General features: G+C 32.0%; 2 protein-coding genes across 2 annotated transcripts in view; both read right to left on the reverse strand.

Annotated features, from left to right (window-relative positions):
• The window catches only part of LOC123654667 (glutamine synthetase 2 cytoplasmic-like), a 24,028-nt gene extending 17,312 nt beyond the window's left edge, over positions 1-6,716 (reverse strand). The window contains exons 1-2 of the mRNA XM_045590558.1: positions 6,551-6,716; positions 1,168-1,329 (exon numbers count right to left, since the gene is read on the reverse strand). Coding sequence (XP_045446514.1) covers positions 1,168-1,329; positions 6,551-6,716 — 328 coding nt within the window. The remainder of the gene's footprint in view (positions 1-1,167; positions 1,330-6,550) is intronic.
• A 15,939-nt stretch (positions 6,717-22,655) lies between these two features.
• On the reverse strand, positions 22,656-46,134 carry LOC123654561 (coagulation factor VII). The gene is made up of 13 exons (XM_045590461.1): positions 46,036-46,134; positions 44,935-45,023; positions 42,343-42,445; positions 41,935-42,007; positions 41,651-41,780; positions 40,694-40,793; positions 39,221-39,330; positions 38,776-38,897; positions 35,866-36,092; positions 35,110-35,312; positions 29,065-29,221; positions 23,760-23,918; positions 22,656-22,778 (listed from the first exon to the last, which is right to left on the reverse strand). The coding sequence occupies exons 1-13, from the start codon at positions 46,132-46,134 to the stop codon at positions 22,656-22,658; spliced, it is 1,695 nt and encodes a 564-aa protein (XP_045446417.1).
• Between the last annotated feature and the right edge of the window lie 25,955 nt (positions 46,135-72,089).

The raw sequence follows: 72,089 nt of genomic DNA on the forward strand, positions 1-72,089 counted from the left end.
CGCCTAACTTGATGAATATCAGTGTAACCCGATCAATAGCTAACAGAAAAATAGCTAACAGAGGGGAATATCCTCAGCTTGAAAAACAGACAAAATGTTATCTGTAAATTGATTTTTACAAAGGAATTTGAAAGAGCAGGTGCTTAGGAACTTCTCAACCTTGTTCCTAATTCGCTTTTCTACTGCAGTATGACGAGATACTATGAGAGATGGCGTCCTCGTGTGGTCGATATTCGTCCCACGCATGGAAGACCTTGAAAACATTCATATTCTGCACGGCTTCTAACGTAACTTTTCTCGAATAAAAGAATAAACGCTACTTTTCTAAACAAGCACTAATAAACACACTTAATGTGAATTACATTTTACTTACTCGGCGTTTTTTGTATTGATTGTGTTTAATTAATTTGTAAAATAATTATAAAATATTAATATACAAAACAAAGTCGGGTTTGTTCGAACACTTATAACAGGAGAACGGCTGGACCGCATAATATACAAAAACATAAAAATATAGGAAACGGAAGAAAAAAGGGAAAAGTGATCCTGGGGTTTTTTTGCAAAATCCAAACACGAATAATATATAACGTTAACGTCTGCGGGGCACATGTGCTTTGACGTTAGTGCCTATCCAACCCGTTAAAATTGTCTTTGCGTCGTCATTTACATAGTACCTAAATATATTAAGGTATATAAATTTAACTAGAAACCAATTGTTTATATATTATAAATCAGAATATAGCATAAATTAAACATTTTTTAAGCGAACAGAAAACAATATTTTCGTATCGTTATCTAAAAGTATGGATTTATTAAAATGTTTTATAATATGTAACAAAATCGTAACTAGCCGATGTCTCTATTTGGGTGAAATATTAAAGAATTAAAATTTTGTCGCCGAAAAATACTATTATATCTTATATTAAACTTAAAATCGGATAGGTATTTTATGTCGATTCGCCAATCTCCTATAGCTGCAATTACCTACTAAATAAATATATTTATATCTTATTCTAAATTACAAGTGTCTCAAAATGTGGACCAAAAACTTCAAATATACAGTTTAGACAAAAACCATGTTGAATTACCAGCTAAAAAGTATAAAAATTACATATTCAGTCATATTACATATTTATATTTAAGATTAAATAACTGAATAATACTTACCAGTTGGCTGATAATTGTGTTGATAAGTATCTGCCAAAACCAATATATGGCTTCCACGTCGAAACGGATCATTATAAATCACTTGAGGGAATATGTACGTATCAGAATTGTCAGGAGTGGCTTGCGAGGTATTGCTCCCATCAAAATACCAAATTGGTAGGTCTACAATATAAAAACATTAATTTACTTAAAATTGTAGGGGTTTTTTGTAATTTACATAGCAGGTGGCATATTTAAGCTAACATTAAAGTTATTTACTAAATTAAGCCGGAGTTTTTCCAAATAAGACTTTATTTTACTACTTCAATTGGAACTAGAACCAATACAGGATGAATTAAAAAAAGTTTTCATATTAATAAGTTAGAATTTTCAGCTAATTAACGTATTTTTTTTCACGAATGATGATATCGTTACTAAAAGTAGTTTTAAAAGTATTTGAATCTAAGTCGCCTCTTACGACACCCACGGGGAGAGAGGCAGTAGTTATATTCTTTACTGCCGTAACCACACAGCAAATTTTCTTTTATACAACCCTAATCATTATTCTGACAATAATGAACACAAAAAAATAAGAATTATCTAATTGGAAAGTTATTCAGAATTTATGCGCGTATATACATTTTGGATTTTATATATATATATGTAGTTGATTTTAGCTTAGAAAAGTTACCCATATAAAAGTATCTACTATTTGTCTACATGGGTCTCGTTAGAAGTTAATACATAGTTACTAAAGTTTGTCTATCGTCCTTTTCTCAGTTCCATTACTAGGACATTTTATTAGCTCACTTAATTTTAGATACTTCCTCCGTAGTTTTAATATGGATCTTCGCCTTAGATTGTAAAGGTTAATTTATGGAATAAATGCTCTCTCAAATGCTTTCAAAGTTTTAAATATAAATTGTTTCTATCAATTGTTACCTTAGAATTACCGAAATCGCTCATTTGCAATAAGGCCGCCTTTTGAACTTATTTCCTGTTTGTTTTTTGTAATGTTGCTCATTCTTGATACACACAATAAAGAGTTTTTATTATTATAATAATTACCTTCTAAGTAAGGTAATTTACAAAACACTAGTTTATTTTAAAAAATCAGGTTCAGCAGTAATGTTAAGAGTTTTAAGATTAATGATAGTTAAAATCTAATTAAGCATCACTTAGTGCTAATCTCTTAAGTTTATTTTAAGTACATCTCTTACTGGAAAGCTTCGCAATACAACGGAAGGAAATCTACATCAGTGATATTGTACAGAGAAGTTATTTATTTTTCTTATTATCAGGAAATAGAGACTTTATGCAATTGAAGAAGATTCAAACGTTTTTATTTATTATTTCTTTAAACTAGATATTAATTAAGTTGTTCCAACATTTTATTTCTTATTTTTATAAATATATTGAAACATTTTCCGTTTATAATAAATTTCTGAAATATCAAACCGTTACAGCTGCGTTCTTGCGTACGGTAACATACGAAAAAATATCATAAGTAAGTTTTGGTGAAATGAAATGAAATGAAAACATTTATTTCGTCATGAGGTGATAAACACACTTAACGAAAGTCAAAATAATGTCATTTACAAAAATAATAATACAAATTAATTAAAAAAAAAACTCGACAATAATAAAAGAAAATTAAGGTAGCAAAAAAATCAAACAATAACATAAAAATTTATATCTTAACATTGGGTACATTACAAACTTAGGTTACCCAGTGTTATGTGCAACCTTAACTTAGTCAAAATAATCAAAATATAAGTTACTTTAAATTTCTAATTTCTCGGTAGACATTACCTTTCTATTTTGTCCTCAGCTTTATTAAATATTACAATAAATAAGATAAAGTAATGTCCCTAGTGTAGGCCGAGAGAAAAAAAAGCCGGAGAAAAAAAAATTCTCGGTACTCTTTTAAAAATTTAAAGTCACAAGACAAAAAGTAACAGTATGACCATGAAATTATCAGGACAAACACGAAACAGCCAATTGTGTGTGTCGAAACCACCACATGTCGCCTGCTCACAATATTTTAACTATATCTATTTACAGATTGAGATCAAAGACATAGCCTGGTTGAGCTTTATTAAATCCCATGCCTTTTCATCATTAAGATATTAATTGATGTTATAATAGGCTTTACTACATAAATTTTAGTAATTTTTTTAAACTTCAGTAAAGGCGGAGATTGAAGCGCAGCCGGAATCTTATTTTATAATAAGATAGACATTCCTATAAAGGAACTACTTTTTTTCCTGAGCCTGCATTTAGGAAATATTAATTTGTGGTCGTTCTTGAGTGTTACATCATGTAAGGCATGTCAATAAATGCCTATTTTTCCGTATGTACATTATATTTTCATAAATACGAGTATACTGCGATGCAAAGGTCAGGATGTTGATTTCTTTAAATTTCTCTTTCAGAGATTCTTTACATCCCATTTTGTAAATGTCTAACGGATAGCCCTTTTCTGCAGAATAAAAATGATATATAATAATATCAGCCGCATTGCCCCGTAGCAAAATGCCATAGCACATTATACTATGGAAGTAGCTGAAGTAAACTAATCTAGCTGTATCGACATCTGTTCCTCCTTATTCTTTTAACCGCTTATGCTGCAGAACTCAGTCTATCCGTCAATTGACAGATATGGGGTCCCCACTGCAACTTAGAATCAATGGTGGTTCCTTGAAAAACGGTTGAGTTAACTAAGTTCAATTTATCACCATTGAGTTTTCGATGCATATCAATTTGTTTTAGATTTACAATTAGTTTTTTTTTACTATTGAGAAGTAAGTTATTCAAACTAAACCAGTGAACCAGTTCAGAGAGAGCATTGTTTACTTCGTCATAGTTGGTTTCTTGTCTACGTAATTTAAATATTAATGAAGTATCATCAGCAAACAATATAATCTCATGCTTCTTTCTCTACTAAATACGGCAGGTCGTTTATGTATATTAAAAACAAAAATGGACCAAGAATTGAGCCTGGTGGGACTCCCATCTGTATATGAGACTCAGACAACTTAGTACCATTTACTTCAACCCTCTGAGTTCAATCACAAAGATAAGAAACCAGAAGTTTTAGTGCGGTATTTTGAATGCCATAGTGACTGAGTTTCCTCATTAATATGTTATGATGAACACAGTCAAATTAGCCTTTAAAAAATCACAAAATACACCTAAATTATCACGCGACTCCTCCCAAGCATTGACTATCGAAGTAAAAAGCTTGACACCGGCATCAGTTGTTGAGTGTCATTTAGTGAAACCGAACTGTTTGTTATGTAAAAGATTATTTCTGAAATGGTTTAAAAGCTGACCGAGAATCACTTTTTCAAATATTTTACTACAAGCAGGTAGAATAGAAATGGGCCTGTAATTTATTGGATCTGTATGACAACAATCATGTGCTTCATAAGAATCAGGAAACTCATCACTTATAATACATTCATTAAATTTAATCGCTAAGTTGGGTGTTATGATATCAACAATTGTACCAATAATTTTAACAGATATACCCTAAAGGTCAGCGATATTTTTAATTTCTAAAGTTTTAAATGTCTTAACAATTTCATTAGCATCTATGGGTTTAAAAATAAAATCACCTTTGCACGCATTTACATTTTGTTTAAGCAACGATTCAGCGACTTCGGGCGATAATATAAGCGCCTTAGTTGTCGAAAGTGGAATGTCAGCAAAGTGTTTTTCCAAAGCAGTTGCCACTTGATTAACCGCTTTAATAGAGTGATTGTCAATGATTAGTTCACTGACACCATTACGTTCTTTTGATTTTCCAGTTTCGGCATTTATAATATTCCAAGTCATTTTAATTTTGTTTTTACTAGACTTAATTTTATTTCTAATGAATATTGAATTAGCCGCGGCACAAACAAGTTTAGAAAAATTTGAATATTTTCTGATATAATTACACAAAACAATGTTTGTATTATACGATTTCTCGTGTCGATCATATAATTTTTGCCTACTTTTATAGATTCCCAGAGTCGCCCAATCATTGACTGACTTACAATACTTAGAGAGATTATTTTTTTGGTATAAATACAGTCTTGAACACACTGTTTATATGACCGCATAAAACTCCATATTTATCATTAACACCACCTATTGATGGTATATCTATTTGATTTTTATAGTATTTCTAAATCTCTCCATACGTTTAACATTCACTGGAATAACAACTTGTGTTAAGGTCGCACAATATTTTGTCTAAAATCAAATCTGTTTTTGATTAGAAATATTTTCTACTAATAGCTTCCACTAAATTATAAATAATTTTTAATCAAAATAAATGATCTCAAGTAGAATCAAAATATAAGGAGAGTAATATTTAACTTATATATGATTTCAGATAGAAAAAGAAAACAATTAATATACGAATAAAATTGGTTTATTGTATTCAGATTTTATACAAACTAGTACAATATATACGAGTAAGTGTGAATTACATACCTCTTTAATTTTAGTTTCAAAAAAAAAACGCTACAACTTCGTAAGTATCAATAAACTCAAACTTTTTCAGGATTATATCATAAATTTCAGAAAGGATCTAAAGGGATATTATTTAACACATTATTTTATATCTAATATATAAAATTCTCGTGTCGCGGTGTTTGTAGTTAAACTTCTCCGAAACGGCTTGACCGATTCTCATGAAATTGAGGGGGGGGGTTGAGAAGGTTAATAGAATATATGGCACAACAACATTTGCGGGGTCAGCTAGTATATATATAGAATCTGACGGAAACGGCTCCAACGATTTTCATAAAATTTTGTATGCAAAAGATTTCAGGGGAGATAAATAAATCTAGCTAGGATTAATTTTTAGGAAATGTCGTTTTATCCCAGTTTGACAATGAAAATAAGACTACAATATTTTTAGAATACGAAGATAAATTTTGCACTTGTCAATAAAGTTGTAATAGCTCAGGTGGGAAATCGGCCGGTCGCGATTTTTTCTTTTTTTCTAATTGCACTCCTTATTTTTTATTTAAATAGCCAGTTCTTATTTTTTATTATTATGTTAGTGAAATCGAAAAATATTATTTTTATATTTTATCATTATTATTTTTTAATGATTTTTTTTTATTTTTGATTTTTTATATCTACTTATATTTTTTATTATTGTTGGTAAAAAAATACTATTCATATTTTAAAAATATGTAATTCGTATTTAAATATGATTTCCAAAAAACACGATTTACTAAAAATACCGAGCTAAGCTCGGTCACTCAGGTACTGTTAATATTAAAATAAGTATAATTTGTGTTTTTTCTCAAAATAAGATACTTACTTACCTTGCAGCTTTAAAGTGGTAATTTACCTAACAAGCTTTGTATTCCTTTAAGACGATATTACTGGAACACGTTACCTTTATTTGTTTTGGGCACAAAATCGAAAGTTCTATCTTTTGAGCGTAAATTGATTCCAGATCCGTCGACCCAAACATAAGCCGCGAGAATAGATTCACAGGGTATTTCTAGATCTTCATACTTGCGCATCGCCGCTTTGTTTAGTGCAATAGGGACAGAGTTCATGTTGACACCTTCAACATTATTAATTTACTGTTTACATTGAACTAATAATAATTTATAAGAAATCAAATCTATAACGCAATAATAATGTAACATATAATATATTTATTTAAAAAATATTTGTACAAATGTATAACAACTTAGTATAGGTAATGAAGATATAATATACAAATTTTCAACTAAATGTTCTGTTTTCAGTCTATTTATTTATTTATTTTATAGATATCCACAGAATACATATAACACATCATATCGAGCCATTATTAAATTGTTATCTAATATGTATTCCATTACGGAGTACACAACATTGTACAATATGTTATTATACAATACACACGTTACATTACATTGTACAATATATTTAAAATTATTTTGCATCGAAATTCAAGAGTAAATGTCTTTGAAATCTTTCAAAGCCAACGGATTTTCGAGTAATCATGCTTTCGAGAAATATGATCCTTTCAAAGTAAACATTATCGAATACAGAGTTTAATATATTTCAACCGGTTACCACAAAATGTATTCATTATTTATCAAAGCTATGTTAAATTCACAGTTACGTTTCATAATATTGTTTACTTACTTGATTTACTTGATTTTAATTTTGAATCAAAAATAAAACTGCGAATTTGTCACAAATTAAGTAGTAACTAGATTTTTTTTTGAATTTTATTTGTCATCCTGTAATGAGGTAAGTTTTTATATCAAGGCTAATAAAATGACTAAGCTGCTAACAGTTTCATGCTTATTTTATTTTATTTTTTTTTATATTAATTTAGTTCCTTAAAATAGGTGGTTTTATAGTAATTCTTATATATATAAATAAAAATGAATGTTGCTAAGCGCACAACTCGAGAATGGCTCGACGGATTCGGCAAATTTATTTTTTGTGGCCCACGGAAGGTTTAAATACTAAAAAAAAAAAAAAATTTACTGTTAACTTTTAATAGAACGAAGTCTGTCCGGGCAGCTAGTTAATAATAAACGGTACAATTTAGGTCGCAATAGGAACAATTTTAAATTAAATGAGGCCGTATCATTATTAAATATCGATATCGGTGCCTTTGTATTTCATTATTTAAAATACAATTTAAGAAAAAAAAATATGAAGTGATTTTCGACATATAGCTACACTGTTTCTGTCATATTAATTTGTGTACTTTTTTTAGCTATAGTCATATTTTTTTGACAATTTAACAACTAGTGTTTGTGTAGCAGTTCCTACAGTACTCAGAGTACTTATATTATGTAGAATCAAAATTCTCGTAGAAAATACAATTCAAACAAAAAAATTTATATTAACTCTATGGTACAAGCATTCGCAGTTCACATTCCTTGGACTTATTAAAGTACCTATATGAAAATATATTTGACACAAGTCCCGGTTGTAGGTGGTTCCAATAACATATTAAAAAAAAGGTGCACGATTCGTGATGTAAAATAGAAGTCATAAACATTATAATTTTTATGTTTTTATACAACAAGGAACAAAACATGCGGACAAAATTAGAGACGATGAACCATTTATTTTTCATAACTATAATTTAGGAATGCCAACATTTAATCGTGGGTGCGGACAAAAAATGCTAAATAAAGTGTATTTGTCAAATATTTAAGTGTTTGTTGAAGAAATTAATCGTAAAAAAAATATATTTGTAGAAATATCAGCATGTCTTATAAGAGATCTGGGATATCTGATAGTAAAACTATTACAAACCGACACAAAAGACAAGCCAGGTCCACTTACATTAATATTTAGCCTTAGTAATATTTCATAATCTTAATCCTAGTAATATTTTTTTGCTAGCTATGGTTAACGCTCTCAAGATATGTTCGCTACGTTATTTTGCTTCAAATACCCGTTTATTCTTCAAGAAGAAGAATGTATATACTAACTTGAATAATTGGAATTCTTTAATGATTGCGGATTGTCAATACCTAAATGAAAATATGGAGATTATAAATGTAAAAAAAAAATTGTTTACTAACTTCGGTGGATATAACACTAAAATCGTAAATTAAATAAAAAAATGACACTGACAAAGAGAATATAAATATGCTTAACTGTATTCTCTTTAGTCAAAGCACGTCAAAATATTAAGACGTAGCTCAGTTTTTACACATTTTGTACAACGTAGCTATATAGTTATTGTTTATGTTTGTTTTATTTAAAATCAAAAGTTTTTTTTTTAATTTATATATAGATACTTTTGTATTTTTATTGGAGAAAAGTAATGCTTAGTAAATATATAATAATCTTTCTTTTGTTAAATAGAGCGATGTGTGTTGATATGGATGAATATATATTTTTTAAAAACAATAAAAGCCAAAAATTGACTAGTATTTCGAGTACAACTCCTGGTGAAAGAAAAATGGAAAAAGTAAAGAAAAAGGAAGATTATATAGTCAACATTCTATCGGAAAATATACATTTTTATAATAACCTTACTTTTTTACACAAGGTAAAATTTACAAGAAAACCTGCGTTTAATAAAACGAGTCAAAGACTTACTACATTAGTTGATCAAAATAAATTTCAAAAGTCATTTCAGTTGCCACACCTTCGGGCAAGTCCTCAACCACTGACGCATAGTTATATGGAATTTTATTATTTAGATAATTCTCATGATGGTAATAATGACGGAAAAGAATTGATATTCACAAATATCAAGAAATCTGAAACTAATTATACTAAACGCAAGGCCGAAATCTTGCGTCCTTTGTTATTTTTTTCACGTACAAATTACACAAATTATTATGTTTCGCCTAAAATTTTGCAGTCAACGACAAAATTATTTGACAAAAATGCTACATTTACTAACGATACTAAAACATTGTCCCCCTTGAGCTATGAACATAGACATTATAATTTACGTCCCGGCAACGCAATACAAAATTCTAATATATATAAAACCTTATCTCACGTTAGCAAAAAAGAGAGCAATAAACTCTTATACCAAGAAATGAATAATATAGAGAAAAAAATTCGTTCAATCCCTACTGAAACTTCGCAAAAATTTGAATATACGACGGCTTATGATCGTATAAAATTCTTCGAAATGTACGACAGTGACACCTATCCACCACCTTCGATGCCAATGAATCATAAAGTTGGAGGTATTGAAAATAATTACGAATATAGTCGAAATGAAGTAAATCTAAGTGAATTTGGTAATAATTATAACAGTCATGGTCAATATTTGTCAAGACATTCGAAAACATATGTTACCCCCGTGGACGGAGATAGTAACATGATGAAAACATTTCATGATAATAAATTTGCATTCAATATTAAAATCAAGAACAAAGTCACTTCACTTATGACTTCTAGGACGTTTTCATATTTGAGCAGACCAGCCTCCTGGTCTGATTTTCCTTTTGTAGCCGTTTATACATACGAACCAGCACAGGTATGTTTATTTATTAATACTCCTGAAAAGTTGCAAATAACACAACGTTTGTGTGAAAAAAATACAAATTACAAAATTTGTTTGTAAAGATTAAGCACATTAAACAATATGTACAATGTAAAAATATATATTTTTGAAAGTACACAGTCATAAAACATCAGGGCCAAACTAACCAGACAATATAGGCTCATATTGGATTTTCAATCGGTAATTTTAATTGACGAGAATTTAGTTTAACGTTCATTAAAGTCGACAAATTACACAAATCGTCTATAAATTCCAAAACTTCCAATAAATTAAAACCTGGCTGGAATTTTTTTATGTAGGTATATTAAACTAGCTGTGCCCGCGACTTCTTCCGCGTTTTGGGTATTTACATGTTCAACGTGATTCTTTAAATTGGCACAACTTTTTTTATTTATAAACCGATTGACATGAAACAAACACTAAATGTTAATTGAAGCTTACTACAATATATTAGTGAAAACCACATACAAATCGAATAAGCTGTTTTTAAAATTAGTGTACACAAATGCACAGACAAAAATTCTAACAATCATTGTTTTGGGTGCTATTTGAGTTGATAAAAGTCCCAATAATATTTTTTCTCATATATCTTCCATGTAAAGACAGCGATCTGTTATATTTTTATAATATGTATTGATGATGATAATGATATGCCTTATGTATTAATTGATATACCTTATATTTAATATATTTATGTACTTAATTATACACAGTTATTTAAACAGTAATTCCTTGTTTTTTGGTAAACGTAATTTTAAACGTGGTTCACTAATAATTTTAGTAACAATTCATAGTATTTATGTAATATTAACAACGTAAGTTTTAAACAAAACATTGTTTTTAAGGTTTATTGTGACTGTGCTGCTATTAGTCCTCACTGGTTAGTGTCTTCAGCGATTTGTCTACATCTCCACCATAGGGTCATTAGTACGGAGGATAGATCAGCGTTTGTAAGTTACTGTGGCAATAGCTGGCGACACCCGGGGCGAGTCGCTTACGTAAAACGAAGCCTTTTGCACCCACGTTTCAAACCTTTGGATAAAAGCAGAAGACAATTTTATAACATAGGTGTAACATAATTTCGGAGAAATAACTAATTATTTTAATAAATATTATCTAAATTTAACTATAAGATATTATTTTCTAAGATATAATATTGAATACTAGTTACGTTTAATTACTAATTATATTTTAACAGGCCTTATTCAAGTAATCAATTCCATGGCAGACACCTGTAATGGCTGGCACCCTGTCTCATTAATGTCTCATCAATTTGTTGCCGGCCGTGAAGGTACTTTAGCAAGTGCCGTTGGTTGGGGATTAGATCGGTACTTACATTTTATTATTATTGTTATGTTTTCACTCGTAACCTAAGAATTAGTTGTAGTTACTTACGAACCTTAAAAGTCACCTGTAATTATTATTTTTATCATTACACTAACATTTTCAAGACGAGCTTACATTACTTAAAAAATACTAATTAATGAATTGACAAGTAGCAACACAAAACAATAACCATAACATAGTCTTTCTTATCCATTCCCAATGAAATGGAAAATCATTTTTACCATGTTCTATAAATAACTAAACAAAAGATGCAAAACATACGTGTAAGCTTGAGTTTTATTTCCATTCCCACCAGATTAAAAGTTTATTTTTAATCAATGTTATCAGATACCATATTCATTAAGGCTATTATACAGTGAAGCGTATTTTTCAAACCATGTTAGATATGTAGCTAATGGTAGGTTCCTAAGGTAAGCAACTTAATACTTAAGTTATAACAGCGACTTATGTGGCTAAAATTTTTTTTATACATATCTAATCATCTATACATATTCAGAACAAGGCTGAAGCAGGCTTACGGTTTTTATAAGGAAGGTCTAAGAACCGTATCCCAGTTTTTCAATTATTGGTTATTGCCAGGGCTATGTATAAACTCAAACCCACTCCAATCGCTATTTCTGTAAGAGTTTATAGCATAATAATGGCATCAGTGTGACCAATGTTTTTGAATACAGAAAAAAAAAACAACATGTATTCAACGCGAAGTAGATCGAACTAGCAATCCAATCAGCAGAAATGTATCTGCAGTCGAGTATAACAATGTTAGAAATTCATCGCTTCTAGTAATTAAAACTTCGTGTCCGTGTTAAATATAATTGTACTTTTGAAGGATTAATGTTTTTCTCTCTTGCTCGCATTGCTATTATACATTACTGATAACAAACCAAGACTGGCGAAGCTAATTTTCGACTCAAACTTTTTGTCTCTGTTACTCTCTTATTCTCATTTAGATAAAGATTTGATGCTCTTCATCATCATTATCATTTCAGGCGATCACAGTCTACTGCTGGACATAGGCCTCCATAGGTTCACGCCAAAAATGGTGTGAACTCGTGTGTTTTGCCCATAGTCACCACGCTGGGCAGGCGGGTTTGTGACCGCAGGACTGGCTTTGTCGCACCGAAAACGCTGCTGCCCGTCTTCGGCCTGTGTATTTCAAAGCGAGCAGTTGGATGGTTATCCCGCCATCGGTTGGCTTTGTAAGTTCCAAGGTGGTAGTGGAACTGTGTTATCACTAAGTCGCCTCTTAAGACACCCACGGGAAGAGAGGGGGTGGCTATATTCTTTACTACCGTAGCCACACAGTAGATGATACTCTTACTTATGCTTTTTGGATTTTGGGGATTTTAAATGTAAAGTTTCAGTACTTTTTTGTCTAATGAAATTAAACGTTAAAGTCAAATGTAAAGAAAGAAGCAAAGCTGTGACAATTAATATTTATAGGTAAGTTAAATTACATTATGAAATATAATTTATTTCTCAATATTAAAATAAAAATTATCGATTCTCGGTCAGTCTCTCAATAAGCTCTTTATTAAGTAAATTATATGACTTTTGCTTAATCCGTGCGATATTCAGTCAACTTGTTATTCGTTCGTATTATTTTCGATTGTGTAGGATAATTAAACTTTCAATGTTCAAATTAAGTAAACTTTTTTTTTTTTTTTGATATCGCAGGGTAACCCATTTACGGGTGCTATCCAGGATGCCCGGGTAGGCATTCCTAGACCGTATGTCGGCTTAGCACTTGGGGGTGCACTACCGAAAATTAAGTAAACTATAATAAAGTTATGATGCTAAAAATATGAAACATTATAATTTTAATGTGACATCACTTCTCACATTTTTTATTTATGAAAGTGTTGCAACTTAAACGCGTTGTTTATACGACATTCGATAAATACATCAGTTGGCAGTTGGCATTGAGAATAACGTAAAATATATCATCAGAGTTATTTGTAAGCTGCACGTTTTCCATATATTTCACATGTCGATCCTCTAGCTAAGGCTCTTGAATAATAAAATGTTATACACAAACACTTTCAAATAAAATTGACAAATACTTATAAAGAAGAACTTTTGAAGGTATTACGAATAACTTATATTTTAAGAAAATCATGAAGCCTTCGAGAAAATACTATTACATTTTACTTCCTATCCAAATCGATTAAACTATTAGCTTAAAAACTACGTAATTTGCAGATATGACACAAGATACACTAGTTCGGAACTACCTTTACATTCTCTGATGTTGTACAAAGGACTCGTGTACTCAGATTCGTGCCCTGGAAACTCCGGCTACAGGTGCTTGTAATATTCCCATGATAAATGGTCTCAGAGTAACTTTACAAGATAAACGTTATGTTTAATTTCAGCGAAGCAAAACTTCTAAGCAAAGATATGGTTAACAACGTATATTGTTTAAAATTACCAGCTTATGTTATGGAGGAAAACGATACCGTTCACGGTAGCCTACTTTTGGTTGGAGGAAAATTAATAGCGCTTTATTTACAGGTAAAAATAAATATTTTGTTTAATATTTACATATCTTTTATGCACTGTTAGTGTAATAAAAATGCTTTTCCGCGTACATATACGAGTACATAGAAATCTATGTACCCACATGTAGCTATTATGTATATCATAAATAATGTATACGATGACTGCAAGTACTGTTAGGTTAATTTTCATCACGATATATTATTCAGCTAGACCGCACGTCTATTGTAGACAGTTGACTGTAGCTTGTATACGGCTTGACTGGCATATGTTTTCTCTTACAGAAAATCAGCGTTCAGTGGGTGTTACGTTTCATAAATGCATTAATAAAATGAATATTCGACAATAAAATACCCATCTCTCCATCTATGACTCCTCGCTAATTCCCTTTTTTCTTTCAATTTCAGCAACGAATTATTTATTACTTATAGTAACAAATGTTCGTGGGCATTGAGTATCATTTAATATGTAGTAACTCACTTAGGTACCATATTTTTTTCTGAAATTATCTACTATTACACTAACAAAAACTTTTTGAGAGTTAAAGCTTCGTCCTTATAGAACTTGCCATTCTTCAAATTAACAAATTTGTACAAAAACAATATCCCTTGTAACTATTCTTGTATCTACGAGTATATACCTACATTATGTAAACTATAGGTTTTTGACATTAAAAAGTTTCATTTATTGTTTTTTTAAACGTAATTATCTTTTTGAACTGTACAGCTTCATTATAATGAAACAACTGTTTCGGATTTTATAGCGGTTTATTAGGAGGACTGTCCTTCCGTGACCGTGGTTACTGTAAAGTATCCGAAACGTCGGGCATGTAAAAACCCTAATAAACCGCGATAAAATTCAAAAAAAATTATCTCGTTATAATGAGTGAAATTCGCGTAAACATTAGAAAACAATATGTACAGTATCATATTTTAACTTGTGTCCTACTACGCCTATACAGTTACTAAATATGTACATGTATTTAACTACTACTTAGGTACTAATGTTTATCAGATCGGCGCTTCTTCGTTTACGACCGTAATCACTACAATTTACATGTTCCTAACGTGCTCTTTAAACTATCTGACAATAGATACTCATAGCAATCACAATTTCTAGATAAAGCAACTTCTTACCAGATAAAGCTGTTTCTATAAGTTATTGAATTAAAAAAATTCTCTACAACCTTGTTAGTAACTTACGACTTTGTATTTTGTATTCAGTTTTCTAAATATTCGAATCAATTTCACCCTTTGCTGATATGGTTTCAGATAATCATCTGACTAATAGTGATGTGATAGATAATCATCTGACTAATAGTGATAGTGAATGGATATTTGTGTTTGCACAAACATCCATTCCGATCCAGCAGCGGGAAATAACTCACTGAAGCTTGCACAAATACTACTTATCTCTTACATTGTCTTAAATATGTATTCTATTGATATATTGTTTTTTATGTGTATGTTTGTATAAATATATTTTATATGTATTTATATATGTATGTATATGCTTATGTATGTATGTACCATTTCATGTATAAATATTATATTATATATGTTTAGTATTTTTAATTGATTTAATTATGTGTAAAAAACTTGCGTTGTTGATTGCGCACTATTATCAACACATTTTCCCTCTACTATTATACTTTCATCAATGGTTGCCAGGAAGAGATTGCTACAAGCGATAAGGCCGCTTTTGCATACTTTTTTTTGTATCTAATGGTTCTAAATTATATCTTCTTTTTTGTATGCAATTATGTTTTAATAAATATATAAATATAAATAAAATATATAAAGTCACTTTCAAAAACAAAAATTGTCACTTTTAATTCTACAGGACTTACCACAATTGTCATTTTGAAACTCCCGACATTTTGATATGATGTAAAAAGTGATCATAGTGACCGTGAAAGCTTAAAAATATGTCTAAAATTGTCACTTACTTTGTTACACATCAGTTGTTAAAAATATGATGTTTATCTAATTATATTAAACGAACAATTCTTGTATATATATATACTAGCTGTGCCCGCGGCTTCGCCCGCGTTGAAATCAGTGTGTCACAAAAATTTCCCGGCAAACTTTCAGTGAAACTCTCATCAAAATCGGCTTAGCCGCTCCGTAAACCTTCCTCTTGAAGCCCTCTCTCTATTGGTGAAACCACATGAAAATCCGTTCAGTAGATTTTGAGGGAATCGATTACATACACTTTTGGGGACTTTGTTTTATTATACACTAACTGTTGCCCGCGACTACGTCCGCGTAGTTATAAAGATATGCGTTTCTATTGAGATGTTTAACGCAAATTACTTTTTTATTTCAGTCACTTGAAATGCTTATCAGACTGAGTAACTTTTTAAAAGGTACAATTTAGTATAATTTAATAGTTGTTTTTATAAAACCTCTCTATACACCACATTTTTAGTTTTATTTTCCGGCTGCAGTATAAATAACCTATCAGGCGAACATATAGCTGCTGCATATGTTTCATACAAACTATCAACCCCAATTACCACCTTAGTGTTGGAATATCGCAAAATCCGCTCTTAGCGGACGTCTACTAACAATAATCTACCTCCTTGCCAAATTTCATCTTTGTCCATCCTTGATGGATCGACCATCCAGCGGTTTTTGAATTCTCGTGATGAGTGAGTCTCTCTTTATATATATATATATATATATATATATATATATATATATATATATATATATATATATATATATATATATATATATATATATATATATATTACGATGCATTATTTGGACATCTCCTTACCAAGTTTGTAGCTGTTATAGTTTCGGAGATTTCGTGATGAGTGAGTCAACCTACCATCCCCCGTTCTAACCCCAAAAGGGAGTTGATTTCTAAATATACATTATTTGGACACCTTTTAACCATCTATAGAGCTTACATTTTAAATTTCAAGTCTCTTACTTCAAAAACATAGGACATTCATACAAACTTCCAACCCCCAAACCTACCTGCCAAATTCCAAGTTTGTGTTATAGTTTCGGAGATTTCGTGACGAGTGTCCTTTCGCTTTTATATATATATAGATGTATATATATGTTATCTGTATATAATATGTAATAATAAATTCTGTCATATTCATTTCTTATTCTGTTCTATTCTATTCTGTTCTATTCATTTCTTATTCTGTTCTGTTCTATTCTGTTCTGTTATATTCTGTTCTGTTTTGTTCTGTTCTTATTCTGTTCTATTCTATTCTGTTCTATTCTATTCTGTTCCATTCTGTTCTATTCTATTCTATTCTGTTCTATTCTGTTCTATTCTATTCTGTTCCATTCTGTTCTATTCTATTCTGTTCCATTCTATTCTGTTCCATTCTGTTCTGTTATATTCTGTTCTGTTCTGTTCTATTCTGTTCTTTTCTATTCTGTTCTATTCTATTCTGTTCTATTCTGTTCTTATTCTATTCTTTTCCATTCTATTCTGTTCTGTTCTATTCTGTTCTGTTCTTGTCCTGTTCTATTCTATTCTATTCTATTCTGTTCTATTCATTTCTTATTCTGTTTATTTATTATTCTGTTCTGTTCTATTCTGTTCTGTTCTTATTCTGTTCTGTTCTGTTCTTATTCTGTTCTGTTCTTATTCTGTTCTTATTCTGTTCTATTCTATTCTGTTCTATTCTATTCTGTAAACTCACGCGAGTGAAACTCTAAACAATATATTCTTTATTGCACTTAAAAAAAAGAAACAAGTAAAAATCATATTTACAAAGAAAGTTAGCAAGGGCAAAATTATCTCTAGAAGAGATCTCTACCAGTCTATCCATGGTGGTAAGAATTGCTGTTATCGCGGGGCACAGAAGTGCAAGAGTGATTAATAATAATGATTATAAATCTATAAACTTATAATTGTGTTTGCTCGCAAACGAAAAAAAAACCGACTTCAATTACATCGACAAGTAATACAACGTAGATCGACAAAAATAGTCAAGCAACTACGCGTTATCAAAGATTACTCAAAAAGTAGTTATCAGATCTCGATAAAATTTATATGTGACCACATGATAAACATCCGCTTTCGATTAAATTAAAAATTATCAAAATCGGTACACCCAGTAAAAAGTTATTACGAATTTTCGAGAGTTTCGCTCGTATCACGGTACCAAACTAGGGATATCCCCTTTCCAACAAAAAAAGAATTATCAAAATCGGTACATCCAGTAGAAAGTTATGCGGTATAATACAACGTAGGTCGACGAAAAAAGCGTCAAGTAAAAACGCATTATTAGATATAAGTTGAAAAGTAGTTGTTAGATCTCAAATAAATTTAAATGGGACCAATTGGCACACACCACCTTTCGATTAAAACAAAATTTGTCGAAATCGGTCTACCCGGTCAAAAGTTCTGATGTAACATACATAAAAAAAATACAGACGAATTGAGAACCTCCTCCTTTTTTGGAAGTCGTTAATTATTCAGAATTAATAATATAAAATACATGTATACTTGACTACACATACTTACATGAACATGTACATAGTACATAGTACATACATAAAATAGATACATACCTAAAATACATACATACATAAATAAATACATACATTGAGAGTATGTCCATTATGAGAGGTTCCTAAATTCGGAGAAAAGATGATTTCTTAGCTGCGTTAGTGTGGGTAACTTATAATAATAATGAATACTAACTAAATCGTTTGCGTGAAATTCCATAATATTATATTTGAATCATCATATGTATAACATTAATTATGTTAATAAAAATATCAATTATTACTAAATATCGTCTGGTTTTCTAATAAAACTTTATCCGCGATATTATGACAATATTATTCAATAAACATAATTTTACTTAAAATATTATCTATAAAATGTAATTAAATAATCAGAGACTTTTTAGTAAATTAATATTTAAAACAAAAAAAAAAAACTGAAAATGAAACACAGAAAACAGAATGAAGAAAATGCACTTTCATGCATTAAGAACAACTTTATTAATTACGCCATTTCTCTCAGGGTCAATTTCAATCATCAATCTATCCTTGCGGCCATTAATCAAAAATTGTTCAAAACGATCTTTCCCGGCCCTTTTCTGTCATATTTCATTTGAATTATTATAGTTTATTATTACTTTAAGCCTGATTTCCTTTAATTTATAGAGATAAATTTATCAAATAATATATCTTTCATCTATAGATAAAAAATATTATAGAAAGACGATTTTAAACATTTCTAAATTTCATTAATGTGTAATATCACTGTTTTTTTTTTTTTAATTTCTTTGTACTCGGTCAATTTATTTATGTAAAATAAAGTGCTCGAAGTTCGTATACTAAGACTCCTCCGGTGGTATTCAATTTTTGTGGCTCCTACCAACCTCTTGAATTCAAGACCTTATACAAAATAATGTTCACTTGGCTAACGTTCATTTATAACGTTAAATATGTTTTAACGTTAAATGTGTTTTTAAACAATATATTTATTAAATTTTCTATTAACAATCTGTCAACTATGACAATCAAATCATTAAAGTTATAAAAGCTTTATGTCAGTTTTAACTAACGAACTTAACAAACTGATTTATTCTATATGTATAATGTAACAAAGTCCCGCAAACAAGTGTAGGGCTCACCTGCTGGTAAGCGATTACCGTAGCCTAAGACGCCTGCAACACCAGAAACATCGCAAGCTCGTTGCCGACCCTACCCCCATTTCCTCCCAGAAGGATTATAATACAAAACATTCTATTATTATTTATTAGTCAACTTGCCTGCAAAACCAAGGTGTAAATATCAGTGTAGTAAATATTTCCAAACAACTTAAACCACTGCAAGGTATGCATAATACATTATGTGTTAGCCATTTGAATGAAAAAAGTCACTAATTACTACTACTGTGAAAGTAAAATTGCTACTGCACTTCTCACACTCTCACTCTTTCTTTTGTACTTTTACGCTGTCGATAGGTTGGGTTCAAAGTTAGTCTATCTTCATAGCTTGGTAATTTCCTCTTTGAAACTAAGTTTTCGAATCTAACGTATTATATTCATACCATTGTGTAATAATCACTGATATTATCTCTCCTGTCTTGACTAGATAATATATTAATTTATACTTAACAATCTTATATTTAGTAGTAAACAGTATCGCAAGGACGAAATTTGGTTTTCAATAACAGTTTATAAAAATGTTATTTTTAGGAAGAACGTCGGCCCTGGGGCGAGCAGTCGGCACAGTATACTGGCATTTGGCGACTTATCCCCTGGCTGCTAAAGGTAGCACGGGAAAGAGATGAACAAGACTCTTTTGATACAGAAATATAAATCTTTTTGTTCTGTAATTTTCTTTGATACCCATCCGACCAAATATCGCTATTGTTATGTTATAATTTTTTTTGGAGAAATAAACCTTTCAAATATTGGCTGTTATATAATACCTATCGAAATTAAATATATTATGTACCTGTCGTCTCAAAGAACTCCAACGCCAAAATCACGTTTTTTATTCAATAGAAAGTATTTGTAAATATAATATAATAAATTCTACTCAGGATATTGTAATATAGGTACCTACTTGAAAAAAATATTGTAGTGTGGTTATTTACTTATTCTATTATTAAATAAAACACGCTGAGATATTCGGAAACGAAAACGAAAACAAACAAAAAAAACGAACGAAACAAAACGAATGTTATGTTTAACAACTAAGTCATACCGAGACCGGTATCGGTCGATGGTACCCATCTCGAAGTTGTTTAGGATTATGTTAACCATGTTTACCTAGGCCATACTATCCAACTAGGCCGCAACAACGTCGAGAAGGCTCCTATAGGCCTATAGGAGGATTTGGTTGGGCTGGGCGGAGTTTGGCAGGCTACGTCGAGTCTTCACTTTGAGGACTCCGCAATGCTTGAAGACAAGTCTTCGAGCAATGCGTCCTGCCTGTGTTAGCATACGGAGCCGAGTGGACATTGACGAAGGGAACTGGTCCACAAGTTTAAAGTCGCTCAACGTGCAATGGAACGGGCTATGCTTGCGGTTTCTCTCAAAGATAGGATTAAAAATGAGACTATCCGCGAGAGAACGAAAGTAACGTTGAGTGGCAGTGGGCTGGTCAGCTGTGTCGCAGGACCGATGGCCGTTGGAGTAGACGGGTCCTGGAGTGGAGATCGCGTCTTGGAAAACGCAGTGTGGGACGTCCTCCGGCCCGTTGGACCGACGATCTATGTAAGATTGCCGGTGTAGGCTGGATGAGGATTGCGGAAAACCGGGATGTCTGGCGCGTACTTGGGGTGGCCTATGTCCAGCAGTGGACTGCAATAGGCTGAGCTGACTGACTGGCTGAAATATTTTACAAATAAAAGATTGATTCGTAGGAAAGAATTATTTATTATAGCAGCTCTTTATGATCATAACTACATATTAAAATAGTTATTGTTTTGTTATAATTATTCTTATAAAAATATAGTATTAAATATATATACATCAATAAATTACGATAGTACCAATATATTTTTTAATTAATTCGACTTATTTCACATTCCTTCGGTTCTATGAAAATCTATATAAGCCATACCTAATTCGTTTAATAGTAAAACACAAATACTGATGATAATAGACAGAATAGATACTTTTTAAAATATTATATAAATTTATTTTATGGAATAAAATTGAACTGGATAACTGGATTTTCTTTGAAGTATTTTTTTCTATCTTAACAAAGGTATAAAAATAATTATATTAGCAGATAAGAAATCTTTCCTAAAGGCCTTGTCCTATATGGAGAAAAAGATCAATGTCCAGCAGTGGGATGTTACAGGCTGAAGCATAAATAAATAAATAAATACACGCTTTACAGTCAACGTCATATCACATCCTGATTAGATAAGGAATAAATCGAGTGGATAAGATTAGATAACGTTTTATCGTTAATCTATCGTAAACCTTCAATACAAAGCCTCATAAACCTAAACATCACAATGGGATTATTTACTTAATACATATTCGACAGAATTGATATTGTTTAGCTTAACGTAATAACGTAAATATATGTACGTATAAACATAGCCGTGTGATGTACTAAATAAGTATTAATATATCTATTTATATATTAGTGCAATATTTACATTATTGTCTAACATTTTTTTTAACTTTATAACAAAGAAAACAGCTGAATACAAAAATTTAAGGTAACAGGCGCTATAAACATCATATAATCATCACATCAAAATATAATTCAAGTAAAATTTAATTCGAATTAAAAAGCTTTTTAAAATATATTTCACATATTTTTTTTTAATATTTAGATTTTTTAAAATTTATATTTAATTTGTCTTCGACAAACAGAATTCAAAATCAAATATTTGTTTTTTACAAAGCCCTGAAGAAAATTGTGGTCTATCAAGTTATAAGCTGGTAAATTATAGTTTGTAAACAATTTTTTATCTCACAGCCATTAAAACTTATATCGGTCGTAAAAAAATGATTAAATATTCGTGCTTCTTCGTGGTACTTAAAAACTAGTAAAACAAAAAAACTTCTGTATTCTAATGTAAAAGAAGGAAAAAAGCTTAAAATGTGACTTTTTCGTATATAACTCCAATTCATATTACTTATTACGAGTACATACTAATTATTTATGATATATAATCTAATCTCGTAGATTTATTATAAATCATCAAAGTATTTGTTATTCATGACATTACGCATCCATGAGACGTAACCCGCGGTTCGTGTGTAGATTCCATATTTGCCTCGTTTGCCGCATCCATCACCAAAACTCGTTATACCCTGAAATTATATTAAAACCTAAGTACAGGATATCCGCTATAACAACGTTCATTGAAATAACCATAATACAAAATACTGTCTAATAGTGTTTAAATTTTACTAAAATATTCGACTATATAACAACTTTACTCTTTTTGATTAACAAAATGAAATTTTCAATTTATTCAATACAATATTTATAAGAATTTTAAAATTAAAGTAATAAAGTATGTAATAAAGAAAAAGTAAAAAAAAATTTAAGAGAGCAATCGTAAATTCGTTTATTGCCTAACCATTGGAAATCTGTTCCAAGAAGTGACTCCGGGAGAATACCAATCACCAACAATTTAAGCTAGAATTTTAAAACTAATTTATACAATTCGATAAATTTATCTTACATTCACAGAAATTTTATAGGTTTTTTACCTTTTATAAGAAATAAACGGAATATATAAGAGATAGAGACGAATATTTTATTTAAAATTAAATGCATAAACGATATTAAATTGTTTATAAAAAAAAACATTTTAGGTTTTATAGTATACAAAAATGAATATATTATTATTATTGTAAACTAATTAATATTTTTAAATTATTTTAATTCGTTGCATTTTCGTTGGAATTTTGCTGTTACCTTAATTTAACCTAACATTATTTTTCAATAGTAACAGAGATAAAAGAATATTAAAAGAAAGAACCTGAGAAGTATGCAGAAAATGAAATGAACCTTAACTTAATATATGTGTTACCCTAGGGATAGAAAACAAAAGTTTTATCTACCTCTGTTATTTGCGTATAAAATGAAAGGATTGTAAGCGAAGAAGTACGGTTGAGCGAAAACAAATATAAGGCTATACTTAAACTTATAATACAAACATAATTTTCATGTTTTATTTTAATTAATATTATAAAGTTTAGCCAATATATCTTCTAATATGATTTTTTAGAAAAAAAAAGGAGATTAAGTTTTTTTTACAAATTTCTTTATGGAAAACCTTATACCTGCAGAAAATATCTCATATTACGATCCCGACACAACAAAGGACCACCCGAATCTCCGGCGCAAGAGTCCCGGCGTCCGCGACCCGCGCACACCATATTTTCTGTTATTGCATACTGCCAGTATGAACGGCGACAAACCCCCTGCTGTATTGTTGATACCTATAATTTAAAAGATTGTTATGCGTAAACTTGGAAACGTATATATGAATTTATTACATTTTTCAAATGCGGTATGTATTAAACAACAAGATAATATGCAAGGCAAACTTTATCTTTTTACAATGGTCTAGTTGATAAATTAAGTTTCACAATCTTTGAGGATTAATACGCTATGTCTAATAATAATGCTCATAAATTTAAGCACAAAATGTTCTGTTGTGGCTAGCCTACCAGAGAAAGATATGACCCAGACTTAATGTAGATACATGAAAGACTAACTTTTTTACTAAAGAAAACTAAAAAGACTAACTACTAATGTTTAGGCGCATGAAAAGGCATAAAACGAATGAAAACATTTTTTTTTCTTTTGACTAGTTTTACTGATAATTTTTCTGAGAGAAAAATTATTATGAAAATAAAATATAGCATAGGCGATTTAGGAATAATGTATTATTTTACTAGTAAAGAGATTCTTAAAACCAAACTGACAAGTGGTTTCGTTTTATAATAACACGAGTAGTGCGAGTATAGACTGACTAACGAATATGTCGTCGACGGAATGAATACAATCCAAAAATCGTTCACATTTATGGTTACTTTTTCGCTCCTAGGAGTTGCAATTATTTATAGTCTACTACACTTCGTGGTTTAGCTTAATTTAATGAATGTAAGAAGTTAACTAAAACTGGGTTACCAGTTAAAAAATTTATCGTTACAAAGAAAAAAGTAATTTTTATAACCGTAGTTTAGACACATATAACAGATAAGTGAAGATAATGATCAAACTTGCAACGATACTGCATGCATACGATGCAATAGAATCCATGTCAATATCTTGTTAAAATAACTTTTTATTAAAATATGTTTTCTGTTATTATAAAATCAGCAGCGTTTTAAAAGAAGACCCATTTGGTCCTAACTCAACAAAAACAAAATCGCCTAAAAATAAATTCAATATGCCTTGAGCGCCAACAACTTTACGTAAAATTGGCTAGTGATGTTACACGATAGCTAGTTTAAATTTGTCGGATATTTGTCGGAATATTTGCCGGAGTATATATCAGTGGAGTCAAGCTTGACCAACTGTAGAATTACTTAGTTTAGTTAGTAAAGTGCAATAGCATGATCATGTTACTTTTGGACATGTCTCTCTTTTTATATGTTGAATCAAGCAGGCAAGCGATAAAGTTATTTAAATAATTACACACAAGTAAAGTTACGTTAATTACTAACATACAAAAGTTTAATAAAAAATAACGATTTCAGGAAGATATTTTCACCGCGGGTACATAATAATTCATTTACGTCGTAAAAAGGATTATAGCTAAAATAAATATTGTAAACAGTTACCGTCGTTAGTACTGTCTTACTTAAAAGATAAATTTGAATATCTGAGGGATGCTTCACTATCAAGGACATCGTGAAGTCATGTACTGAAATTGCTGATGCAGAAAACTGAGTTTTTCAGTCAGTCCTTTACTGTTGAAGATATAAGGTTATGGAATGGTCTGCCGTTATATATAAAAGAGGCTGAGTCACTACAGGTATTTAAAAAGTAAGTAAAAAGTCACTATAATATGATAAACTGGAGACGACATAAAACGAGTTTTTGTTCTAAAATTTTTTTCACTCAGAGTTTTTTATGTATATTATTAATTTTGTCTATTTTTTGTTTACTAGTTTATAATAAGGCTATGTAATATGTATGTATGTATGTATGTATGTAGATATGTATGTATGTACGCATTTATATATATATTCTGTATAAGTATTAGTATGTGTGAATTAGCATGTAAGTTTATCTTATAACTGCACCACCGACCCTGTCTCGAGATTATAACAAATTTGTTCTTCCTTTAATTGGGTTATCTGCAAGAAATGGCTAAATAACCATAAGTCCGCCCATTGTACTTTACAGGCTGTAACTGTCTTTAAATGTGTTTAATGTTAAAAATATACTTGTGTACAATAAAGTGTTCATATTAATAACTACAAACTTGGGAATTGTAAAGGACGTATTGTTTCAAAGCTACCGCAATGAGACTACTTGTAAAGTATTCCCATTAAATTTTTTGATCAGTAAAATATGAACTTTTGTATACATTTTTATTTGTGGTAGAGTTTTTACGAGTCCGGATGTGCAACGCAAACGACAATTCTGAAAATGCAATGCAATACGCGATGCAAAAATATCAAATACTAGCTTTACCCTGCGCGCGTTGTTACGCTTTTTTTAAATTTTGTTATTTTTTTTTTTTTTTTTGATCGTGCCCACTCAAAAACCTTTGTGGCCTCATGCACAATACTTTGCTCAAGACCATGACATGATCAAATGCAAAGTTTACGATTCTATAAAGGATATACAGTCAAGCATTCATTTTATTATATCAAATATTCAATATACGTCTTGAGCTAGCATACGTAGTCGAGTGAATTCACGTCACTTTAATAAATTATTACTCGCTTTTACTTTGCATTTTGTCGCCTTACCTTATAAACCTTAATGCTAGATGACAAAGTAATTCACTAAAAACTATTCCTATACTAAACTGGCCTTGAGACTTGTAAGCTTCTTCTAATCTAATACGATTGATGATGATGTCTTAGTGCTTTTTTAAACGACTCCAAAAAGGAGGAGGTTCCTCAATTCGATCTATATATATATACTAGCTGTGCCCGCGGCTTCGCCCGCGTTGAAATCAGTGTGTCACAAAGTTTTCTCGGCTAACTTTCAGTGAAACTCTCATCAAAATTGGATTAGCCGCTCCGTAAACCTTCCTCTTGAACCGCATGAAAATCCGTTTAGTTGATTTTGAGGGAACTGATCACATACACTTTTGGAGACTTTGTTTTATAATACAATAACTGTTGCCTACGACTACGTCCGCGGAGTTATGAAGATATGCATTACTATTAAGATGTTTAACGCAAATTATTTTTTTATTTAAGTCACTTGAAATGCTTATCACATTGAGTAACTTTTTAAAAGGCACAATTTAGTACAATTTAATAGTTGTATTTATAAAACCTCTCTATACACCATATTCTTAGTTTTATTTTCAGGCCGCAATATAAATTACCTATTAGGCGAACTTATAGCTGCTGTATATGTTTCATACAAACTATCAACCCCAATTAAACCCCCTTAACCGTGGAATATCGCAAAATCCGTTCTTAGCGGACGTCCACTAACTATAATCTACCTCCTTGCCAAATTTCATCTTTGTCCATCCTGAATGGACCCTCCAGCGGTTTTTGAGTTATCTTGACGAGTGAGTCAGTGACCTTTCTCTTTTATATATATAGATTACGATGCATTATTTGGACATCTCCTCACCATCTATAGAGCATACATTTTAAATTTCAAGTCTCTTACTTAAAAAACATAGGACTTTCATACAAACTTCCAACCCCTGTTTTATCCCCTTAGGGGTCGAGTTTCATAAAATCCGGTCTTAGTGGATGTCTACAACCTATAAGGAACCTACCTGCCAAATTTCAAGTTTTTAACTGTTATAGTTCGGAGATTTAGCGATGAGTGAGTCAACCTACCATCCCCCGTTTTAACCCAAAAAGGGAGTTGATTTTTAAAGATACACTATTTGAACACCTTCTCATCATCTATAGAGTATACATTTCAAATTTCAAGTCTCTTACTTCAAAAACATAGGACTTTCATACAAACTTCCAACCCCCGTTTTACCCCCTTAGGGATCGAGTTTCGTGAAATTCGTTCTCAGCAGACGTTTAAGCCCTATAAGGAGCTTACTTGCTAAATTTCAAGTTTGTGGGTGTTATAGTTTCGGAGATCTCGTGATCAGTGAGTCAACCTATGATCCCCCGTTTTAGCCCCAAAAAGGAGTTGATTTCTAAAGATACATTATTTGGACACCTTTTCACCATCTATAGAGCTTACATTTCAAATTTCAAGTCTCTTACTTCAAAAACATAGGACTTTCATACAAACTTCCAACCCCCGTTTTACCCCCTTAGGGATCGAGTTTCGTAAAATCCCTTCTTAGCGATAGTTTATGCTCTATAAAGAGCTTACCTGCTAAATTTCAAGTTTGTAGGTGTCATAGTTTCGGAGATCTCGTGATCAGTGAGTCAACCTACGATCCCCCGTTTTAATCCCAAAAAGGAGTTGATTTCTAAAGATACATTATTTGGACACCTTTTCACCATCTATAGAGCTTACATTTCAAATTTCAAGTCTCTTACTTCAAAAACATAGGACTTTCATACAAACTTCCAACCCCCGTTTTACCCCCTTAGGGATCGAGTTTCGTAAAATCCGTTCTTAGCGGATGCCTACGTCTTATAAGGAGCCTACCTGCCAAATTTCAAGTTTGTAGGTGTTATAGTTTCGGAGATTTCGTGATGAGTGAGTGACCTTTCGCTTTTATATATATAGAGATATATTTGTGTATGTTCGCGGATAGCTTCGTCGTTTATGGATTTTGATGATTCTTTTTTGTTGGAAAGGAGATATGCCAAGGGTGGTACCATGATAACGAAACCAGGATCTGATGATGGCGTCCTAGAGAGATCGAGGGAAACGTTCGAAAATTGTAGTGGTGACTAGTGCTTTTGTTAATTTTGTTCGTCTACTTTGTATTACTTATCGATCTAATTGAAGTCGATTTTTTTCATTTGCTAGCAAACAATTATTTTTTGCTAAGCTCACTATTCAGTGAAAAATGCATACATAAATTTGAACCATTCAAAACCGAGGAAAGTACACCTAGTTATTCGAAGAAAAAATATTAATCTATTATTTATTGTGAATAAAAACCACATAACCGTAGCAATCTCACAACTTTATAACCTATTTGTATACCACTATACACACACACACACACATACATATACACTTATATATTCAAACATATATATAGGATTTTTTTTAAAGTCTACTTTACAAAATTTAAGACAAACTGATTTATATAAAACCACTCAAAGAAAACTATTTTGAATAAATTCGATTTAAAATTCCTTGAGATCTCAACTTTACTCAATATACATCTCAATATTTATACCTGGGCAGGCATTTAACGGTGACTGGAATATTATTATATTGAATGTTTAAGAACGATAAGATATAATAGTAAAAACAACAAAAGTATTCTTATCCAATATAACTTACCTGTGCTTCGTGCAGAATTCTCGTGCCATGCACGTCAGACGCACGTTTCTTTCCCCACCCTAAGATAGTGCAAGTCGAATGTGGTGGTAAAATCTGATGTGGCTTAGGCAAACAAGCTATTCCATGGCCTAAGTCAGGTCTTGCTGGTTCCGGCAATCTACAACAAATGCGAGAATAAATAAAGATTCAGTAAAACGTCACTGTTAATACCGAACGCTATGTTTTGTTGTTAAAAGGTTTTTTGGCTCCAGAACTTGACACTTCAAGAATAGTAAAGTTTGGAACTTGGTTTCAATAAGACAGAGCTACCAGGCACATGTCAAATTACTCCATAGTGGAAAGAAATGTTTCCAGGTGGATTGATTTCGAAAAGTGGTGATCTCCTATGGCCCTGTCGTAATTCAGATTTGACGCCTTCTTACTTTTTTGAGAGGATAACTCAACCAAAGTCAGGAGGATACAGTAATCATCCAAAAAATATCGATCCGCTCTAGGAGAATATCCGAGGTGAAATGACAGTAATTACATCAGGATTACTGAAGAGTTTTTAATAATTTCCGTTCGTGGTTAGAGGGGTGTCGTCGTAGAGGGGTCATCAATTATTATTTTTTAATTAATTTCAGTTCTTACTTTACAATCCCTTACTTTTATTTTAACTATACATTTTGTATGTATTTTTTAATCTATTTTTTAAATATTCACGTTATATTGCGCTACCCAACACTAACTAAGCCATTCATAAATGGTTAAAAATGCCGTTGAAATAAAATCTATATAACTATCACATATATTTCATAGCGATGAGATAATTAAAAAGATTAACATTCAATTTTTCAAAACAAATTTTTCGTCCCCGCCACCACCGCCGCTGGTCATCAACCCGCTTGCCCAGCGTGGTGACTATGGGCAAAACAAATGAGTTCACGCCATTTTTGGCGCGAACTTGGAGGCATATGTCCACTAGTGGACTGTATTAGGCTGAAGTAATGAATTTTTCGACACATAGATTTTTACGTCAAATGATATCGACGTCATCATACGATTTACTACGTCAAATGTTACAAAAATTCATTAAAGCTTGTAAAAATTTCCAAATATCTCAACTGAAAAATTTAATTAATTTCCTTTCGCATAAAAATCATGGCTTTTGTAACAATCAATTCTGGCTTATCATTCTAACGGCTATTAATTTTAAATGCTTTATCAAGGAAGCGCTGAAAGTCATTAAAATTAATTTTTTTTCGGTGTACGTTATACCTTTCAAATGCGTAAACAAACAAATTTACAAAAACAATTTTACCGTGGTAATGACCAGCAAACTAAGAGGCAGTTCATCTGATGTAAGTGATTTATGCCGCTTATGTACAATTTTGGGCTAAGATCTAGATTAGGTAAAACCGAATTATGGGGTTTTTGGGTGTGGAGGGTGGAGGGTGTAGGGGAATCTATACAAGGTAACACTGTCACACCTCAAAACCCCATGGCTATGGAGATATCCATGGTTAAAGTTTTGAGTCTGTCCTACCCCTAGAGTGTTTTTTTTTGTGCCGCGGAGGCGCGGAGGGAGGGCAGCCCTCGCCCGCCGTGCGAAAGCGCGCGAACGAATGCGTAGAGGAGATGTAAAGAAATATAATGACAGAGAGAATTAGATAAACGAATACAATACATAGTTAATGTAGGCTGTACACCAATTTTCATGAAACGTCAATTGGCAAAAGCCAAATGTCAAGCCAAATAAAAAATTTAATTGATCTTTTTTTGTGACCAGAACACAGATCATAATGAAGATTCCTCTGTCAAAGAAAGTTTTCCACTTTGGTTGAATAATAGATATGCGTGGGTCAGTTCTGGAGCGACATAAATTATTAACACAATCTAAAGTGACTTAACAAAATTTTTTGCGATTCGCGAAAAATTTTGACAATACAGGAAAAAAGGCAAGATTTTTTTCTATTTTATTTGTCGGGACAAATATATGTATAAATAACTTCTTTTGAAAGATATAATTTTAATATTGTAGCAATGTTAGTTTTATAGCACTTTAAATGTACAACTGTGTACAGAACATTAACAAAAATCATGAAATGGTATCAATTTTGTGTCATAAATATAATTGTATTTGATTGCAAACGAAAAAAACCCGTCTTCAATTATATCGCCAAGTCACAACGTAGGTAGACGAAAAAATAGTCAAGTAAATACGCGTTATCAAAGATTACTCAAAAAGTTGTAATCAGATCTCGACGAAATTTCGACATGATAAATATCAGCTTTCGATTAAATTAAAAATCATCAAAATCGGTACACCGAGTAAAAAGTTATGCGGTATAATATAACATAGGTCGACGAAAAAATAGTGAATAAAAACGCATTATTAGATATAACTCGAAAAGTAGGTCGGTCGGAAAAAAGTCGGTCCATCCAGTCAAATGTTCTGAAGTAACATACATAAAAAAAATACAATCGAATTAAGATCCTCCTCCTTTTTTGGAAGTCGGTTAATAATAAGATCGATTCTCGCTGTAATGATGGGCGATTGTAACTTTCCAATTATCTTATATATAAAATTCTCGTGGACGGCTGAACCGATTTTCATGATATTTTGCGTGCATATTGGGTAGGTCTGAGAATTGACCAACATCTATTTTTCATACCCCTAAGTTATAATAATATATATTGCTTCCCCGAGCAATTTAAAATATCTACTGTCAAGCCAATCCACAAGGGAGGTGATGAGTCCAGCGTCAGCAACTATAGGCCCATTTCGATTCTGCCAGTTCTCTCCAAAATTTTAGAGAAACTTATGAATAAAAGGTTAGTTTCTTTTCTTGAGTCTAACCATATATTATCTGACTCACAATTTGGATTCCGTGCTGGTAGAGCAACGGAGGACGCAGTGATCGAGATGACAAACACATTAATGTCTGGAATTGAGAATAAACGGAAACTTCTCGTAATTTGTCTAGATCTTGCCAAGGCTTTTGACACGGTTGCTGTCTCTATACTTATTGATAGGTTGGAAAAGGTTGGTGTGAGAGGCTTATCTCTTCTGCTTTTTATAAACTACCTGCAAAACCGAAGGCAAAGAGTCAGGATCGGTCAAACAACAAGTGACATTGTGCCCATCTCATATGGGGTGCCTCGGGGTAGCGTTCTTGGTCCCACGTTGTTTCTAGTGTACATAAACGAACTTTGTCGAATGAAGATCCCACAGGGAAAAATTATTTCCTTCGCAGATGATACTGCTCTACTGTTTGACGGCAGTACGTGGGAGGATGTGTATGATGCTGCACAGCGTGGATTTGATAGTGTATCGGCATGGTTCAAAAATAACATCCTGACTTTAAATGCAACTAAGACTAAGTACCAGGCTTTCTCCACCACTACAAAAGGTTTACCATCTTTTGGCATCATTAGAGCACAGGTTTGCAACCCAGCTTCATACAGAAGTTGTGTTTGTCCTGTCCTTGAAAGAGTGGACAATATACTTGAGGGTCATTACTGACTCTGCGTTCACCTTCAAGCCTCATATTTTGTCTCTCGTGGCTAAACTAAGGAAACTCATGTACATTTTCAAATGCTTAAGACATGTAGCTGATCGGAAGACTATCAAATCTGTCTACTATGCGCTCTGCCAATCCCTTATAACATACTGCATTACTGTATGGGGTGGTTCGTGTAAGTCAGCCCTTATTGGTGTAGAGATAACCCAGCGAGCAATCCTTAAAACAGCAGCTTCACTTCCTTTCAGATATCCGACCGACAATCTTTATAAATCCTGGGATGTCCTATCTGTGAGGAAATTGTTTATAATCATAAAATCATATTTTGTTAAATAAGCATACTCAGCCCCCTTTCGACCCTAAAATTAATCAAGACAAAAGACGTAAAAACAAAGTATGCCCCTCTGTCAAGGTTTCAACAGCTCTAGCTCGGAGACAGTACTATTACTTGGGGAACTTTCTTTATAATAGGGTTAACTCCCGTATACCCATTTGTCACCTTCCAAGACTGAAATGTAAATTCACTATTACCAACTGGCTCAAATCTTTCACATACGATGATACCGAAAACCTACTTGTTCACTAAGCAGCTGACTCTATGTATATAATTGTTTGTATGTATTTATTATTATTATTATTATTATTATTTTTTCTCTCTAATTACCTCAATTTTCTTGTTGACCTTTTGGGTCTTTGTTGGAAATTACTATAAATTTGTAAAACAAGTTTATATATACCATCATCTGCGAGGCTTGTCTCCATTTGGACTAGTTGAGTACTTGATCCTGTATTCTTAACATTGGGGGGGGGGACCTGGTGACTTATAGAACAGGTATTTTATACCTTTTTTGAGCACCAGTCCTTCGCTAATCGTGTTGTCAAACTTTGTGTTGTAGTTATATCATTAAAAAGATAAGGTTCATTGTATCAACATGACTGTAATGGAAAATAAATCATTATTATTATTATTATTATAAGGCGGGGGGAATTAAGGGAGTTAATAACATATATGGCAAAACAACGTTTGCGGGGTCAGCTAGTATTTTATATTATTCACGTAAAACGTTGTTTATTTGAGTTTACACCTTAAAATATAATATAAAGCCCGTGGTGTGACAAAAATGTGGGGATCATGTGTAACAGTATCGCTGAGATCTGCTGGTTTTCTCTTGCGTGAAAGAGATAAATATATTCTAAATATCACAATAATCGTTTTTAAGGAGTAAACTCTAGTCGCGTGTCAGAGGTGATACAAGTAGATACTATTTTATAATCATGTAATACTACCGCATACGTATACCGCTCTGGTATAGTGATGCGTGTATACACCTGCATATTTATTTATTTTTACAACTCGCTGCCCAGACAGACTTCGATCTGTCAATAGTTAATAGTAAAAATTATTAATATTTTCATTTTTTTTTTTTTGTATTAAAACCTTCCGTGGGCCTTAAGGAACATACAAAAAAATAAATTAGCCAAATTGGTCGAGCTATTCTCGAGTTATGCACTTAGTAAAATTCATTTTTATTTATGTATATTACTCGCAGCGGAGTAGTTTAATTTAATTTTGAATCATTTCAAACTATTTAATAAAAGTCAGTAATCATTTGACTCTGTCAGTTCATTTCAGTATCAGGCGCATATAAAAAGGTAACATTTTTATCAAGATACCCGCAATAATATGTAACACAGCTCAAATCACGACTGTAACCTGTATGTCTATAGGTCATGTGATTCAAATACTATACAACAATGGAAAAAAGCGGCTGAGATATCGATATTAAACGTTAATAAATAATAACTTTGCTAAATAAATCCTTATAATTATTAATTACTGTACATAAAATTGTTATTATTTTTTCGGTAATATTAATTGAACAATTGAATTTTATAAAATAGAAACTAAAAGTTATCAATGACCGTTTATAGGATACTGTTTCGGCCGAAAACAAATTACACAGACACAAACGTATAGACTTTAAAAATCATCCGTGTGACCAATGGGAATATTTTATATGTGCGGGGACAAAAGAAAATAAAATCTTACAATATTTATTTATTTTCTTATAAGTTTAAAGAATTCCAAAACAATACTGCTATTCGAACACGATTTTTCTGTGCCTGCTTTTTAAAAACTTAAATAGCCATAATTTGATAGTTAAGAGTGTGTAGAGTTTTCATCATCATCACTTCAACGTATCGCAGTCGACAGCTGGACATAGGCTTCCACAAGTTTGCGCCAAAAACTCATGTGTATTGCCCATAGTCACCACGCTGGCCAGGCGGGTTGGTGACATCAGGGCTGGCTTTATCGCACCGAAGACGCTAAACGAAAGTTCGTTTTGTTTAAAAAAGTTTTTGAATTAAAACGCTGAAGGCTGAAATGATGATGATGAACTTTCGATATAGAGTTAATAATTTTTCGACTAATATGAATTTATGATGAGTGTAAAATGTTATAAAATATTCTTAAATACGTAGTTCCATAACTAGGCTTGAACGTCTTTAAGATCTGCTAATTTAAAATAATAATATTTACCGCAGTAATGCGACGTCATTAATGACGGTATCAGGATCGTAGTCGGGGTGGATCACAGCCTCGGTCACTCTCATCTCGATTTCACCGGGACCTCGCACGAGCAAGTCATGCTCACCCAGACGTACGTACAGGCGCTTCCTCACACAATGAGCCGCTGTCACTACCCACCGTAACGCTATTAGTGTCCCGCCGCAAAAAGCTTCCTACAACATAAGCAAACAACCTTTGTAAGCTCTAAAAGAGTTATACGGCCCGATAAGCAATAAACATAATATTCACTAATAAATACAATTTATATTATTTAATAAAACTCTTTTGAGAACTACTAATAAGTACTCTTTCTAATACATGAAAAAAAATATGTATTAGAATGGTATTACAATGGAATTAATATACATTAATTCCTTAATTTGATGACTTTGAAATTTATTCTGTCAAATTACGTATGTATAACAAATGTGATTTATTCCAGGGAAACGTTAATTGCTTTTGGAGGGTCACCTAAATTGCTTTCAAGTTAGAAAGAAATTTCATGGTTTAGTTAAATTCTCACTTCAAATTCCATTTAACTACCACTGTACTAATAAATGATAATTAGTGTAACATTTACTTTTAATTACATTTTCAAAGCTATAGATACATTTACGTATTATATTGAAATTGTTTGATTTCATTTTAACACCAAGTAAAATCTAAGCGTACAATAAATACATCTAAAATAAATATTTCTTTCTTTCGAAAATAATGGCAAATTACCTTATACCGATTCAAAACTGCGACTTGCCAGATCCATTTGCCTGGTGGTGCCGGCCTGCCACCTATAATGCGGACCATTTCTTGCATTTTAGCCCGAAGTCGAGAACGGGGAGAACCACGATGCCTACCTACTCTACCACAAGCTGGCGTCCATACAGGTAGATCTCGAGAATCTTCTGGATGTATAGCAAGCTCTGGTTCTGGAATTTTCTCGACAACGTTGTATTCTGGAAATTTTCATAAATTTTACATGCTAAAACTAAAGCAAAAATTAAATATAAATTCAGAGCATAGTGACCAATATTTGAAACAAATAATAGCTGACATATAAATGTTGTTGTTTGATATATTTTTGATTTGATTATAAAACATATCATTGAAATAATTTTTATAATTTAAAAACGAGTGTCTTTAGACCACACGACTGAAGTAAAACTTCTTCAGCTCCATCTAACTTACATTTCCCTCTCGTTACTTAACTTACGTTATCATAAATACTTGCGTTACCATATTGGAACAACATCATCGTCCTTCAACTAACATATCGCCGCAAAACAGCTGACACAACATTTTTAATTAAGATTTTTTGTACTATTACAAACAAGCTTAATCAACTTTATCCATCAATCAATATTAATTGCACCGACTTTCTATTATTGTTGAAGTTTGATGCACTGGAAATCTTAAATTTTTTTAAACCTATTTATGTTCCTTTGGCAAAAAGCAATTATAAGCGAAATTCAATTTTACTATGAGCTGGCAGACACTTTAATGACTTGTGTGTGACTATTGATTTCAACCCGCCCAATCTAAGTCATATCTCTGCTAAACGCAAGCTTCAAATATGTATTTTGAATTGGAATAGAAACGTGTTAATATTAACATGTTTCTACACCCCCAGTATGAAAAAAACTGTAAATTCACCTAAATAAATAACTAAATATAAAAACCTACAATATTCGAAAACTGATACTCGATCAGTGCATCTCAACTATCATGAGATAGTATCAAGGCAGACGATGTTATTAGTTCACTTATTTGAAGATATTTAATATGCTTCGAGTCTCCTTGTTTTAAATTAGAAATGGATATATGTGTGAGAGAAACAAAATAACTATAGCCCGTTGAATCATCAAGTTGATGTGGCAGTTATTGGTCACGTGTATATGTGTGCTGTAAGGTATATTAATTTTACGAATTTATTTAATTTTTTTTAAATTTATTTATTAAACTTACGACCTCCACGGGAAGAGAGGGGGTGGCTATATTCTTTAGTACCGTAGCCACACAGTACATATTAGTTTTATTATGATAAATTAATTATGAAAATAAGAAAGTGTATATAATTAATAAAATACTTAAATTTTCTATAGTTAATGAAGTACTTTTTATTTATCCATTCAAGTTTAAATACATTAATAACTTATAGTAGATAAATAATTCATGTTAATAAAGTTTTTTTTTAATAAACATCATATTATTATTAAGTTTAATTATTTTACTTTTATCTGGGAGAATCTGAAATAAGTAAAAATTGAGTTTAATTTTTTATGTTATATGTTAATTTTACAAAGACAATAAACAGCTTAATTTTGGCACCATTCGTGAATGCAATAACTGAAAGTTTAGATTGCCAAATGACATCATTCTACAAATTGAATGATATTTATCTTTGAAAATGGAAGCTCATGTGGTTAAAATATGATATAATAAACATTTTTGAATATCATATCAAAAATTGACCGCTCCAGCGGGGTTCGAACCCGCGCCTCCGACATACCGTGTCGGCGCTCTAGCCAATTAAGCTATGGAACGATGCACCCGCCCGAGCGAAATTTTCGATATGATAATTTTTAATTTCGGTTTAAGCGAACCGTGGCGCCGTCTATAGTGAGCTCTTTACAGAAACCCGTAATTATTCAAAGTTTCATATTACAATGAAAATCTTTGACAGGAGACGACACCGTGCTATTTTTAATATCTAAGATTTTATTTTTGTGTTACCCACATTAGGAATTCTAAACATTTTTGAATATCATATCAAAAATTGACCGCTCCAGCGGGGTTCGAACCCGCGCCTCCGACATACCGTGTCGGCGCTCTAGCCAATTAAGCTATGGAACGATGCACCCGCCCGAGCGAAATTTTCCGAGCGAAAAAATTTGGAGCGGTCAATTTTTGATATGATATTCAAAAATGTTTAGAATTCCTAATGTGGGTAACACAAAAATAAAATCTTAGATATGATATAATAAATATAACTTTATATTGAAAAACGCTCTATAAAAGACTTCAATCAAAAATATATAAAATGCTACTCAAAAAAGCAATATTATTTTCAGAATTAATGCATAGAAATTAGTCGTATAAAATTTATTTCGTTTATATTAAGTTCTTAAGTTGTGAATCGTAAATATGTACAATATTTCAATTGAAAAAAATACAAAAAAGTTAGTAATTGAGTAAAGAGTAGGTTAACTGAAACACTAGCTTCTGTCAAAAAATGGTTCGTAACTCATTTGCACCTTAAGTAATTTTTCAATAATTTGACTAATAAGTAGGGATTTGTTCAGGATTTATAACCGTTGAACCCGTTAAACTTGACATTATTACAGGGACTTTATTTGCCCGATAACACAACTATACATTGGCATCTAAAGTTCGGGAATGATGTGCGTTTGTTGAATTTCTACGTTTTCGTATACCAAGATTTCAAAATATCTAGTATATGAGGTAAAACAGAATAAGTATATTTAACATAGTCTTTAGAATTCTTGCCTCTTTTCGAAAGAGGAGAAATTAGGACTTTAGTTACTAAATTACTCCGCACTCGATTAAATTGATAGCATGAACAAGCCATTATGGTTAATAGATAAAAGTTGTTAGCTGGATACCTATGTGCAATTTCACCTGGGTCCTTTCGTCGAGCCATTCTGTTGCGAATCCACTGATAGCAGTAACTACCCTCCAAGTAGCAATATGCTGATTGTTTAATTACTTTCCGTCCGCACACTTCTGGCTTCAAACAATACCTATAAAAACCAATTACAATAGCCTAACTGCAGTTTCAATACGTTTGACCAATTGAGAACTAAAAGTTTGGATATTTTAGAATTTTAGAATTATTTTCGAATTACCCTGAAATCGAGCCAAGATAAGTAAGTAATAAGTACTGAAAGTAAGTCAAAGTCATATATATACACTGATCTTCTTTATAATTTTCAATTTCTCTCAAAAATCTTATAGCTTTTAACGTAGGTATTATAAAAGTATAACTATAAATTTAGAATATACAAAAAATTCACAAGTTTCTGGTAGTCACGTAGCCTCACACTGTTAGAAGTTAAAAAAATACCTTCGTCTTACAGAAGTACACTTTCTCGAACAAGGCGTCCACGTGCTCCATGGAGAGAACCCTCGAAACTTTTTCTGTACGTCGTCCGCATCTAACTGCCTTAACTGCGACTTAAAAAATGTACGTTGTATAAATTTATTGTGTTCAGATAAAAATTACTGTATTGAATATGTAATTTATAATAAGAAATTAAAATAATAAATAAATATAGAATAGTAGCCAGAATATTAGCATTGCTTTCGCGTCGAATATTATCACAATATGATATATAGCTACAATACTCTGGGCAAAAATTTAATATTTTTTTAGAAGATAAATATATAAAATTTGATAAAACCGGCCTTGTCCAACCACATCCACAAATTATTAAAATTAAGGAGGTCGATATTAAATTAATTATTTTGTAACTGTTAAATCAGTGTTCGTAGTTTATCTCGGAAATAATTTATAATCAAATTTGGAACACAATAATCTCTAGCGATACCAAGCCGATTTGAAGATCACTTTAATAGGCTTGTATATTAAAAAAATACTAATAAAATGTTTCATAACTTAAAATATAGACCGTAATTTTAATTTTTTAAATTACAAGTATCGAAATATATTACGCTGTCCCTCGTGCCATATTGACATCTAGTAGAAGATAAGGGTTGCATAAATAATGTAATTTTCCAGCATATTTCATCTTGTCTGGTCGTAGCATAATAATTACCTAACACTATTTGTTTTAGGATCAATTAGTTTTGTTATAAATACGTATAGGTTGTCATCTATCTATATATGCATACGTTATATATGCATTGTAATTAGAGACAAGACGCTTACTAGTAAATTTAACATAATTATGATACCAAGATTAACCATAAGAGATACGAAAATTACGTTTCTATCATTTAAAATATTACCTAATAAATAAATAACATAGTTTTAATGGTATAGTTTAAAATTTTAACCTGTTTTAGTTAAGCTACTTATTATACTTGATAGTTACGAGTAGGTATAAAACTTTGTTTTTAAACAAAGGAATCCATGTTAATCCTCTTTTAATAAAGAGATTAATTAATACTAACGGGAATACGTAGTGGATAAATATATATTTATATATAATTTAATAAGGTTTTAATTTGTATAGAAATTTAGTTTTATTGGATTTTGTATGGATCCGTAAGGATATTATAATTAAGGCTTAAAATTTTCCGTTCACGTCTTTAAACATACAATCAAGAATCATTAATTGATTCTTAAAATTTTCACGGGAAAAGCATTTTTTCATTAAACAAACTATTAAAATGTAATCTTGGAGGATCGTGTAAAAATATCTCATTTTTATTTCATAAAAAGGAAACCGAAAATTAATGGTCTGGTGCTAATCACATATTTAACTAATTAGTACCTACTATGATTTGCGATGAAGTTGTATTTAAAGTATTGACTATTAAAGAAATATACCTATGTTACCGTGCATGTTTTTACCGTAACAATATGTTGCTCAATAATGTTTTCTGTTTGTTGTGTCGACCAAGCGTCATGACGCATTTTGCTCTGCTTGTGCGCTCGATGAGAGGTACTGCATCTGTAAACATTGGTCGGACTGTGTCTTCCACAACTCATAGATCATGCATATTTTAACTGTTTACAAATAATTCCAGATTCCGCGTTTCTGATTCTAATATTAATGAAAACATATAATTTGAACTAATTACAAATTAAATGCTTGATATAATATGTGTATATAATAATAATCTGCATAAGGTTTGCCAAGCGCAAAAGTTGAGAGCTTTATAACTTTTATTGGGAAGCCAAAGAAGCAAAACAAAAAATAAATTAGTATCTACAACTTAAAAAAAAAATCTGTATTGAGAAATGTATTAAACTAAAACTAAATATTAAAATCAACATTACGATACAAAAAAAGATCAGAAAGCAGGGTTACCGCAAAGAGCTAATCGAGTAAGGTATGCATGCAGTATATATATTATAGATATAACTTTTGTCGAAAAGACATCCAAATCAAGCTAGAAGTGGACCGTTTTTTAGGTTTTTTTTTTTTGAAATTATTCGTTCTCTGCTTTTATGAATTTGTCAAACAGTTTGAGCGTAAAGCAATAGATACGCTTACGCTTCAGCCTGTAATATCCAGCTTGGCTGGGCATAGGCCTCTTTCCCCACATAGATGAAGAATCAGAGCTTAATTCACCACGTTGGTCCAATGCATCAGTATGGAAAATGCAAATGTTTGTTGTGAGCGGGAATCGAACCCGCACCGCAAGCGCAACAGCCAAAACCAATGCTGTGACAGTTGCGCCAACGCGGCGCCATATCAATAGATGAAAGTGTTTAATTGTTATTAACCGGTTGTATCATATTGTTTTGTCGCTCCTTTTTTATTATGTAAATTTTGCTACAAATTCATTACATAAAATAGGATACCTTTTGACTTGTATTCGGAGCGAATCTCCACAAATATGCCGACGTAAGCAGTGACGTCGTCTCATTTTGTGGCCACCGAGGCATACACTCCAGCGCGCCCATTCAGAAAATGAAGACATTTCTTTAAAACCTTCAAATGAAATGAAACTATAAAAGATATTAAAGCTGCTGTTTAGATTACTCGCATGAAAATTGGAAGCAAGAAAATTTAAAATTCTGCAAAATGGAAACTAGTGTTAGTATGGGATAGGAAGCGCTCAACGTAATAATTTATTTTAACACACCATTTCCTAAAACATATTGTAATTCCTTATTTGAATTCTCTGATTTCGTATTTATTCGGGTTTCAGGTTCAATCTGTAACAAGAGACCGATTATTATACTATATACAACCGGTGCAATTGTATCGGTACATAATAGGACACTTCTAACAATTTAACGTTTACTCAACTGGGTCAACGGATTTCAAATGTGTATTTACCACAGAATAGTTGCATTGGATTATATTGATAAAGCAACACATATTTCTATTTGTCAGAATACCATTCGAATTTGGCGGAAATGCAAAGTGGCTTGCTATATCAACAATGGTCCTTTTAACTTTAGTACATAATTAATTAAATGTATATTGTCGATATAGAAACAACAATAGGATATAAAATTTGAAAAGGTCACAACAAGGTCATACTTACACGATGTCCTCGTGATAATTCTTTGCCAATGATGACAGATAAAATTATTATGTTTAGCAACATATTTAATAATTTCGAATGAGCAGTCGTCAAAACTCGACATCTGTAATATAAATTACAATAAGTTATAACTTTATAAAATTCTACATTTACTAATTTAATAAATTATATAAGCCTTTATTATATTAAATAAGAATTATGTCCATTATTAAACTGGAAGTATAAAAAATTCATAAAATGGTGTGTCAAGTGAATAAAACTTATTCTAATAAGCAACATGTTATATACTACCGCATTGCTGAAATTCGTAACAAGTCTTCGAATCCGTTGGTCGTGGAAAATGTAAATAATGACACCTAGCTTCAACGAAATTTAAATGTTTCTCTAAAGCCCTTTGAAGCAGAAAGATTTTAACGAATCCAACACGCTGATTTATTGTAAGAGGAACGTGCATAAGAATTTCATTCTTACAGTGTGACTTAAGTCGCAAAGCTTTACAAAGCAAAGCTAAATAGGCTGTAATAGCGGTGAGCATAATAAAAGACGCCGAGTTACGTTTAATGAATCAATACTGATGTTTTGCAAACATTAAATAATTATTGCTATATATAAATAAGTGTGTAAGCTACTTAACCTGGATCGTTTTAATTATCCCATTTTATCAAAAAGTATCTAGTGATCGATTTTGCCGACCAATAAAATTATAGGTAGTTCATTAATTATTTAAAAATATATGCTAATTAGGATATCAAAAACAAAAACTATAGTATTTATATACCAAAGGCTTGGTTAATTAATCAATAGGTACATTTAATAAAAATGTAACGAGTCTGTACATTTAAAATATATGAGAAAAAATATTATTAGGACCTTTACCAACGCAAATAGAACCCAAAATAATGAATGTCAAGAATTTTTGTCTGTTTGTCTGTGCGTTTGTGCACGCTAATTTCAAAAACAAAAAATCGGTTCATTAAAAAAAAGTTAGGCCAATCTAAAGAACCATGTTGAACATGTGAAGTCCCTAAATTCCACGAGGACGAAGTCGCGAGCACAGCTAGTAATAAAATATATTTATATCGCCATTTATCGATCGTTCCTATCTTCAATTAATTATAATTTTATTTGTATTAGACATATTTATAGCTATTGCTCTTCTTCTTTCCCTAATTTTTATTGTCAACGCTTGTTGTGTGTCGCATGTCTACTGAACTGAAGAATAATTATGTTTATTCTAGCGCACTAATCTCAGTAGGTATCTATCGATTCGATTTAGAAAATTATAAAACCGTTCGAAAACCTTTTTATTAAAGAAAGCTGTAAGCTGTAAAACACGTCGTATTTACGATTAATAAAACCAATAACCGTCCTCAAGTAATCGGAATGGCGTGTTTACTTTCCTATAGTATGTAATTGTAAAACATATTATGTAAGTACAATATCTTAATAAAATAATTGATATATAGATTTAAAATTAATAATTAAGATTTTTTATCTTTGTTATTATTTTTTTCAGGCGTAACACACATTGCTACTTTTGTTGACGCATATTCAATGTTTCAATTTTTTAAATTTCTATTTAATTCAAAATTTCTGAGGATTCCAAATTATTAGAAGTCGTTGTCATATACTTTATAAAGTCGATCACAAAGATCCAGTCTAATATTTATGAAAATCCTAATCATTTTTGGAATTACTTTAAACAGAATAGGAAAGGTGAATCATCCATGCCCGCGACAATGATGTTGGACAGAAAACTTGGTATCTCAGGTAAAGTAATAGCTTATCTTTATGCCAGTTACTTTTGCTCCGTTTACATCTCAGAAGTCAGTCTCATATAAAACTTAAACTTACAGTAAAGTTACAATAACTCCCAGCTGAAAATTTTAACATTTCTTTAATCGAAATTTTTGAAAAAAATCAGAACATTATTTATTATACATTTAATTTTTGTCAAACGCTGTGTTTCGGGAATTGCTTTACCTTAAGTTTAATTTTTAATCGTTGCTTCGCAACAAATTTCAAGATTCTGAGTTCAAAGGAAGTACCCCGTAATTATTCATCCCCTTGCGAGTGTCGAAAATTTGCAGCATAAGCGACTGTATATTATGGTTGCGTTGACTTTGAAGTTTTATTTTTCCGCAGCTCTAAGGAACAGTAGATCTGAGTATTTGGTTTCTTGAGAAAAAGGGTCTTGACAGACAAACGGACAACAAAGTGATCCTATAAGTTCCGTTTTTTCCTTTTGAGGTACGGAACCCTAAAAACGCTAATAAAGACAGATGTAAAACTTCACCGTCCCATATCGATTTTGTCGTAATTCTTAAAACTACCCGAAAAGTTTTGTAAATCCTTTACTTGTCATACATTTAAATAATATTATTACAAATACACACCATGGATTCAGAAACGCTTTTTCAGTGAATAATAGTTTGTCAAATTTTATTTCTGATCAGTCTCGTGAACAAGACATTCGTAGCTTATGTCGAAACACCGAACTCCGCAAAAGGAAAATGAAAAACATAGTAAATATGTATCATATCATCAAATATGTTTATAAATAAAAATAACTATGTTAATTTAAAAATCTTTATTTTTGATCTCTTCTTAGGATCAATGAGTCGATAAGAGATAAAAGATTGCGTTGATAATATCGACCATAAAATTCTTTTAAGCAAGACCTGTCGCAGGTGTGAGTGATTCGATAGTGGAAATCCACCAATTTACACCAAAGCCCCAAACCGTGGTTGAGAATAGTTTCGAATCCGAAAAGTGCATCGCTCAATCCGACCACAGAGTTCTCATTTGAGTCCTTTGTTATTTTTGGCATTTATTAATGACTAGCTGTGCCCGCGATTTCGTCCGCGTGAAATTTTACGAAAAAAAGTTATTGTTCAGTTCGCAGTGTTATAAAATAAATAAATTTCTAAAAAAGTAGCCTAAGTTACTCCTTATTACATCAGCTATCGGCCTGTGAAAATCCCGTCAAAGCCAGTCCAGCCGTTTCAGAGATTAGCTGGAACAAACAGACAGACAAACAGACGGACAAAAATTGTAAAAAATGTTATTTTGGTATATGTACCATGTATACATCCATATGTATTTAGTAAAAAGCGGTTATTTTAATATTACAAACAGACACTCTCATTTTATTTATTTGTATACAAAACAATACATTCGATAGTGTGCACTCTTAATAATTTAAGAATGTAGAATATGGTTTGCAAAAAAAAAACTTTATACTAAATTAATGGTGTAACTTATAAAACTCGCAGACTACAAGTTGTCTTTGTGTTTCTGTGGGGCTTTTATCACAACCTTTCGAGACACCTACATTCGTTGCCAAATTACTTAGCAACTCGAAAATGTTTATCGTACAACTTCAAATTTAATAACCTATTTTACTTTTGTAACATTATGCAAATAGCGGACATTCTGGTGTAATCGCGACGAATATTTTGTTTAAACTGACGGTCATGGGTTCGATTTTAGCTCAAATTGTATGACATTTTGTTTCTTTAAGTGTTTATTATTACACCCATATGTATCGTTATATTAGTATTTATCTTAATTGAAAAGAAAGAAAGAAAGAAAGAAAAAAACGTTTATTTGATCACAAACCAGAGACAAGAACAATAGTTTAAAATGACTATACAAAGCAACATACACATACTACTCTTACACACTTCAAACCATCGCGTGCCTCAGGAATGCGCCAAATTGGTTCGGTTCGGCATTAGTCAGATTGCCATAGTAAAAATGGTACCTGACACCGGTTTTCAACCAAACCATAAGGTCGAGTACGTCAATTTGCTATTTTATCTGTAAATATCACAGATAGTAAATAATTTACCGCTCTGCTCTTACAATTATATTAAATAATAAAGCTAAACTCAATGTTAATCGTCTATAATAGTTAGTCCTATTTATTAACTGGTAATGTTAAAAAAATCTTAAGTTGAAACCTCACGAAATGAAAAGGCTTAAATATACTTACTTCTTCACGGTTTTAGTATACATCAAGCCTGTAACGTGTTAATAAAAATATAGCCTCGGTTCAAATGTCCTTTATGGCAGCGAGCAATGCATCAAGAACAATGCAATTAGTAACCACTAGTTACCAGTTGACAACTCTTACCCGCGTACCATTCGCAGTAGAGCCATATATGAACCGTGTCACAATTCTATTCAAATATCATTTTCATATCACAACAGACAAATTATAGTAGCCTTAAATAGTAAAATGGGTCAAGAGAATTGTCCCACCAAATATCTTTCATACGTACCATAAGTGTCTCGACATGAATGTAATTTGGTCAGACGACTAACAAATTCTGATAATCTCCATTAACTGTAATCCAATAATAAAATGCATTTAGTAAAAAGTGGTTATTTTAATATTACAAATAGACACTCTAATTTTATTTATTTGTATAGATTATCTACAGTAGTAAAAATGCGATAATTTACCAATTTTCAAAAGAAAGCTCAAAAATCATATTTTACATGACAAATGACATGACACAAAGTTGTAACACTTATAATACGAATAGATAACTTCATCGAAGTGTATCTTATTCATTAATGTATGCTACACTCTGTATCTCATTTTAAATGAAATTGTATTGTTCTTATGAGGAATAAGCCTCTTAAAATCTATGTTTGATATTTTATATAAATATAAAAACGTTGATGTCTAATATCTATTATTCTCAAAAGTCTTGTTTCTCAATTTGGAACAACCTTGGTTGTTAAAGGTAAAATAAGTATATAATAATAGCCAGATACTAGGAATAAAAATCGTACAATATTGCTTAGCGCTCGCACCTACTGGGGTGGGAACTGTTGAAATTGTCCAACTATTGAGGAAATATCCCCTAATAAATAATAAGTAAGTAAGATATTCTCTTTTATACTATGACGTAAGTTAAGCTACAAAAGGTTTGGGCAATGGTTGATTTGATCCCTAACATTACTTCCAACAATATATTAAAGAATTACGCTTTATGCAATGACGGAATTTAGTGGGCACTTTGTCCGCCTTTGCTACCTGGTGTCTACCAAAGCCACAATGAGTTAAACTTCATATTTGGCCATTGTATCTACCCACATATGTCAACAGCATGCACTAAGAATCTTTCAGCTTTTATAAAATGACGAAGATCTGGCTCTCGCAGGCTCATATGCTATTTTACTGAAACTCAAATACACTTTATTCAAGACTTGAAAATTTAATGTTTGGCTTACGTAATGTAAACACACACTATATCACACTGTGAGCACGAGATGTAGATTCTACACAGAAGAGCGGAATTAGCAAACAGTCATTTATATTTTTTTTCAATTCTTCGTTTTTAAATACAACCTAGCCACTACATATAATTTTGTACAATGTGTTGTGACTTATAAGGTCCTTAATCCACAAATCATTTATATTCCATTCTTTATTTTCTACCCCATGACTAATTCATTTCGTTAAGTTCATTTCTTTCAGTAATACTTAAGAACTTCAGCAATAGGATCCAATTGATTTGAATTTTTTTTTTACTTCAGAAGCTTGCTTATTTTAATAACTTTATAGAATTACGATACGACTCATTATGGTGACGTAGAAGCCGTAAAATCAGACAAAACTGAGCGGCTTAAATCATTTTTTATTTCGGAGTGTAAAACGGTAGTCCCAAATGTAGCAAATTTAATTTGAAAAAATTACACAGGTCAACAATAATTTTTTTTTGTGTTTTTTGTTAAATTAATATTTTCTGATTGTCTACAGCTAAAAGTAGCCAGATGCTCCATTTTTTGTAAATAAAGTTTGCTTTTGTCCATTTTACAATGAAAATTCAATACTTTAAGATTTTGACATATAGTTTGGAAGAGCAACAGATTTATGACGCAAGGGACGGGTTGAGGGAGGGTTACGGGTGGTTAGCGAATTGCCAAGAAACAACGCCACTTTGGTTGCGCGACGTCCAAAATGGCTTGAAAAAGTTTAAGAATGATGTTAATTCTTTTTGCTCCATTTGTGGCGAATTCATCAAAGTAAGAGCTAAAAAATTCAGTTTGTCGTCCAATATAAAACTCTCTGAAGCATATGAAACTTATTTTAATCTTCCCATTCGAAGTAAAGATAAGATATGGGCACCTAAATTCTCATGTAGTAACTGCAAAAACACATTAGAAGGGAGTACATCATAACTTTTAAGAATACTAATTGCAAAAAATGTAAGATATGTAATAACTAACATGTGTATCTGTATGTTTTTTTTAAGCCTGGTATCGAGGAGAAAAAAACGTATGAAATTTGCACTACCAAGAATATGGAGGGAGCCCACAAATCACATCAATGATGCTACTTTTGTGCAGTTAATCCTCGCAAGCTTCGGGCTGGGAAAAATGCCCAAAAGATTCTGTACCCAGATCTACCCTCAACGAGCGCTCCAGTACCCCACAGTGAACATTTTCCTGCGCCTTCTCGTTCAAATACGAAGGAACAGCCGCTACTAACACAAGTTTCTGGCAGTAGCGGATGCAGCGAATTTGTACTTAAACCAGTGTCTGGTGAACCTCATCTTATTAATTCAGAAGAGATTAATGATTTAGTGAGAGACTTAAACCGACCCAAAGGAGAGCAATGAGAACACGATGGGCGACTACATTTGGAGTCTAATACGAGAAAGTGCCTACTCACACAGAAGAAAAACAAAAAATAATCATTTTAAAGATCTTTTTCTGTTTTTTTTTTATATATATATATTTAAAGATGTATATTTATTGTTATTTGTAAATAAAAATAATTAACATATAAATTAAATTTATTTTTCTTGGTATTGTATTCTACTGAAACAAAAAGCTAAGATTTTGTTAAATTTTTTAATTTCGTGGTTTCTACAAAAGTAAACTTTTTTTAATAAAATTATTTTTTCTTTGTTTAGTTAGACATAGTTAATGAAAATCGGCACTACAGAACTCAGACTCAAAAATTATGTTTACCTTTATTAGATTATATTTTAATTGGAATACTTACTCTGATTGCATGAAGCAATTTAGCTATTGTGTAGTCAATACAGAACTGACATACGGTATCTTGTCTAAATACTATATTTATTGCGTTATATCGGGCTCGAGTTGTTTTTGAATCATCTGAGAATATTTTTGGTGACAGTTAAAGAAGATAAGTTGTATACCTGGTCTGGATCGAGTTTACCACGCTACTAACCTAACACTTATCCATTTATAATACTTGCATTATCTTCATCATCATTTCAACCTATTGCAGTCCACTGCTGGACATAGACCTCCACAAGTTCGTGCCAAAAATGGCGTGAACTCATGTGTGTTGCCGACAGTCACCACGCTGGGCAGGCGGGTTGGTGACGCTGGGCAGGCATTATCATATTTTACCTAAACTATAAGAACTTCGTAAAATACGTATTATATTCAGTTACGAGAAGTACACGCCTGAGAAATGCGTTCAACGTTTTTCTTTTTTTTTTCACAACCGGGTCGTCAAAAAAAGCGTACGGCTCACCCGATGGTAAGCGATACAACACCAGAAGCATTGCAGGAACGTTGCCGACTCTACCCCTAACCCCTCCTTAGGAGCTCTGGTCACCTTACTCACCACAGGAACACAACACTGCCTTAAAGCAGTATTATTTAGCTGTGCGATCTTCTGTAAGTTCGAGGTATTTCTCCAGTCGGGCTGCTCTAGATTTAAAATAGTTAACATTAACGTTTTATTTTAGTATTACAATTTTGACATACAGCCCACTTTTAAAAAATACCCATTGATATCGAATCTCCGACTTATGAATATAAATTATTTAGTGTAATATATCTCTCAATAGTTCGTTTACCTTTAAGTTACCATTCAATATTAGTGCAAAAACAATTACGTAAGGGCATTGACGTTTATTATGGAAATGTGATATAACGATTTCATTTATATTTCGACTAACGGATAATATTCACCGTGAGATGATATGAATCATTTATCAAAAGTTTTATATTACTAGCTATACTCGCGATTTCTTTCGTTATTGTTATTTTTGTTCATGGGCCTATAAAATAAAGTATGAAAGCTAACTTAATATCGGTCTTATTTTCAAGAATATCTTCCTTCTCCCAAAGAATCCAAATGAATTTTGTATTTGTCGATCTAATGGCTCAGCACAATACATAGCCTAAGTACAAACAAACATCAGACAAAAATGAAAAAAGGTTTCGGCTACAGTATCGATTATAGAATATATAAAAGATATAAAAGTTTTTAAGTACCTATCTTCAATATACAGAGCTGGCTTGACAGTTTTATTATAAGTGTAGAACAGAAGTAGGTACTGTAATTAGATTATAACAAAAAGTACTACCATATATTTATTGATATTTGAATAAAACGATAGTAAAAAAAAATCTTTGTGTAAAACAAATCGTCAATTTAATTATTTTTATTTTTTAACAACTGGGGTTATGCGCTATACATATAGTATGGTTTTACTTTGTCACAAAACTGTTTAATAATTGACACAATGACCTTCGAAAACAAGAAACGAAATTTGCGATTTATAACCGACAACATTAGGATTTGAATAAATACTCTATTATGCAATGCGACAATAAATCACACACTTGCCGGAAACATCAAATAAATATAGGTAAGTTTTTTTAACGCAACGCTCGGTCGCGGTTCATTGGTCGCAGTCGTAAATCTACGCATCTTCAAACAATGTCAGCCGAACCCTGACCGACCTTGGACAAAATATTATTCATCTCTTGCATAAATTAAACATTAATTAACTTCATTGGTTTCAAACATAAAAACTACGTGTACAACAAAATTAATTTATGACTGTGAAATACCAAACTATTATTCGCATCGTTGATTACAAAAGTGATAAATTATTCGCATCGTTGATTACAAAAATGATAAAATTTTAATAACTTATATTTTACTAGCCGACCCGTGCCCACTTCATTGGGCGTTATTATTTTTGTGATGCAAATATATAGTAAAGGTTTCATCTCGCTCGTATTTCTTCGACTTGATTTACATATACTAATATTTTTCACTGAATTTTTGTTCAATAACAATGAAATATAGCCTATATTACTCCTGAATAGTGAATAGTGTACTCCTGAATAGTGAAAGAATTTTCATGATCGGATCAGTATTTGCGAAGATTACCGCCTACAATTACAAACAAAGTTAGACACTTTACCGCTTTATAGTATTAGTATACATTGGTACACAAATCATAGCGTGTTTTATTATAGCAGTAGGTAACTCAAATTCACATGCTTTGTATAAAAGATGTTAAAGAAAGTTGGACAGCTTGCTATAATCGACAGTGAAGCCAAAAATATAATTGTTTTATTATTTTTATCTGTCTATATGTCCGTCACTTTATATGTATAGTGTCTGTTAGCCAGTTTATATGCCGGTCGATCAGCACTCTAAATTTACTAACTAAAGTCAATAAACAAAGATGGGATGGGACTTAAGACAGTGTTTCAACCACGAAACTTGATATTTTTATCCTAAATGTTGACTGTTATCTTGGTACACGTGATGAAAGTCAAAACTGTAAGTGTAATCTGATTTCATTCTGTATTTTTTTATTTCGTTTTGCTTACGAACCGGTAAATGTCGAACGAGATATTTTCTAAATTTAAAGATTCGTGCGTAAACATTAATTTAATATATGCCTATACAAATTTGTTATGAGTCAAGTTCAAGCCAACTGTTAGACCAACAACCTATAACTATGGACCTATCTTTTGGGCCACTATGACAATTTGCCTTTATATCAATAATAAAATATTCAAATAATTATAAAATACATATTTATATATTATCTACATCTCATCACTTCCGAGTATAATATATTTAATTTTTTTTGTGTAATACTTACAAGCACTCTTAAAAAAGTTCAGAATATCTTAGAATATTATTTTTAGTTGTACGTTACATAAAACTTTAGTAAACTACGTAACAGGCATTTATGATGGTTTATACACTGTTAATAGCGAGCGCATGTTTCAACATTCATGTTTGTTTACCAAAAGCGTTTTGTATTAGCAACAATATTATAAATCCAAATTCATATATGATCTCGAGTCATAATCTTACACTCGCGTGCTACTGAATCGACTCGTCGTACATTTATAAAAAAAAATATATATGTCTTTCGAATAAAAAAAACTTTTACAAAAATCGGATAAGCCATTTTCCTAAAAGTCGAACTTTTATACCAATATACGGCTTGAGTCGATTCAGTTGCACGCGAGTGTATTTATCCGGTTTTACCTTAAAAAATCTCTTTTTAAATATTGGGTTTTTACCTTACCAAAAACAAACCTTTACCAAAAAAACTACTCGGTAAAAAGCTCTCCATCGTCTAATAAATAAATGTCTGCTGGGGATGACGTTAACTTAGTCAAGCAATCGCCTCAAATTAGTTCCGATTCATCAACGTTTATCGATCTTTATTAGCGACTAGCTAGCCCGGATAGACTTCGTTTTGTCAAAAGTTAATAGTAAAAATATATTTTTTTAATTTTTTTTAGTATTAAAACCTTCCGTGGGCCTTAAGGAACATACAAAAAAATAAATTAGCTGAATTGGTCGAGCCATTCTCGAGTTATGTGATTAGCAATATTCATTTTTATTTGTATAGATTATAGTGAGCCAAACCCAAATTTTTTGGTACCTCATCTCATTATTTGAAAAAAATAAATAGGAAAGACACTGGAAACATTTATTATTATTATTATTATTATTATTTAGTAATTCCGGTTAGTGATTTGTAATAAATATGTACCTAAATAATGCGGTCATTAAAAAAATTTAATAAAGTCTATTTTTAAGTATAAACGAGTATACCACGATATAATTTTTTGACGATTTTTGTCAATATTTCGGACCAGTTACATGGCCCGTGGTCACGACGAGATTGCTAGACTAAATTGAATAAAGTCAAGACAATATTTAGTGGTACTGCATATAAAAAAAAACTAATAATTGATGTAAATACTGTATACATAAAAGGTGTATGTATATGCTACAAAAATATAAAAGGTACACCGTTTGTAAGAAGTTAATATAATAATAATAATTATACTCATATAATTTTCTTCTCTTCTCTGGAATTCTCTTCCTCTCTCTATAAGACAAGCTCAATAACTCTTTAGCTTCAAAAAGTATCTAGGCTCACTATTTGTCGCTTAATTCGCCATGATCGTTTGGATGATATAAATATGTATGAATTGTTTATATATATATATATATATATATATATATATATATATATATATATATATATATATATATATATATATATATATGTGTGTGTGTGTGTGTGTATGTATTTTTATATTCTATTGTAATTTATTCACTTTTTAACCGCTTTTCTATGCCCTGTCCTATTCCCAAAGGTTGTCTGGAAGAAATCGCTCTCTTAGCGATAAGACCGCCTTTGTACATCTTTTTCTAATTGTACTACTTTTGTTTATATCTTTTAATCGCGTGCAATAAAGAATAGTATTATTATTATTATTAATTTTCTTTAATATAATAATTATATGCACTGACTGAGTGACCGTATGAATATACTACACAAATATAAAAGGTATACTGTTTGTAATAAATTAATATAATAATAATAACTATACTCATATAACTTTCTTTAATATAATACATAATTATATTCACAGACTGACTGACTGTACGAATATACTACAAAAATATCAAAGGTATATAGTTTGTAAGATTTCATATATGATTCAATCGTGCGTAGATAATTAAGTAAAACTCTTTTCGAAAAGAAAGAAGAAATCGAAAACTTTTCTTTTGAAAATTAGTCTGGAAAATTTATAAATAATTCTGAAATAATTCATGGTGTCGACTTTGATAAGAAAAAGTGCTTTTTATATAATTTAATAGCGATAAATTAGCTTTTGAACTTCTTTAGAAGTAAAATATTACATAAATCTTGCTGTTAGTGTATCGGTTATGTATAAACTAAACCTAAATATTTACTAAATAATTTTGCTTGCTCATATTTTTTATGATTCACGTCAAAATTATATACTTAATGGTCTACGTAATAAAGAAATATTTATATTTAATTTAAAAATTGCTTTTTTGCACCAAGGTCATCGGGGACCAATGAAAACGGAGTCTTCTGTGGTAAAATATCACAAAGATAGTTGTGGTCACATGTTGTGGTCTACGAATCGATAATACAAAACAATCCTAAATATATATTCAATGTTAGTGTAGTTAATATGTACGATTTTTATTTTTGTGTTACCCACAATTAGGAATTCTAAACATTTTTGAATATCATATCAAAAATTGACCGCTCCAGCGGGATTCGAACCCGCGTCTTCGACATACCGTGTCGACGCTCTAGCCAATTAAGCTATGGAACGATATACTCGCCAGAGCGAAACTTTTGATATGATGACTTTTACTTTTCGGTTTAAGCGAACCGTGGCGCCGTCTATAGTGAGTTCTTTACAGAGACTCGTAACTATTCAAAGTTTCATATTACAATGAAAATCTTTGACAGGAGACGACACCATGCTATTTTTAATATGTACGATTTTTATTTTTGTGTTACCCACAATTAGGAATTCTAAACATTTTTGAATATCATATCAAAAATTGACCGCTCCAGCGGGATTCGAACCCGCGTCTTCGACATACCGTGTCGACGCTCTAGCCAATTAAGCTATGGAACGATATACTCGCCAGAGCGAAACTTTTGATATGATGACTTTTACTTTTCGGTTTAAGCGAACCGTGGCGCCGTCTATAGTGAGTTCTTTACAGAGACTCGTAACTATTCAAAGTTTCATATTACAATGAAAATCTTTGACAGGAGACGACACCATGCTATTTTTAATATGTACGATTTTTATTTTTGTGTTACCCACAATTAGGAATTCTAAACATTTTTGAATATCATATCAAAAATTGACCGCTCCAGCGGGATTCGAACCCGCGTCTTCGACATACCGTGTCGACGCTCTAGCCAATTAAGCTATGGAACGATATACTCGCCAGAGCGAAACTTTTGATATGATGACTTTTACTTTTCGGTTTAAGCGAACCGTGGCGCCGTCTATAGTGAGTTCTTTACAGAGACTCGTAACTATTCAAAGTTTCATATTACAATGAAAATCTTTGACAGGAGACGACACCATGCTATTTTTAATATGTACGATTTTTATTTTTGTGTTACCCACAATTAGGAATTCTAAACATTTTTGAATATCATATCAAAAATTGACCGCTCCAGCGGGATTCGAACCCGCGTCTTCGACATACCGTGTCGACGCTCTAGCCAATTAAGCTATGGAACGATATACTCGCCAGAGCGAAACTTTTGATATGATGACTTTTACTTTTCGGTTTAAGCGAACCGTGGCGCCGTCTATAGTGAGTTCTTTACAGAGACTCGTAACTATTCAAAGTTTCATATTACAATGAAAATCTTTGACAGGAGACGACACCATGCTATTTTTAATATGTACGATTTTTATTTTTGTGTTACCCACAATTAGGAATTCTAAACATTTTTGAATATCATATCAAAAATTGACCGCTCCAGCGGGATTCGAACCCGCGTCTTCGACATACCGTGTCGACGCTCTAGCCAATTAAGCTATGGAACGATATACTCGCCAGAGCGAAACTTTTGATATGATGACTTTTACTTTTCGGTTTAAGCGAACCGTGGCGCCGTCTATAGTGAGTTCTTTACAGAGACTCGTAACTATTCAAAGTTTCATATTACAATGAAAATCTTTGACAGGAGACGACACCATGCTATTTTTAATATGTACGATTTTTATTTTTGTGTTACCCACAATTAGGAATTCTAAACATTTTTGAATATCATATCAAAAATTGACCGCTCCAGCGGGATTCGAACCCGCGTCTTCGACATACCGTGTCGACGCTCTAGCCAATTAAGCTATGGAACGATATACTCGCCAGAGCGAAACTTTTGATATGATGACTTTTACTTTTCGGTTTAAGCGAACCGTGGCGCCGTCTATAGTGAGTTCTTTACAGAGACTCGTAACTATTCAAAGTTTCATATTACAATGAAAATCTTTGACAGGAGACGACACCATGCTATTTTTAATATGTACGATTTTTATTTTTGTGTTACCCACAATTAGGAATTCTAAACATTTTTGAATATCATATCAAAAATTGACCGCTCCAGCGGGATTCGAACCCGCGTCTTCGACATACCGTGTCGACGCTCTAGCCAATTACGCTATGGAACGATATACTCGCCAGAGCGAAACTTTTGATATGATGACTTTTACTTTTCGGTTTAAGCGAACCGTGGCGCCGTCTATAGTGAGTTCTTTACAGAGACTCGTAACTATTCAAAGTTTCATATTACAATGAAAATCTTTGACAGGAGACGACACCATGCTATTTTTAATATGTACGATTTTTATTTTTGTGTTACCCACAATTAGGAATTCTAAACATTTTTGAATATCATATCAAAAATTGACCGCTCCAGCGGGATTCGAACCCGCGTCTTCGACATACCGTGTCGACGCTCTAGCCAATTAAGCTATGGAACGATATACTCGCCAGAGCGAAACTTTTGATATGATGACTTTTACTTTTCGGTTTAAGCGAACCGTGGCGCCGTCTATAGTGAGTTCTTTACAGAGACTCGTAACTATTCAAAGTTTCATATTACAATGAAAATCTTTGACAGGAGACGACACCATGCTATTTTTAATATGTACGATTTTTATTTTTGTGTTACCCACAATTAGGAATTCTAAACATTTTTGAATATCATATCAAAAATTGACCGCTCCAGCGGGATTCGAACCCGCGTCTTCGACATACCGTGTCGACGCTCTAGCCAATTAAGCTATGGAACGATATACTCGCCAGAGCGAAACTTTTGATATGATGACTTTTACTTTTCGGTTTAAGCGAACCGTGGCTTAATTGGCTAGAGCGTCGACACGGTATGTCGAAGACGCGGGTTCGAATCCCGCTGGAGCGGTCAATTTTTGATATGATATTCAAAAATGTTTAGAATTCCTAATTGTGGGTAACACAAAAATAAAAATCGTACATATTAAAAATAGCATGGTGTCGTCTCCTGTCAAAGATTTTCATTGTAATATGAAACTTTGAATAGTTACGAGTCTCTGTAAAGAACTCACTATAGACGGCGCCACGGTTCGCTTAAACCGAAAAGTAAAAGTCATCATATCAAAAGTTTCGCTCTGGCGAGTATATCGTTCCATAGCTTAATTGGCTAGAGCGTCGACACGGTATGTCGAAGACGCGGGTTCGAATCCCGCTGGAGCGGTCAATTTTTGATATGATATTCAAAAATGTTTAGAATTCCTAATTGTGGGTAACACAAAAATAAAAATCGTACATATTAAAAATAGCATGGTGTCGTCTCCTGTCAAAGATTTTCATTGTAATATGAAACTTTGAATAGTTACGAGTCTCTGTAAAGAACTCACTATAGACGGCGCCACGGTTCGCTTAAACCGAAAAGTAAAAGTCATCATATCAAAAGTTTCGCTCTGGCGAGTATATCGTTCCATAGCTTAATTGGCTAGAGCGTCGACACGGTATGTCGAAGACGCGGGTTCGAATCCCGCTGGAGCGGTCAATTTTTGATATGATATTCAAAAATGTTTAGAATTCCTAATTGTGGGTAACACAAAAATAAAAATCGTACATATTAAAAATAGCATGGTGTCGTCTCCTGTCAAAGATTTTCATTGTAATATGAAACTTTGAATAGTTACGAGTCTCTGTAAAGAACTCACTATAGACGGCGCCACGGTTCGCTTAAACCGAAAAGTAAAAGTCATCATATCAAAAGTTTCGCTCTGGCGAGTATATCGTTCCATAGCTTAATTGGCTAGAGCGTCGACACGGTATGTCGAAGACGCGGGTTCGAATCCCGCTGGAGCGGTCAATTTTTGATATGATATTCAAAAATGTTTAGAATTCCTAATTGTGGGTAACACAAAAATAAAAATCGTACATATTAAAAATAGCATGGTGTCGTCTCCTGTCAAAGATTTTCATTGTAATATGAAACTTTGAATAGTTACGAGTCTCTGTAAAGAACTCACTATAGACGGCGCCACGGTTCGCTTAAACCGAAAAGTAAAAGTCATCATATCAAAAGTTTCGCTCTGGCGAGTATATCGTTCCATAGCTTAATTGGCTAGAGCGTCGACACGGTATGTCGAAGACGCGGGTTCGAATCCCGCTGGAGCGGTCAATTTTTGATATGATATTCAAAAATGTTTAGTGTAGTTAGTTAGTAGTAGTCGTTGATAAACTGATAGTTACTGGCAGGAAAAACATCATAATTTTTGAAATTTTCATGTCTGAAGTTTACAGAACTAAAATGTTGACATGCACGAGTGTTTCTTGTTTAATTAGAGACAAAACTATGCTTAGTAAGTAGTCTGTAAATTAATTGCACAAAGAAGGAATTATGAAGCTACTGATCTTCTTCAACAACCTTTCGAGAGTATTACAGGGATGATCTACATATATAAGATGATGTAACAACGCAGGGATGATTCCGAACGTACCTTCTAAGTCTTTTTTCACTGCTATGAGCTAGCTACATTTGTCTATAGTACGCAGATTATATGCTCATATAATTCTGAAGAAAGGTTTTACTGAAATTAAATTTTTTTGGAAATTTTCGCTAAGCCACATAATTGGGTGAATACAATGGGTATGGAATCGTATCTACTGCAGAGAAAATAGTTCAACACGTAGAGAGAAGAGAGTAAAATTAGTTTTTGAAGTAAGACTTCTTTACGCACGATTGACTTGGGGACTAAGCTGATGAATGCATGACGAGAGTTTTACGGAAAGTGTGATCGGATGAGACGAACGGAGCAAGAGAGAGAAGTGCGAGCACACATTTTCTTTCTCTCATTCTCTCATAGTCAGTTACGTTTCGTATATCTCAGACACAGTGCAGACCAATCACTAAAAATGTTTTATTTCAGTCGTCTGGTCTAAAGGACACTCGCTTTTTTAGTAGTTTATCGTTAAGTATCATTTACTTGATATAGAAGTCTACCCATTTTTAACCGACTTCTAAAAAAGAAGGTGATTTTCAATTCGATTGTATTTTATTAATCTTATACTACTAAACGAGCAACGTTTGTATATATATATATAATATAACCTATGTCACTCCTGAATAGTGTAGCTTTCTGTTAGTGAGTTTCATGATCGGATCAGTATTTGCGAAGATTAGCCCCTACATACAAACAAAGTTATAAACTTTACCTCTTTATAATATTAGTAAAGATATATAGAATCTGAATCTCGGAAACGACTCCAACGATTTTCATAAAATTTAGTATATAGGAGGTTTCGGGGGAGATAAATCCATCTAGCTAGGATTTACTTTTAGAAAATGTCGTTTTATCCCTGTTTTTAGGGAGTGAAAAAATAACTACAATAAAATTGTAATAGCTCGGTGGGTAATTGGCCGGCCGGGATCAACAGAGAACATCAGGGTTCGAATCCCCATGTCCCTGATCAAGTATTTTTTTTTCTAATCGCACTCATTATTTTTTATTTAAATAGGCGTTCTTATTTTTTATTATTATGTCGGTAAAATCGATAAATATTATTCATATTTTATCATTATTATTTTTTAATAATTTTTTATTTTTGACTTTTTATATTTATTTATATTTTTTATTATTATCGTTAAAAAATATTCATATTTTATAAATATGTAATTCGTATTTAAATATCATTTTAAAAAAAAACACGATTTGATGGAGCGCCTATAAGTTTTTGAGAAGCAATTACTCTCAATCTTTTAATTGTCTAATTTGTAACAATTTTTAATTTATCGTCATTTTTATTTTTATTTTATACATTGCCTTTGTTACACATCATGCGTTAATTTATTATTAATAATTGTGTTTGCAGGCAAACGAAAAAAAAAAACGACTTCAATTATATCGACAAGTAACACAACGTAGGTATACGAAAAAATAGTCAAGAAATACGCATCATCAAAGATTCCTCAAAATTTTGTAATCAGATCTCGATGAAATGTGACCACGTGATAAATATCGGCTTTCGATTAAGTTAAAAATCATCAAAATCGGTACACCCAGTAAAAGTAATGCGAATTTTCGAGAGTTTCCCTCTCATTTATCTGGGTCCCATCATCAGATCCTGGTTTCCTTATCATGGTACCACACCAGGGATATCTCCTTTCCAACAGAATCCAAAAAGAATTATCAAAAACTTTTCATAAACGACGAAGCTATCACCGAACATACATTAAATATATATACGGTCGAATTGAGTAACCCCCTCCTTTTTTGAAGTCGGTTAAAAAAGACTTCATCCAAACCGGCACCAAAGCATTTTAACTCTCTTTTCTACTAATCCTTCACGGTTTACTAAAAATACCGAGTTCAGCTCGGTCACCCACGTACTTTTTTTAATATGTGTTAACTAAGAACTGGACTGGGTGGACCGATTTTGATGTGGTCCCATTTCAATTTAATTGAGATCTAACAAACATTTTTCGAATTATATGTAATAATGCGTATTTGCTTGACAATTTTTTCGTCAACTGTATAAGAACTGTACATTAACTATATAACCGCATAACTTTTCACGGTGTATACCGATTTTGATTATTCTTGTTTTTATCGAAAGCTGATATTTGTGTTTTTTTTAATTATATATTTATTAGATGACTTGGAACGAACTTCAAGTGTACGAATGATAAAATTAGGTATAACTAGAATATTACTATTTTTGAAAATGGTAATAGATACAATTGGCAAATAAATAATTTTCGTAGTAATGCGCTAAGAATTTCGTTCTGGTTTTTTCCTTTTTTTACAAAACTATCTTTTACTAAAGTAAATAAAAGAGCATTCCTCGAAATTTAAAATGCATTAAAAAATTGCGTTTTTATGAAAGGAGTTAGAAAATTTCAATTTGATTTAAAATTTAAAAGTTGTTTTCCTGTCTATTAATATTAGTAAAAACCTTTCAAGATATTCAAGAATTGTGTTTGTTCTCGAACAAAAGAAAATCGACTTCAAATATACATTATTAAGGATAACTCAAAAACTAACGAAAGAAATAAAGAAATATCAAAGTCAGTACACCCTGTAGAAAGTAATGAGATAATATACAATTAAAAAAAGAAAAAAAAAAACTGTCGAATTGAGCTCCCTTCCTTTTTAAAAGATTGTGAATTTTTGCAGGGTAAAACTTCGCCAGTGAACTTTAATAGCATATAAATAAATAATATTAAATAGAATAAGAAAAAATATAACAATATTTTAATAAAAGAGAAACGAAGCATTGTCGCGCTTCATATGAATTTACTTGATTATTTCACTTATCTAGTACAATTACTTCCTTATCTAGTTTAATTCATTAATTCACACTTTTTTAAATATAAAATAGAAATGATTAGAGATGAACATTGATTTTGTCGAACAGATACTAATAATAATTTAAATATATTTATTTCAGTTCTAATAAGCACTTGATTCAAATAAAGTTTCTCTGTTTTCTAAACAATAAAACAGACTCTACAAAAGCTTTTCTCAATTGTTACCAAAGAAGAATAAAGTTATCGTTTTACGATTTCTCGATATATTTTTTTACCTTTTGGAAGAATAAAAGTAAAGAAACAAAATTACCTTATAATTTAAAACAATCAATATTGACGTTCAACTTACCGAAATATAGTGGTTAGAGTGGTATTTATTTCACTGGTATAGGTAGCGTACATTGATATCACAGATCAGTGATATACTACACAACTGGATATTTTGTGAAACATGAACGCAACTCGCTTCTAACGAGAACTATACAGAACTGCGCACACGTCGACCGCTACTATCCAAATATTCCCTAGACACACTCGTAGAAAAATGTTCACAAATTCATTTAACACAATCACAAGTTCTAGGAGATTATTATACACTTACACTTTCCAAAACGAAAATTGGGTTAATTAAAGTCCAACCTAATATACTGACAATATTAATTACTTGGAGTTTGGCAACAGTAATTAATACTAATAGTCATTTAAAAAATGGTATGTATTTTTTTTAATAAACTGAAATTTTAATGTAAAAAACCATATTTGTTCTTTTGCAGTTTCGATAAAGGACGTCCTCCTGTGACCATGGTTGCTGTAAATATCCCAAACGTCGGATATTTAGAAAAATTAATAAACCGCGGTAACATCCGAAAAAATTGTTTTATTATAAAGGAAATTAAGTTAAAAGCAGAATGTAATATGTAGATAAATTAAACAATTATTCAAATAGGAACAGCGATAAAACGAGTTTAATGACCGCGTTAAAACATCAAGATATTTATCTCATTCCTGATAAGTTTTTATGGTGGTAAAACTGTGTATCTATATATAGAACACCTTCGTTTTTTAATATTCTACTAAAATTGAAGAAACGTACTAGTTAAATATACCTATATTTATTGAAATCGTATAAAAACTAAAACTAGTTTTTTTACAATTTTTGGTTAAACTTTCTCGAATCCTACAATTTTGCGAACGAAAATTTGCAATACGGTTTTAATGAATCTGCTTACTACGAGATCTGTTGTTAACGAGAGAGTTCAAGGCCTAATTAGATACCGTTATAAATCCATCGTACCATTGGATCTCATTTATAAACCGCGTTGGGTTATTGATGCAAACAGCAAATACTTATAAATACTTTTATGTGCGTTAAGTGATTATGTAATTATTTATATTAGTCATATGCAAAAGAGTACATTAACCAAAATGCAACATTTTATTTTTAGTCTTCAAAGTAATATAAAAAATTTACATAAATGTAACATGTGATGTAAGAATTAAAAATGTGAAATGTTTTATACAAACCAGATACGATTTCGAACCAATACAAATTACTTAACAAATAAAAATACCGGATACATAAATATAACACAATTTCTTTTTTAGAAACAATGACTCATTTCTATACAAATAAATAAAATTGGAATGTCTGTTAAAATATAAATTATATATAAATATAAATATAAATTATATTAAAATAACCACTTATTACTAAATGCATATAGATGTATATGGTATACATGGTAAATATACCAAAATAATTATTCTTTGACGGTTCGCAGGAAAGTGGACATAATCCATACAACAACAAACAATTGTTGTTGTATGGATTAATTAGTTGTACAACTTTCTTCAATGTTTGTATATATTGTAGATGCCTGATGATGGTCCAATAAAGGATCGAAACGTCGCATGAATTTGCAATTAGTGGTTTGATTGGCACCTTATGTCCACTTTCCTGCGAACCGTCAAAGAATACTTATAACAAATGGACACAACGATAAATAATACCAAAATAACATTTTTTACTATTTTTGTCTGTCTGTCTGTCTGTTCCGACTAATCTCTAAAACGGCTAGACCGATTCTGACGAGACTTTCACTGGCAGATAGCTGTTGTAATAAGGAGTAACTAAGGCTACTTTTATTTTAGATTTTATTTTATTTTATAACTCTGCGAACTGAACAATAATTATTTTGTTAAATTCCACGCGGACGAAGTCGCGGGCGCCGCTAGGTTATAATATAAATTATCACGTTTATATTTATAAATTCCTAATTAATTTATCTTTTAAAATATGCATTAGCACAGAGAATTAATGATATTTTAGACTTAGCTCCCAGTTATATAAATATTTCTATGTTTTTGTTTTTATTATATTTAAAAATTACCACCCACGGGCTCAAATTGCCCATGCCTTTTGTTAAACATGCATTATAATTATATTAATTAATACACAGGCGATTTATCAAAAAACTACAAATCGACAGTCCTGTGACTGCCTGGTAAAGCTAGGACGTGGTCCGACGCTGACGGTTTTTTTTACGTACATAACTGTATATTCTAAGTAAAACATAAGTGTACATATATGGTAACTAGAAAATAAGTATACATAATATATGATAACTAGCAAATAAGTGTAAATATAAACATAGATAATAAAAATAATAATATGTTCAGAAAATACGAATGAATGAATGATGTGTATTCTTTTCCACCAAGAATTATTGTACGGTACAAAAAAAAACATAACATAACATAACATAACAATACACTTTATTGTACACCAAAACAGAAATAATACATATTATGGACTTAAACAGAGTATCATCAGGCACAAAGGGCGGCCTTATCGCTAAAAAGCGATCTCTTCCAGGCAACCTAGGGGCAAAGGAGATGGTATTGTGTCAGTGTAGGTGTACAAATTAAGACATAAACGTTTGAATATATTTACTTATTTACATACATACATACATACATAAACACATACATAAATACATACATACGTACATACATACATACACATATACATACATATATACATAAATACAAATATACATAAACATATACATACACAAACACATACATACAAACATACATACATACATACATATATATATAATTTTATTCACTAAACTATGGTTAAAAGTGTAAAATAGGTAATAATATACAAGGGAATTAAACACTGTCTCTGTGGGACATACTCGTACAACTGTAAGCAGCGTTACATCTACTACTAGTACTAACCACTCGATCGTATGGGTTTTAAAAGTAAGTTTAGTAAGGAAAATTATCAAAAGTGAGGCATTTTATGAATATGTATTTTGTGTTATTAATATCTAACCTCAAAATAAAACTTGAATTGTACGTACCGTACGTACGACCTACGTAAATTAAGTAAACTAAGAAAAAGAGTTTACGCAACAGTAGTGGTACCTTTAAAAGTTCATATTATAATTATATAAAATCAAACTCGCTAATTATGTTTTCTGTATTTTAGGCTCGCATCAGAGCTATAATTATGTATATAACAATAGCATAAATTATTATCATGAGTTCTAGTTAAATCAAATTTTACTTTCCTTTTCAACCGACTTCCAAAAAAGGAGGAGGTTCTCAATTCGACTGTATTATTTTTTTTTTTATGTATGTTACATCAGAACTTTTGACCGGGTAGACCGATTTCGACAAATTTTGTTTTAATCGAAAGGTGGTGTGTGCCAATTGGTCACATTTAAATTTATTTGAGATCTAACAACTACTTTTCGAGTTATATCTAATAATGCGTTTTTACTTGACGCTTTTTTTGTCGACCTACGTTTTATTATACCGCATAACTTTTTACTAGATGTACCGATTTTGATAATTATTATTTTTTGTTGGAAAGGGAATATCCCTAGTTTTGTACCATGATAAGGAAACCAGGATCTGATGATGGAATCCCAGAGAAATCGAGGGAAACTCTCGAAAATCCGCAATAACTTTTTACTGGGTGTACCGATTTTGATAATTTTTAATTTAATCAAAAGCTGATGTTTATCATGTGGTTACATATAAATTTTATCGAGATCTGATAACTACTTTTTGAGTAATCTTTGATAACGCGTAGTTACTTGATTATTTTTTCGTCGATCTACGTTGTATTACTCTTCGATGTAATTGAAGTCGGTTTTTTTTTCGTTTGCGAGCAAACACAATTATTTCATATCATCCTTTTTTACCAAATGTATTTCTTTCATACTATTAGTCGTCCAGTATAATATTATACAAAAGAGTATATATGCGTATGTGTAAAATGATTTTTTTAAATTGATTTAATGTATATTTATACACAATTTCAAAAAAATAATACCAGTAGTCTGCACTCTTTCTCTATATAAACTATAAGTGTACGAAATTTCATACTCCTCCGTCCGCGCAATTTTCGTAAAAAGTGTACAAATTTTTATGTTTCACGTAGTAATATAGATAATACATGCATGCTGCTGTGTGGTTACGGCAATAAAGAATATAGTCACCCCTCTTCTCTTCTCGTGGTTATCGTAAGAGACGACTAAGGGATAATACAGTTCCGCTACCACCTTGGAACTTATAAAGCCAACCGATGGCGAGATTACCACCCAACTGCTACGCGGCTTTGAAATACACAGCCGAAGATAGGCAACAGCGTCTTCGATGCAACAAAGCCAGCCCTGCGGTCACCAACCCGCCTGCCCAGCGTGGTGACTATGGGCAACACACATGGGTTCACGCCATTTTTGGCGCGAACTTGTGGAGGCCTATGTCCAGCATTGAACTGTGATAGGCTGAAGTGATGATGATGATGTGACATATAATATCGTGGTACAAGAAAATAAAATATCTCTAGCTACCTTTGCGAGACTACTAGTCTGCCACATTGAATTCAAAATGATATAACAAAGCTTACCTCTTACATTTTAGCCCATTCGGTTGGCGATTATTGTCTTACGTTTAGCTGCAAGATCATAGAAATTCTCAAAAGTCTCTAAAGCCTCACACAAATGAATGGAAACCTGTCTACGACTGTCGCTCGAATTAAAGCTTCTTCTTTCTTGTCTCTGAAATCGAAGTATATAGAGCTTAATCCGCCTCGCAATTTCACTTCTTATCAACAGATATAATGTTTCATAATTTCTGTAAGCATTTGGAAATTAAAAGGAACTATAATTTTAATCCGTAACCGATGTTTTTTTTTTACCCTATATTTATTAACCTCATTTTGATAATTTAATAACATCTTATTGAATTAAATACACAAAAAATAAATAGTCCAAGTAAATATTTAAAACGGTTGATTCAGTATTTAAAATACCTTCCAAAAAAGGAGGAAGTTCTCGATTCGACTGTATTTTTTCATGTAGTTACCTCAGAACTTTTTACTGGATGGTGAAAGGTGAGCGTGTCATGTGATTCCGTTTAAATTTAATTGAGATCTAACGAGAACATATATATCTATTAATTACAAAAACGTACAGAATACAACACGAATATAAAGAAAACTACTATACTGCTAGAAAGAATGAAGGACACAAGTAAACCGACCTAAGTTGAATACAATAGTCTTAACCTTGATGTTACAATACTGGTCTTAATCAGTGAATCACGATCAAAATTGTAATGCATCGTTTCCTGCACTTGCGTCCAATATACGATCTCAAGATGACGTGTCTACCGGATACAATATGCAGCTAGCAAGATCAATAAACTCTCGTACTATTGTCGCAGGGATTGTGCCTTCTGCTTAATTTGATTAATTCAATTACTCAACTTAAGTTTAAATGCATAAAAAGCTGGTGTGCGTTTTCCTGCCTGACGAAAACCTAGTAGTTATTTGACTACAGTCTTTAAGAAATTTCTGTGTGATTCAGTTATCATCCATAACAGCACTGCAGCACTGCAGCACAGCACATTGTAGCACCGTAGCACAGTAGCACTGTACACTGCAGCACAACAACACTGCACACTGCATCACACTGCAGCACAGCAGCACTGCAGTAATGCAGCACAGCAGACTGCAGCACAGTAGCAATGCAGCACAGTAGCACTGCAGCACAGCAGCAATGCAGCACAGCAGCACTGCAGCATAACATCACAGCAGCACATACATTTTTGGCCCGAACTTGTGGAGGCCTATGTCTAGCAGTGGACATTTATTATGGTATCACACTTACTTTATGAATTAAGACACGTATATACTTATTTACTTAATATAAAATAAGATTTTTTCACAAAAGTATACCTTGCTGTTTAAACGGCATATTTTAAAAATTAATTAATGTTATAATTATTATAACGAAAACGTTTTTTTAAATCAATTCTATCTTTTCTAATATATAAGTCAATAATGTCGATACCTCAAAATTTATATATTAACTAGCTGACCAGCCAAACGTTGTTTTGCCATATATATTATTTACTGCCTTAATACACCCCCCCCCCCCCCTAACTTAGGAACATGAAAAATATATGTTGGCTCTGACTCTCAAACCTACCCGATATGCACACAAAATTTCATAAAAATTGGTCCAGCTGAAGAGTTTGGTAACAAACATCGCACGACACGAGAATTTCATATCTTAGATTATCGTTACTATTCGATTATTTTCGCACCAAAATCCAGTTTCGTTGCAAAATAGGTAATTCAGATTAAGTGTTCTGGCAACAGACTTTACATCAAGTTGGTAATAAGTTATTACTAACGTTGGAACTACATTTCAAATACATTTATTTGGCTCAAAACTTTCTTGCTAAACGAAATCATCATCTAAAAATAGGTATGCTCCTTTTACCACTTATTTATAAATAAGTTCATATAAGTAGCCCTGTTAGCAGAATAGAAATAACAAACTTTAAAATAGTCTAATAAAAGTAAGTTAGTATAAATTGACCGCAAAAAAAGGGTCGGTTAGAAAATCTTCAATATCTTCAAAAGTACCTTTTTTTCATGGGGAAAACCCAACATAGATACCCTCCGGCGCGGGGCGCCAGAGGGTTATGTCAGACTCCTACTGACTAAAAAAAACCACCACGTGTGAGCAGTCGTCCGCCTAGGTGGGGTCGCGCTAGCTCATTCGCCACCTCGCACCGGACGAAACCTCTGGGCCCCAGCACAATGGTGGGGGTGCACATGGGGTGGCCTCGCTCACAACAAAGCCACCCCTCAGACATGTGGGTCGTGTCGTCCGGCCGGCCAAAGTCCCCCGACTATCGGCCGGCAACCCACTATTACGAGGGGGGGAGGAGGTGCGCAAACCGTCTCCTCCTTGCCCCCGTACGTCTGCGCCGGAGTGGGTCAGCGGAGACGTCTTTCTCCCTGGCCCGCTCCGCTATCTTCAAAAGTAGACCTAGCTTTATGAAATAGAGACTAAATTAAAGACTATTTAAAATTACATAAAATAATATATAAAAGCTTTTTGGTTATTTTTAATAATTGTATTAAAATATTTAAAATCAATTGTTTCGATTTTGTTTTAGTTTTACAATAAAAAGGTTAGAAATTAGCACTTACAACCCAAAAATATATCACTAATATTTTGAGCTTGTCTGAGTTTTACTGCAATATAATGCCAAGACACTGAACAAATTTTTAATACAAGACTCATAATAGACTGGCTACACCACTCATTTAAATTATAAAGCTTGATTATTGATTGGTGGAAAAGGAAAAAATAAACCTTGACTTTTTAAAAACTGTAACATATAATGCATAAAGTGTATTCAACGCTTTGAGCACAAGAGTCTCTAACAAATTGGTCACGAACTAAATAAATAAATAAATTATATAAGAACTAGCTGTGCCCGCGGCTACGCCCGCGTTGAAATCAGTGTGTCACAAATTTTCCCTGGCAAACTTCCAGTGAAACTCTCATCAAAATCGGCTTAGCCGTTCCGTAAACCTTCCTCTTGAAGCCCTGTCTCCATTTGTGAAACCGCATGAAAATCCGTACAGCAGATTTTGAGGGAATCGATCACATACGTTTTTGGGGACTTTGTTTTATAATACAGTAACTGTTGCCTGCGACTACGTCCTCGTGAAGCGCGCGTCGCGTCAAACAAAATGGTTCGTTGAATTCATCAGAATTGTGGTATGAAATAATGTAGTAATAATATAGTATTGTAGTGTAAATATGTTTAAAATATACTGCATGCAATTTAGTTTTTAATATGGTTCTACGTAAATATATGCCGCTGTAACGCACGCTGCTCCGTGACTCCGTGACGACAGGGGTAAGTAAAATATCCTAGTAATAAATTATCCTAGTAACGTAAAGGTTAGAAATTGTATGAAATATTTTTTTTTGTACTACTTATAAGTGATCAATATAAATGTTTCTTGAACACATAGGGTTGCAAACGCAGCTATTTTCCTTTAAGCCGACCGTGCTGTATATGTTCCATATAAACTATTAACGCCAATTAAACCCCCTTAGCGGTAGAATATTGCAAAATCCGTTCTTAGCGGACGTCTACTAACTATAATCTATCTCCCTGCCAAATTTCATCTTTGTCCATCCTGGATACAGCGGTTTTTGAGTTCTCGTAATGAATGAGTTAGTGACCTTCCCTTTTATATTTCTAGATTACGATGCATTATTTGGACACATCCTCACCATCTATAGATCATACATTTTAAATTTTAAGTCTCTTACTTCTAAAACATAGGACTTTCATACAAACTTCCAAACCCCGTTTTATCCCCTTAAGGGTCGAGTTTCGTAAAATCAGCTCTTACCTGATGTTTACGCTCTATAAGGAACCTATCTGCCAAATTTCAAGTTTTTAGGTGTTATAGTTTCGGAGATTTCGTGATGAGTGAGTCAACCTACCATCCCCTGTTTTAGCCCCAAAAGGAAGTTAATTTCTAAAGATACATTATTTGGACACCTTTTCATCATCTATAGAGCATACATTTGAAATTTCAAGTCTCTTCTAAAACATAAGACTTTCATACAAACTTCCAAACCCCATTTTACCCCCTTAGGGATTGAATTTCGTAAAATCCGTTCTTAGCGAATGTCTACGACCTATAAACAGCCTATTTGCCAAAATTCAAGTTTTTAAGTGTTATAGTTTCGGAGATTTCGTGATGAGTGAGTCAACCTACCATACCCCGTTTTAACCCCAAAAGCAAGTTGATTCCTAAAGATACATTATTTGGACCCCTTTTCATCATTTATAGAGCATACATTTTAAATTTCAAGTCTCTTACTTCAAAAACATAGGACTTTCATACAAACTTCCAACCCCCGTTTCACCCCCTTAGGGGTTGAGTTTCGTAAAATCCGTTCTTAGCAGATGTCTACGTCCTATAAGGAGCCTACTTGCCAAAATTCAAGTTTGTAGGTGTTATAGTTTCGGAGATTTCGTGATGAGTGAGTGACCTTTCGCTTTTATATATATTATAGATGATTAAATAAATTAGATTGTTAGTAAGTTTAGTGCTTTTTATAAATAATCTTACTTGATTTAGTATTGCATTTTTTTTCATATATATATATTTTGGGTACAAATCTACCGATTTTTGTGGACAGCTCTACCGATGTCACACTATGACGGTCGAGAACACTGCTCTAACACCAAGCGTAGAATCATAAGAATGTTTGTTTGCATCACTTGCTCCTGTGAGAATATTTTTTATGAAAATATTTTTACTGAAGAATACATAACATCATTCAAAAATAATATTTACCTTTCAAGCTTTTTGTTACTTTTTATAATTTTAGATTTTGCGAATTTTAATAAAATATTTCTTCGATTTGTCATCTAAGCTTCATCTATACAAATAAATAAAAGTAGTGTCGGCTTGTAATATTAAAATAACCGCTTTTTACTAAACTCATATGGATACACGGTACATATGTCAAAATGACATTTTTACAGTTTTTGTCTGTGTGTCGGTCTGTCTGTCTGTTTGTTCCAGCTAATCTCTGAAATGGCTGGACCGATTTTGACAAGACTTTCATTGGCAGATAGCTAATGTAATTAGGCGTAGCTTAGGCTACTTTTATTTTAGAAATTTATTTATTTCATAAATCTGCAAACTCAATAATAATTTTTTTCGTTAAATTTCACGCGGATGAAGTCGCGGGCACAGCTAGTAACGTAATAAAACAAAATGAACAACGTTATATGCAGTGTGCAAAGCTAGAAACGAATTGAATACCTGCAATAAATTTTGATTTATTAAATTAAGTTGAATGATTTATTTACATACTAATTACAAAACCGATACAATAAAATGCCTAGACGATGAACACTGGAAAATCAAGCAAAAAGACATCGAAGTCA

The sequence above is a fragment of the Melitaea cinxia genome, chromosome 6, assembly GCF_905220565.1.
Source record: "Melitaea cinxia chromosome 6, ilMelCinx1.1, whole genome shotgun sequence".
In the NCBI taxonomy this organism is placed as follows: Eukaryota; Metazoa; Arthropoda; class Insecta; order Lepidoptera; family Nymphalidae; genus Melitaea; species Melitaea cinxia.

What these genes read in the sequence shown, in the direction of transcription:
- LOC123654561 (XM_045590461.1), bottom strand. Translation starts at nt 46,134, where the DNA reads ATGGTTTGGTTGAAAACCGGTGTCAGGTACCATTTTTACTATGGCAAT. An exon ending in GGCTCGACGAAAGGACCCAG is followed by an intron (nt 36,093 to 38,775) that starts GTGAAATTGCAC and finishes GAAAATTTCCAG; the next exon opens with AATACAACGTTGTCGAGAAA. An exon ending in ATATGAGATATTTTCTGCAG is followed by an intron (nt 22,779 to 23,759) that starts GTATAAGGTTTT and finishes ATATAATTTCAG; the next exon opens with GGTATAACGAGTTTTGGTGA.